The sequence below is a fragment of the Coenobita brevimanus genome, chromosome 48 (assembly GCF_032717465.1).
Source record: "Coenobita brevimanus isolate Jiangsu-jjx chromosome 48, ASM3271746v2, whole genome shotgun sequence".
NCBI lineage: Eukaryota > Metazoa > Arthropoda > Malacostraca > Decapoda > Coenobitidae > Coenobita > Coenobita brevimanus.
In genome coordinates, this window is record NC_137001.1 from 17,613,733 (window position 1) to 17,685,821 (window position 72,089).

Consider the following 72,089-nt stretch of genomic DNA (forward strand, 5'->3'; position numbering starts at 1 on the left):
GTTCTTTCTCTAACTCTGTCAATAAGTATCCTACCATACACTTTTCCTATTATACTAAGAAGACAAATGCCCCACTGTGTATATATATATACATATATATATATATCTATCTATCTATAGCCCGACGCCCTAATCCCGCAAAGGGTGGCCGCAGACAAAACGCCCCCAAGTCACTCTGTCACCCACCATTTGACTCCCCTCCCCCCAACTCACCCCCCCCTCCCTCATATACCTCTCAACTCCATCCCTCCACCTCATCCTCGGTCTACCCCTCCCTCTCCCTCCCTCCACCTCACCTACATACACCCTCTTAGTCAGTCTTTCATTCTCCATCCTCTCCACATGTCCAAACCACCTCAGTGTATTTCTCCTAATCTTTTCAACCACATCCACATCTACCCCACAACGTTCCTTCACTTCTTCATTCGTCAACCTGTCCCTCCACGTCACTCCACATGCTCCTCTCAAGTAACTCATTTCCACTGCTCTCACTCTTGACTTGTTCCCTTCTTGCAAGGTCCACGCCTCGCTTCCATACGTCAGGGTAGGGATCACAATACCATCATGCAGTGACTTCTTAACTTCCATACTCACTTCCCTATTTCTCATCACTGCTTTCAGTGTACCAACAACCTTCCTTCCCTGCTGTACCCTTTCATTTACTTCATCCCCCAAAGTTCCATCCTTACTCATCACACTACCCAAGTACTTGAATGCACTCACATTCTCCATATCGTCACCATCCAACCTCACTGCACACTCTGTGACTTCATTCCTCTCAAACACCATAACTTTACTTTTGTTTACATTAACTTTCAGCTTCCTCCTCCTACACACTGTCCCAAATTCATTCACCAAACCTTGCAACTCCCATTCATCTTCACTCAACAATACTGTATCATCAGCAAACAGCAACACCGGAAGCTTCCAAATCTCACCCTCATTCATTAGGGCCACCCCCACATCCACTGCCCTACCTTGAACCTCCTTTACAACCCCATCCATATATATATTAAACAGCCATGGAGACATTACACACCCCTGTTTCAGTCCCACATTGAGATCAAAGAACTCACTCAGCTCACCATCCACTCGCACCGTAGCCCTAGCTCCCTCATACATACTCTTCACAGCACTCAACAATTTCCCCTCCACTCCATATATTCTTAATACTTTCCACATACCTTGCCTATCTATTCTGTCATAAGCTTTCTCCAAGTCCATGAAGGCAGCATACACTTTCCTTCCCTTCTCTAGATACTTCTCCACTAAACATCTCAGAACAAATATCTGGTCTACACACCCTTTTCCCTTCCTAAATCCCCCCTGTTCTTCTCCAACTAGCTCCTCTGTCATATGCCTAACCCTATCAATGAGTATATATATATATACTCATATATATTATATAGATATATATGGTGGTTCCTCATTTTTCGTTGCTTGGATGTTTAGCCAAAACCGCGCGAAATGTGAAAGTCGTAGTGTGAGGTAAGAATCAATGGGAAAAATAGAAGAGCGTTCCAGTGGGACACATACCTACTCTATCAGAAAGCACCATAACACCAACAGAAAGAACTATAACACGAAATAAGCCCTAGCCAAAATTAAATGAAGAATGTTTACCAGTGCTAAAACATCATAACACAATAAACATGTACTGTACATGAACAGACATTAAAACTGTTATAAAGAGTTGCAACACCAAAAATCCTTGCCAGAAACGAAGTGAAGACTGGCTTGAGTCGCAAGTGAAGGTGTGTTTACTGTTGAGGGTGGATAGGCTGGTTCCCATGCTGAGCATTTATCAGGAGATTATTGCTCTTCAAATACATAATGATCTTGTCCCTTAATATCATCTCGGAATATCTTTATCACGTGGGAAGTGAGGGCCACAGCTCCCAATGTCACTAACCAAGAAAAAACTGCCACATTTCACCAGATTATTTAATTTTCGTCATGAAAGTCTGTAAACTAAACCATGATAATTCTGTGCCCTCTTTGTCACTAAAAGAAAGGGAGAAATTATAACAACATTATTTTACTCACTGCTACAAGGAAGAGAGTCTGTAATAATAGTCAAATAGAATAAAAAATTGGTGGGCTGAGTCTACCATCTTGGTCGTGGGACGGTTATTATTACAGTATTTCCTTTCTTAAATATTGATAAGCTTTATTTTACATCCACTTCATGTATTTGTCCATCAAAACCAAAATAAATACCGTTATGAGAAACATGTAAAGATTCTTCATTAAGAAATAATAGCAAAACATGGCTGAAGGTTGTACGTATGTTACGTTACGATCACAAAAACAAACACGTATGTCTACTTCCCCTATGACCTTTTTTCCTTGTTCATCTACAACTTATTTATCAATGAAATATAACAAAGCTTGAGTCGTATTGTTGCGAATGTTGTGGCTGTTTTGCAGAAGAAATAATCAGAGAATAGTACTAACCACACAATAAACCTGTGTGACATAATGCAAGTGATTTGCGAATAATTTTGTCTTAAAATTCAGTTACAGCTGTATCCATGGAGATGATTCATTATGTTTATTCAGTAGATTAGTGGTTATGTATTAAATAACCAGGAAATGTTTTGTAAGCACACAATACGGGGAACCGATCATAATCTAACCTACCCATGTTTTGACGAGGTCAAGACCTACCAAGGGACTTGGCAAGGTTAGATTGTGCAACCGATTTACAATGAATGCTGCTCTAGCTGTACCGCTTGGTAACCATTCCTTATTGCAGTCATTCACTGCAGTAGAGTACATGTATAACAGGCCTACTGTGCGGGGAACCGTCCATGTTTTGATGGGGAAATGCAGGACACGTTGAGGTTACTGTATATTATGCAGGCAACTATTGATTAATTTTTCCAAAACCTAGCTATAGCTGTGCCTCACGGTAATAATCGGGTAATACATTCATACGGCAAATTAGAATACATGTGTAGAATAACAGGAAACAACAAGAAAATGTATCTACAGAGTACTGTCCATAACCTAACCAAACAAGTCTTTGACAGGGAAATGACCAGCTAAGGTCGTGCAAGAGATCCACGATTGTCCTAAATTGAGTTATGTCTGTGTTCCATGGTAATAGTTCTTTGCCATAATCATATAGACATTTAGGTATATGAAGAAAATTACCGGGAAACGTCTTGCAAGCACGAAGAGTGGGGAACCGACCATAATCTTACCTAACCTACCCAGTTTTGACGGGGAAACGACTGACTGAAAGACTCGTTGATGTGAAGTCGTGAAGGGATTCCTAACGAATTTTGTCATTACATTCGGCACTAGCTGTGCCACATGGTAACCATTATTTAACATATGCATTCAGTAAGGTACATATATACAAAACACCAGGAAAACATCTTAAAACATACATCACACGGAAATGTCTAGGTTTTGACAGGGAAACGACTACAGATGGCATAAATCAAAATGGTAACGACGTAACATGGATGATGGAAAATACAACCAATATATTCAAATTTCACTCTGCACTCGACACACAAAAAACAGTAGTACCTCCTATTTGTAATTATAGTAACAAAATCTTGATTGGTCATGCACTGTGTCTGAAATATTTCATTGTTTTATTCACAAGAATTTTGCTATGCACTGCTCTTCATCAAGATTTCCTCCACTTAGGAGTCTTGTACTTTACTTTGCTGAGCGGAGTGCTAAGCAGTATCGATGGTAGCACTCAAGTAGTCAACTCAGTAAAGTACTCCAGCCTGAGAATTAAGTAGAAGACAAAACTAAATACTTAGGAATTTTGTCGATACGGGCCACAGATCGAGCACTGGTACGCATCGTCTGCCGAGTTTCGGCTGTCGGCTGGGAGCAGCAAAATGTAGGGAAATCAGCAAACTGTGAGACAACTTGGAAACTTCTTCCTTGCGCGAAAAATGAGGCGTCGAAAAACGAGGAACCACTATTCAGTAATCCCTCCAATATCCGACGTAACAGAGCCATAGGCAGGTCCGGATAGTGGTCCTGTCCGGATATTGGGCCCCAGCTTATGGACTTGTACTTACGTACCCTAACTCAGAGAAACACCTATACAACTCCCTCTGGACATGCATTGCACCTATTTAAGACCCAAATCACACCAATAAGGGACATAAAAGACTGAAATAAATGCAAAAGAAGCATAAAATGAGGTTCTGGGTACTTACAAGTCCCTGGCTCCTGGACTGGTACTTATGGACCCTAACCTACCCTAACTCAGAAAAACACCTTCCTACTGCACATGCATAGCTCCTAACACCCTATTCACACCAATAAAGGACATTAAAGAGTGAAATGAGGTGTTTGACGTTAGTATAGTATGGAAAAAAGTACAGTATGAAACATTCTGCCTACTTACAGCAAGTCCATGGCCATCTTGATGAATAACCATCTCCTCTCGGACTCTGACAGTAAGAAAGATTTCCCAAAGCACTTGCAGTACACTGTTCATGAAGTCTTGCACTGAACTTAGTCAATCACACTCAGAAGTCCGTTCTCTTCACAGTGCGCAATCTTGTCTAACTTATGCTCTATTGTAACTTACTAAGTGTTGCACTCTGCACTTTAACTTTTCCCACTCTTCTAACCATTTTCTGAAGCAAAAACAAATAAGTCTATTTACGTTAAATTTAGTTCAAAAATTGTCTTTTCACTCACAACTGTAAATCCTTAACACAACACACTGTTTTTTTCACTGCACAACACTGTAAATTCCCGCGTGGTCTAGTGGAGAAGTTCTTGCTGTTTAATCACTGTCAGAGACCGAGAGTATCACTGGCAGGTGACCTAGGGGTCCGTCGCTGGGTCGTGGTGATGGCGTACCCACTGCAGACAACTCTGAAGATAGACGCAAACTCACGTCGAATGGTGACTCCACCGTGGCTGATGTGCTGGGCAGTGGCTCGGAGCATGAGGGCCTGTCTTAGGGAGGCAACGGAGTGGAGCCAGGGCTGGGCACAACGGGGGTCACAGGCCTGAAAAAACTGTCAATGGTTGATTGACGCAAGGACCGACGATTCTGACAATTGATGATGCGCTGCCTGAAAGCATGCACTTCCTCCACAAGTTCCAAGGGCCCCATCTCCCTGTCGCAGTCCGGGTGTTCCAGGTAGTCGAGAACGAACTCTAGGTGTTCCCGGAGTGCGCTCAGCTTGGGGATGGCTGGAGTAGTGTCATGCTGAGAGGAGTCCGCATCATCTTCGTTGTCCTCGTCGGAATCTTCAAGCTGGGTACTGACACCTGCAACTGAAGATGCGATCTCAATATCAGACAATGTCTGATACCCAGGATCACCCTCGTCGTCATCCAACTACTCACACACATCGTCCACATCAACATCGTCGTCATGCATACGTAGACGTGCATGGAAGTCATCCACGTCAAAACCTAGAAAATCGTACTCCACATCCGTTCCGAGAAGCAGACGAGACCAACCATTTTCTAGAGTCTTGACAGGGACTTCCTTCCATGCACTGGCCCAGTTGTAGATTGCAGACTTGATGTTGTAGTGGTGAAGGTTTTCCAAAGTCTGCTGGCCTCGCGTGTCCCGTCCCTCCCTGCGCTCGTCCTTGTCCTCGAGAACAACCATCACCTCGTCCAGGAACTTCCTTCGGTATAGGCGCTTTGTTGCCACGATCACTCCTTGGTCCATTGGTTGGATGAGAGAAGTTGTATTAGGTGGCAGAAACATGCACCTAATCCGGCCATTCTCAGCCAACAAGTCCTTGTCGCATGGGTGGGCAGGTGCATTGTCGAGGAGAAGGAGGGCCTTTACCTGGCTGTGCGGGATTCCCAGTGTCTTCGTCTGGTAATGTATGACCTCCTTGACGAAGTGGCGGTGGAACCAGTCTTTGAAGATCTGGGCTGTAAACCACGCCTTCAAAGAATGGTACCAGATGAAAGGAAGGACATCCACCACCCCACGAAGACACTAAGGCTGCTTTGCACGCCCAACAATAACGGGCTTAAGCCGGTGCATGCCGTTAGCATTGGCATAACACAAAGCAGATATCCGTTGCTTGGAGCTTGCGGCCAGGTACACGCTTCTCCGTCTCCTCAGCTACAGTGTTCGTTGGCAAAGAGCGATAGAATAAACCAGTTTCGTCAGCATTGTTGACTTGACCGAGAGTGAGACCCTCCCTGTCAATCAAGCCCTTCACCTTGTGCCGAAACTCGTCAACTCCATCCTCGTTACCGTCCAAAGCTTCGCCATGAGCTTTACAGTTGGTAAGGCCATGTCGTAACTTGAACGTGAAGAGCCAACCCTTGGATACCTTGAAGTCTAGGGTGTCGTGAAGCCTGGCAAACTTCTCAGCAGCAGCCTTGAGCTCTGTACCACGTACCATCACAGCAGCAGCACGTTGCTGTTGATACCAAATCAACATGGAGCGGTCGACTTCAGCAAACTTGGGAGTAAACATCACCTTCCTCTCCACGTTGCGTTTGCTTCTCGACGAGAAGTCAGCCATGTACTGCATGAGTTTTTCTCGGGATCTCTTGATATCAAACAAAGTAGATCGGGCCAGGTTAAACTCGCGGAGGATGCGGGAAGAAGACATCCCGCATCTACTTCCTCCAATATCTCCCGTTTCTTCTCCAGAGTCAACACCACTCTCTTCCTCTTCTCAGGTGGTGGGGCCATCATCACACACACTAATAAGAGGCACGAGAGCAGCAGGAGTGCCTGCAGCAGTTACGGCACCACCACAAAAGCGAGCATGTGGGCAGCCATGACGATGAGCATTCACTCGCGACGAGAGACAGGTGGAAAGTGGGGAGGATGGAGGGGCGCTCTATTGGATGTCATGGGAATGACGCGCCACAACATAGCTGTCCCGCGCCCCGCGTGCCAAGTTCAAATTACGGGCAGGAAAATTTTTTTTTTTTTTTGTGTGTGTGTGGTTTTTGGACCATTTTGGGAATATTGGATCCCGGGACGATTATATCCGGTTAGTGGGGATGTTTGGATATTGGGCATTCGGATATTAGAGGGATTGCTGTATGTGTGTGTGTGTGTGTGTGTATGTATATATATATATATATATATATATATATATATATATATATGCAGTGAGTCCTTGAAATATGAAAACTCGAAGTACGAATTTCCGATGTTACGAAAGCAATAAATGTAGGACAAATTCCACAATACAAAAGTATCTGTCTTGGTGGTACAAAGAACAATATGAGGAAATACGAAAAATTCAAAATGGACTCACTGCACAGTGCCGCGCTTGCTTGCGGCGAGAAAACAAACTAACCCCTCTTCGGTAAACACATTTTTGCACGCTTCTCAGTCGAGTCACAGCAGTTCTCTCCTCTCAGGTTCACTGTACGTTATGCTGTTTTTCGCCGTTCTTTACCTTTTCATATTTTCGCCATGCCTCCAAAGCGCCCTGCATCATCTCCAGCATCCAGGGAACCAGCTGCCAAGAAGAAATAGCACCGTACTCTGACTCTGGAAAGGAAATTGGACCATCAACAGCTTCAGAAACATCTGCACCAGTCGAGGAAGTACCAGAGGAGCAATAGAGTCCAACCATGTGATTTAGCACCATATCAACAACGCGAATCTCCAGCTGCAGCACAGGTTTATATTTAACTGTACAATCTACTAAAACTACAGTAATAGGAGCGTTCGTGTGCCTGGAGAAATGCCAGATGTCACCAAAATTTAAATTTTTAAGAAGGGAAAAAAATCACATGTCAGGCAATAATTGAATCTCCTTTTTCATGCATCTTACTTGTTGTAAAAATACATAAATATTCTATTTCTTCTATTTTAAACAGTATTGTGTCAGGTGTGTGTAGAATATTTACAGAAGAAATATGTGCAGCATGTGATGTGGTGTGTGGAAGGAAGAGAAGACGGAGGGGGGTGCAAGGAACAGCGTGGTGGACTGAAGAGGTGAAACGGGCTGTGGCACAAAAGAAGAAAGCATACAATGAATGGATGAGAAATAGGGGCATGGAAGAAGTTGAGAGGCGGAAGAGAGAGTTATATGTAGAAAGAAAGAGAGAGGTGAAAAGATTAGTAAGAGAGAGTAAGAAGAGAGTGGATGAGGAATTTGGAAGGAATTTGAGTGTAAAGTGGAGGGACTGTAAGAAAATGTTCTGGAAAGAGGTGAAAAGAGTAAGACAGGGTGGAAGTGAAGTTAGCAGGGGAGTGAAAGATAAAAATGGTAGATTACTAGTGGAGAAGGGAGAAAAAGTGAGCAGATGGAGAGAACACTTTAAGGAATTGTTGATCGTGGAGGATGGAAGTAATGCGAGTATATGTGGCTGGGGAATGGCTGGAAGAAGGAGGGAGGTGAGAAGACAGGAAGAAATCAGTAGGATAGAAGTTGTGGAAGCAATGAAGAAAGTTAAATCAGGGAAAGCTCCAGGAATTGATGGAGTGTGTGGTGAAATGCTGAAGCATGGGGGAGAGATAGTAGTAGAATGGATGTGGAAGATGTGCAGATTGGCCTGGGAGGAAGGTAGAGTCCCGGAGGATTGGAAGTCAGGTATAATTATTCCCTTGTACAAAGGAAAAGGGGAAAAAGAAGTGTGTGGTAATCATATGGGCATTTGTCTTCTTAGTATAATTGGAAAAGTGTATGGTAGGATACTTATTGACAGAGTTAGAGAAAGAGCAGAGAAATTAGTTGGAGAAGAACAGGGAGGCTTTAGGAAGGGTAGAGGTTGTGTAGATCAGATATTCATTCTCAGATCTTTAGTGGAAAAGCTTCTAGAGAAGGGAAAGAAGTTGTATGCAGCGTTCATGGATTTGGAGAAAGCATATGACAGGGTGGATAGACTAGGATTGTGGAAAGTGTTAAGAATATATGGAATAGGTGGGAAGTTGTTGAATGCTGTGAAGAGTATGTACGATGGTGCGAAGGCTGCAGTGCGTGTGGATGGTGAACTAAGTGAATTTTTCTCTTTGAAAGTTGGTTTGAAACAGGGATGTGTCATGTCTCCATGGTTGTTCAATCTGTACATGGATGGGGTAATAAAAGAGGTACAAGGTAGGGTAGTGGATGTTGGGGTGGCCCTGGTGAGAGAGGATAGTGTTTGGAAACTCCCTGTACTGCTGTTTGCAGATGATACTGTGTTGTTGAGTGAAGACGAAGGGGAGCTGCAAGGCTTGGTGGATGAGTTTGAGAGAGTGTGTAAGAAACGGAATCTAAAGGTGAATGTAGGGAAGAGTAAAGTGATGGTCTTTGAGAGAGGTGAAGTCAGTGAATGTACAGTGAGGTTGGATGGTGAGGAATTGGAAAATGTGAGTACGTTTAAGTACTTGGGTAGTGTGATGAGTAAGGATGGAGGTTTGGAGGGTGAAGTGCTTGAAAGGGTACAGCAGGGAAGAAAGGTTGCTGGTTCTTTGAAAGCAGTGATAAGAAAACAGGGAAGTGAGCATGGAAGTGAAAAAGTTACTACATGACAGTATTGTGATACCAACTCTAACGTACGGAAGTGAAGCTTGGACGTTGTTGGAAGGACACAAGTCAAGAGTGAGAGCCGTGGAAATGAGTTATTTAAGAGGAGCCTGTGGAGTCACATGGAGAGACAGGCTGACGAATGAGGTTATAAAGGAGCGTTGTGGTGTTGATGTGGATGTGATAGGAAGCGTTATGAGGAACACACTGAGGTGGTTTGGCCATGTGGAGAGGATGGAGGGTCAAAGACTGACGAAGAGAGTGTATGTGAGTGAGGTGGAGGGGGAAAGAGGTAGGGGGAGGCCGAGGATGAGGTGGAGAGATGGGGTGGAGAGGTATATGAGAGAGGGGGGTGTGAGTTGGGAGCAGGGGAGTGAAATGGCGGGGGACAGGGCGACTTGGAGGCGATTTGTTTGTGGCCACCCCAAACGGGATTGAGGCGTCTGGCAATAGATAGATAGATAGAGTGTCAATGCAGCATGAACAAAAGTAATTATAAAAAAATATTCCACAGCAGTTGCAGCCTGGTTTATACATGCAGAGAAATATATATGTATATCTTTATCCAATAACAGAAATTAGTTATGCTGCCTACTTCTTCCTTAGCCTTTATCATTCTTTTTCTGTGTCTGCCCTCCTCTCTTCATATTTCTCCCTTCTTTCCTGTCACTTCTTATTGCTTTTCTTTCCTTTACAGGTGGCTTTACATTGAGTGACAAACCAAATGGTTTCCTGTAAGCCAAGAAACCATTTACTACGCTGGGTGGTAACCATATAACCAAACCACTCGTGCTCCCTACGTGTCAACAAGTGGGTTGGTGGAGGATTAGTGCCCCTCCCCATAAAACAAATAACTCAAAGTCAAGTGGCCACCCCTTGCGGGATTGTGGCATCTGGCGATAGATAGATAGTTATAATTTATACTAACAAATTAAACTCCCTATGAGTAAGAATAAAACTCAATTCACTTAAAAAAAACATGTCGATATTTATATGATGCCTCCGGTAAAACAAGTTTTCCGAGGAAATGGAAACAGCCGTCTGTCTTCACTGGCTAATCTGCTCATCACATGTGCCTACTTCATACGTCTGGCAGCACTAAGCTTCGGTACGCCCTCAAACTTTAGAGCCTAATAAATATTAAACTATAGATAGACCATATGTGCCATTTTTTGTACAAGATTATATACAAATGTCAATATTCATAGGCCTTTTTTACTTCTTACTATCCAAAAACCGTCTTTTTGGCAAATATTGTACTAATTTTCTTAGGGAAGAATATACAAATATATTATTTTATCGGCAATACTTTGGGTCAAATAGCATGAGTTATTTACATTTTTTAAAGCTATTTGCTTAACCAATATCGTAATTATCGATCAGAAAAATAACACAGAAATTTAACTAAGACTCCCTTAGCCTGCTGAAACGAAAACGAGACATGGTTTCTGGTGGTGTCTGGCAGATTTTCCTCTTCGTGCGAATGCTCCTATTAGTTGTATGTTTTATTTTTTTATGTCTGTACAATGGTATAGTACTGAATACGTGTATTGCATACTTCTAAATAGGAGGGGTAGAGTTTAAGTGGGGGGTCCAATGGGGTCCTGGAATACATCCCCCCCTTTATATGTATATTTCAATTGGGAAAATCGTTCCGAAATATAAAATTTCGGATTACAAAAGTTTTTATGGTTCTTATCCCTTTCGTATCTCGAGGACTCACTGTATGTGTATATATATATATATATATATATATATATATATATATAATTTCATTTTGTTTCACTTTAAAAGGCTCCAACATGCTTCTGAAAGTGTTGGCCTTGGTCACCTAATGGCGGCTCTCCACGCTGCACAATCCGTTGCAGCCTCCCCGTTCAGTCCCTTAACCCTGAGGTCACACTTAATGACCTCGTCCCATGTCTTTCTCGGTCTACCCCTCACAACCCCATCCCCAATATTAACACTTCTCACTTTCTGCACCCAATTATCATCCCCCATCCTCTCCACATGTCCAAACCATCTCAATCTACCTCTCCTCATCACAACACCAATACACAGCAGTCCCACCCTACCTCTCGACTCTTCCATCGTAAACCCAGCCCCCCCCCGGACCTTACACACAGGGACTCACTACACATCCACCTAATCATTGCCATTTCTGTACGTCTGAGCTGGCGAATATCCTCCTGCTTTACTGCCCAGGTCTCACTGCCATACAGCATTACACTCCTAACAGATGATGCATACAAAAACCCCTTAGCTCGTAGGGAGAGCCCTCTTAACGTCAGAAGGGGCAAGAGCTTCCTGAACTTCTTCCAACCACTTCTCACCCTACCCACAGAGCCAGCTCCAGCTCCACCTCCAGCACACAACATGTCTCCCAAATAAAGAAACTCCTCCACACACTCAAGAGACTCACCAGCAAGTTCAATCTTTTCACGCCTGACAATCTCCACCAGCTCTCCCCGACACGCTGTACACATAAAATCAGCATTATCTCGTAGTCTACCTCTGATACATACATACATATATAAATACAAATATATGTATATCATATATATGCCAACGGCCATACCACGTTGAGTACACCGCTTCCCGTCTGATCAGCGAAGTTAAGCAACGTTGGGTCTGGTTAGTACTTGGATGGGTGACCGCCTGGGAACACCAGATGCTGTTGGCATCCCTACGTGTCAAGTGGGGTTGGTGGAGGATTAGTGTCCCTCCCTGTAAAACAATTAACTCTAAGCCCTTGGCCACCCCGTGTGGGATACATGGCGTCTGGCAATGAATGAATGAATGATATATATACATATATGTACCCCCTCCACAATATGTCTACCCCCGATGTATATATGTCCCCCCCCCAATGCATACATGCCCCCACTAAACTTGCTAGGTCAGCACGCTTTCCCACGCCTGAAGACGGCGTTATTGCATCAGTTGATAGCAGACAGCCAAGACGGGCAGACTATTTTGCTGTGAGCTTGTAATAAACTCCTTATCTAGCTGTTTGTACACGGAGTTTCTATCACCAAAGTATTGCAAGTTACATTTGGTAGCAGGGGTGTTTCGAACCATCAGATTCTGACTGCCTCCACCGCCTTTTAGTGACATCACAAGATACACGACGTCTCGCATCTGCCAGCCTCGCCCCCTCCTCAGTGCCTCTAGTGGTGTAATACCTGGCTGTGCTTTCCGAGTGTACAATTTTTCTCACCAGTGCTCACCTCTCAAACAACCGCACCCATACGCCTTGTTCCTGGCCGCACGTGTCACCGTCGCCGACCTACGCACCTGTTGCACCTGTTCCCAGCACCTGTTCCGAACTCATCATAACTCCTGCCCCCACGGTGCCACTTATCACTGTCTGCCCACTGCCTGCCCACCACCATTCTCTGCATTTGCAACTCAACAGCTCTACACCTGCCTTGCACCAACATCTGCCCTCCCCACCCACCACCAGCCTCCGCCGCCGCCGCCACATCTGGTCTGCATTACGGAGCCTCCTAAGACCGCCACTCCCTGCCGGTGATTCATCACAGCGTCTCTTCTCCTCTCCGCTCAGCTGTCTCTCCACCGCCACCGCCGCCCCGCCTCGCCCCGCCCCAGCCCAGCTATGCCCAGCCACCCCTGCACGTCATACAACTCAACACTCCCATCTCTACTGTGTAACTATAGTATTTCTTTCCTTTCTATAGAGATTATCCTCGATTTTCTCTACAGATTGGTTATTGTAAATATTCCATCTCATTTCCATTACCCTGTTTTCATCTTCACCTTCATTATTTATACTCCATCTCATCCTTCGCATTTTATTTAAACCTTCCATGCCCACACCTTCATTCATTTTCACGCCTACTCGTGTATTCCATTCTCTCATTGTTATATTATACATTTCCACCTACGTATCCATCTTCATCCTTTCATCTTCCATTGCCGCATTAAATGCCATACTTTCCACGTCAACCGCTTAACACCAGCCCTCTCGACACGGAAACATCACCTGATCATACCCTGTCTGCCGACTCTAACACAATCACTCATTTACGAAGTGGCAAAGAGTACCACCGCCCTGTACCTGAGCCTCCCGTTTCACTTCCCGCAGAATCACTTACTACCCATCGTACACTCATAAATCCAGATACCTCCTCCTCTCCTCCTGCCTCTACTCTCCCTTCTTCTTCCTCTACTCCTTCCCCTGTCGTTCCCTCTCCTGCCTCCCTTCATACCCCGTCTTGCTCGCCCTTAACTGCCACTACCTTCTCTCTCTCCCACACCTCTCCTGCCGCCACTTCTGCACTTCCAGCCATGGCCAACCCTCCACAGTCTATCTATCTCGACGATGCCAATCATCCCAAATTTACCGGCCAGGACCCAACTTGGTCTGTCTATGATTTCCTCAGAGAAGTCGAAACAGAAATACACAATAGACAAATAACCGATGAATCGCTCAAAGTAGCTTACCTCCTCGGTCGCTTGCACCACGGTAAATCGGACATCGGATCCGCGATCCGTGCAGGACATTTCGATAGCATTCGTACCTTTGCTGATTTTCGTACGGAACTCATCAGCCTTTGTTGCCAGCATTCAAATACCGCGTCTCTCATGGGATTCATTAATCTCCTAAACCAACTAGATGAGGACTTGCGCGTCCCAGCACAATATGCCAAGCTCCGTGAAGCTGCCGCCGCCATGAAAGCAACTAGTAGCGAGATGCTCCAATTACCGGTAGGCAAGAAATGGTTAGAAGACAAGAATGGCGTTCCAATGCTTTCACTCACCAACTTTCCTGACTTAATTGGTTACCTGAGATTCCTTCACTGGCTTACTCCTAAACAGCGAGAGCTAGCCTTGGAAATCGGTTTCAATCCAGGGGATAAAATTATTCAGGTCACTAAAGCCATTCATGAAAGAACAGGTTCGAACTACACGTGTCAGGGCACCACCCAACCCTTGGCCTCCTCAGTCTGTCACATCTCCACTACCCCAGACCAATCTCGCTCTCGTCCCACCACACACGGCAGACCTGCCACACATCGTTCTCCTACCGCAGGTCGTGATCAATCTAGCGCCCGACGGAACAGACAATCTTCGATTCTTTGCTGGTACTGTGGTCATCCTGGACATAGAGCATAGAGCATCCGTACATACAGACGTCCTCACTCCCAAACCAGACAGTGTACGCCTTCCCGCTCACGTTGTCCACACTGCAAATACCACAAATCGAGCACGACTCACACCACAGAGGAATGTCGTTACCTCAACCGCCAACAGTCGGGGGAAGCGCCGCGCCCGTATCGGACCAATATCACTTAGAACCAGACACCCAACTCCCCATCCGCCATGTAGGTCCCATAACATCCTCGGGTTTAGTAATTCTTGGCAGCAGTCATGACATACCAACGTCATTCTTCTTGGACACAGGATCTATAGTAAATCTCATCTCCGAAAATTCCTTACAAATTATTCATCGACATCACAACCACATCAGTTTCCTAGAACCACCAGACATTCGCCTGTGTGGTGTCGAAGGCTCAGAGTTTAAGGTTAAGGGAAGAGTCACCCTTGAAGTCAAACTCCACAGAGATTTGCCCCCTATCCCCATTGAATTTCATGTCACTAATGACTTGCAGTATCCTGCAGATGCCTTTATTGGTTTCTCCACCATGGCACAACACTCCATTGCATTATTACCTGCTTGTGGTAGTACAGACATTTCTGGATTCCCGGTTTACACTATGGAATGTCCCCATCCTGTTCTTATGATCAACTCAGTCCTTCATTTACCTCTGTCCCTATCACTACCAAAAAGTCCAACCCAGCCCAAACCACCACTATCATCATCTGAGAATACAGAGATCATTCCCTTACTGACTGCGAGCAAGGACATAAATTCCTCAATGTCTCCCGATACATCATCTCAGCCCTCGAACATGGCTCTTACCTCCTCTCCCGACAACACTATCGCTGACTCAGACATGTCTCAGTTACCTACCTCACACAGTCTGAATGATCTTCTCCAACACGCAGAGACGAACCGTGCAGTAACGAATACGTGCACTATTTTGTTACCGCATGAGTTCACCAAAGTCTCTGTTTGTGTTGCCGGTGCGAAAGAAGGAGTGGATGTACTAACCCTACCTGAGACGTGTTGTGTGAATGGCTTGACTTATGAGTCAGCATGGTGTACAGTCTTAGAGGACAGTTTATGCTACCTGTACTTGCTCAATGTCACAAATGCTCCACTAAAACTTAAAAGTGGTGTAAAGATTGGAGACTTCCTAGTATACCCAGCGGCCGTAAAGGTGTGCCAGGATTCCTCAATTCCTACTACTCAGACTGATGATACGCCAATCGGTGTATGTACTATTAACTCTACGGGATCTGCGCCGACATATTCACCCGATATGCTCTCACATCTCACTTGCACAGATTTCCCAGAAAATACGCCTCAACTCCTCGACCTTCTGACCTCGTACAGAAACGTGGTTGCCTTACCCGGGGAACCGATGGGTAGAACAGACCTTGTCAAACATACGATTGAACTACTACCAGGAACTCAGCCGATTTACATACCAGCGTATCGATTTCCTCACAGCCAGAGAAAGCAGACAGATCAAATGGTACAGAACATGTTAGACCAGGACATTATTGAACCCTCCGTCAGTCCATGGAATAGCCCACTTTTCTTAGTACCAAAGAAGGACGGCAACTTTAGACCAGTAGTCGACTATCATAAGGTCAATTCTGTCACCGTTCCAGACCGTTTCCCGTTACCTGTCCTCACTGATTTGCTAGAATCCCTTGGTGAAAATAACGTAGTCTTTTCATCTTTAGACCTCCTCAGCAGGTACTGGCAGGTCGAAATGGAAGAATCCTCTCGCCCAGTTACAGCCTTTAGCACCCCTTCCGGACATTTTCAGTTTAAGAGACTCCCTTTTGGTCTGAGAAATGCTCCTTCCGTGTTCATGCGACTTATCCATTCAGTCTTCAGCGGTATGATGGGACACTCTCTTTTTGCTTACCTAGATGATATCATTGTTGTGAGTAAATCATTTTACCAAACTCCAGCAAGTCTTTGAACGCCTCCAGCTCGCAGGCCTGAAAATCAATCTCAGTAAATGTGACTTCCTGCGAAAGAAAATCAAATTCCTAGGCCATGTCGTAGATGCACAAGGCATTCATACTAATGAGGATAAAACTAAGGCGATCATTAACTTCCCAGAACCTACCACTACCGAAGCTGTACGAAGTTTCCTGGGCCTCAGTGGCTATTATCGTCGCTTCATCCGGGATTATGCAAAGATCGCCGCTCCTCTGACCCACTTACTCAAGCAGAATGTGCCCTTTGTTTTGACTAGTGACCTGTCGCAGGCTTTCCAAAAGCTAAAGACAGCTCTTGTTAATGCCCCTGTTCTAGCGTTCCCTGATTATACCACACCCTTCCTTCTCTGCACAGATGCCTCAGGCACTGGACTTGGTGCTGTTTTGATGCAACTCGATGAAGCATCAAGGAAGCGCGTAATAGCGTATGCTAGTCGCACCCTTACAACCGCTGAACGTAACTACAGTGTCACAGATCTCGAAGCGCTAGCGGTAATCTGGTCCTTGAAACATTTCAGAGATATAGTCTATGGTTATCCAGTGCATATCCAAACAGACCACCTTCCACTATGTGATTTGTTCAAGAACCGCAACCTAACAGGTAGGTTAGCTAGATGGTCTGTCATCATCCAGGATTTTAATCCCACTTTTCAATATGTACCAGGCAAGTTGAATGTAGTCGCAGACGCACTCTCACGTCACATAGCAGCAGCTATAACATCACTGCAGCCTGAAGTAACTGCAAACACTACACTAACGTCAGAAGTTGTTCGAAACTTTCAGCGCCAAGACCCCATGTGGTCCAAAGTCATTTATTTCCTAGAATCTGGCGATGCCTCGACCTTACCTACTCTGCCAGTATCACTAGATGAGTTCATGCTAGATGATGATCTCTTGTACAGGAAAACACTGCTAACAGGCAAAGATATGCCCAATCGCGAAGTACGCCAACTTGTTGTCCCCACTGCCCTGATACCAAAGGTTCTTCATATTGTTCATAATACTCCTCAAGCTTCCCATCCAGGTAAAGACCGATGCTTGCGCCAAGCACGTCTCAAATACTATTGGCCCACCATGCGCCGCGATATCCATGCCCACTGTGACTCTTGCCTCTCCTGCCACCGCCACAAAGGATCAACCGTCTTACCAGCACCTCTCTTACAATACCCAATCCCATCACGACCATGGGAAACTGTCTCAATCGATCTCTTAAAACTACCTCTCACAGAATCTGGCGCTGAGTACTTGTTCGTAGCGGTCGACCACTTCTCCCGCTACTGTGTCCTCGTACCCCTCTTCGACAAGACCGCGAAGAGCGTTGCACGTGCCTTTGTAGATCACGTAATTTGCCCGTTCAGTACCCCTCATACCATTCTTACTGACAACGATACAGAGTTCAACAATAGCCTTCTAGATGAGATCTGTCGCCGCTTTCATATCAGTAAGTGCAATGTCGTGCCTAACCATCCGGCTTCCAATGGCCTTGTCGAACGCCACAACCGAAAAATCTTAGAGTGCCTCAGACATCTAGGCTCCCATAGTTCGTCCTGGGATGACTGGATTCCCCAAGTGGCATCCTCCATCAATAGTTCCATCAATGCATCCATTGCTGAATCTCCCTTCTTCGTCCTCTTTGGCTTTGAGAAGGACCTCCCATACTCTCTCTCTTATCCTCAAAGCCAGAACCCATCTACAACATGGATGATTATGTTAAACTAAAATTGGCCAACTTCCAGACAATCCACCAGTATGTCCAATCCATTTTGGTTTCCTCTCAAGAGGACATGCTGCAGCGCCAACATAAATCCGCCTCTCCTATCACTATCAGTGTAGGCGATCTTGTCTTTGCTCATTCCCATACGCGTTCCTCTAAGTTGGATGACAAATTTACAGCCCCACCTCGTCCTCACTCGACAAGGCAACAAATTTCACCTCCAGGACCTGTCCACTAGGGACACCAGATGGGTCCACGTCGATGACTTAAAGCAAGCACCCCGTGGCCTCGTGTTGGAAGAGTCACTTACACAACCTCCTGCCCCCTCTTCCCCTCCTCCTGTCCCTCAGTCTACCTTGTCTCCACCTATCCCTCAGTCTCCTTCCTCTCCACCTCCACCTGCTCATTCATCAATCAATCAATATCGGTCCAAACTGCGCTCTGCCCATCAACCTCTTCATGACCTCCCCCATTAACTCTACCCTGATTTTCTAGGTACGATGTTAGCGATCTCCCTGCTGGCAGTGCTGACCCTCCTGGGGTCTGGGTCAGGTCAGGACGATGGTGGAGTACGTCCCGGGGCCTTGGTCGGCTCAGGAGGCGAGGTCTCTTTGCGCCACGATCTTGCGCCCCTGGCCGACGTAGCCATTGCCCTACCTGCCTACGCGCACCAGCTCCACGGAATAAGGAACCATCTCACGGCCCTCATGGGGACACACAACCCGAATGAGTATCTCTATAACCTTTTCCTCCCACTCTCCTGGCAATTGCAATACATAAGTAACAGATTCACTGAGCTCAATGACACATTTTCCATTCCGACACCCGCTGGTCGTTCTCGTGTGAAACGAGGTCTCTTCGACTTCGGCGGTGAGATTCTGAGTGGCTTGTTTGGCGTTGCTACAGCCCGTGACATTTCTGGCTTCAAATCTGATCTCACTCATTTAGCTTCAGCCCTAGAATCACAACGCCGAGTCATTAAAATCCACCACACTATGTTACAGAAGCTCACAACCCAACTCAATGAAGTCACGTCCACTCTAAACAATTTCACCAATATCTTACAACGCCACCTTTCAGATCTCAACATTATCTCTCAGTTCTTCTACCTCAAACTCAACATGGATAATCTCCAACTAGCCATTGACTCTCTCTTGTCTCAAGTCTCTGCCTTGGTTCGTATCCTGGTCGATGCTATCAATGGACGTGTCACTGCCGACTTAGTACCTGTCTCAGCTCTCCGTTCTGTCCTGGAATGGGCTCACTCCACCTTCGGTCTCTCCCCAGTCCTCCCCTACTCCTCCCTTGAATATTATTATCCTGTTCTCGAAGCCACTCTTCTCACCACATACGTCGTCGTCCATATTCCTCTCCGTTCTGCCATAACCTTTAACCTTTTCCACATCATTCCCTTCCCTTTCCACCTCAACAACTCCTTGTTACAGGTATCTGTTCCTTCAGAATATTTCCTCCTGTCCCATGATCATCTTTCCGTTGCCTTCCTTTCTTCCACAGACCTCCAGCAATGTTCCTCCCTTACTCCGACCTCTCGTCTCTGAGCTGCCCACCTTTTCGCTATCTTCCCTAGCAGTGCTACACCCTGTGAGTCTGCTTTAGTTCGCAACCATTCCATCTCCTCGGCCTGTTCTTTTGTCCCAGCTCCTGACCTCCCAGTCCACCATGCTCACCTCAACCATGTCCAGTACTTCTTCTTTGCTGTTCCCATCTCTGTCACACTCATGTGTCCTGGTTCTTCGGTTCGATCCGTCCCCGCTAGTGGTCTCTACAAAGCACCTGACTATTGTACCGTCAAATCAGAGTCCGTCATCACTTACACCACTCGCTATCACCAGGCTGTTCGTAAACACTCCTATGACATCTTTCAACCAATCGACATGCCTTCAACCCTACCATCTGCCAACATTACCATCACCTCCCCTAACTTGTGCATGCTCACCTTCCTCAATGACAGTGATTTCATTATGGATCAATTTTCTCTGGCCTTCAGCCGTTCATGGGTTCATCCAACAGTTGTGTTTCCCCCTGTGGTTATCGCTTTCATAGGTTTTCTACTCATCATATGTGCAGTGCATTGTTGTGTCAGAAAAATGGAACGTCGACTCCAGGAAATCAGAGTCGCTACAGGCACAGTACGCCCTACACACGACGTAGAAACTCCCCGTACTTAGTGCCCTCACATTCAGTGACTACCAATGCCATCTGACAATTAACCAACCTGTGAACAGACCTCTGCCTACTAGAAAATGATGGTATTTCTTTCATGCATTACTGAGTGACAGTGTATCCTACAGAAAATACAAAAGAAAAAAAAAAAAACAATGAAGGAAGAACAACAATAGAACTCTCATATCTACTCCTTGTTTATCATGTATCAAACTATTATTGTGTACTTCCCATTATGTCTTAATCCTTGTATATCTTATATGTATATATCCTTCTAATTCCCTCCCCTCAACATGGCCATATCTCCCCTACTGCCCCTGTATCATACTTATCCCTTGTACACGCCTCCCGGGCCTGCCTTCCTACTATAATCAAACACCATTTAACTCCCGGTGTCAGGAGACACCGTCTCAGCTACTCGGGGGAGTAGTGTACCCCATCCACAATATGTCTACCCCCGATGTATATATGTCCCCCCCCCCCAATGTATACATGCCCCCACTAAACTTGCTAGGTCAGCACGCTTTCCCACGCCTGAAGATGGCGTTATTGCATCAGTTGATAGAAGACAGCCAAGACGGGCAGACTATTTTACTGTGAGCTTGTAATAAACTCCTTATCTAGCTGTTTGTACACGGAGTTTCTATCACCAAAGTACTGCAAGTTACATATATATATATATATATATACAGTACCCTCGCGTCCAACACGCGTTAGTCCAGCACGATTCACATCCAGCACGGAGAGCAAATAATTAGTATTATTTAATATGATTTAATTACTGCAACACAAGTGTGTTAGCACAACACGCACAGAGCTCCGAGAAGTGGGCGAAATCCGCAGAGTTCAACTCTAGCATGATCACCCCCGGTCCAACACGGTCATACTGGACATTCCCATGATGATGATAGCCAATGAAAACTTCTGATCAAGTAGACTTCCCTGCACGCTATCGTGACGTGATCGTGATGCCGCCCAATTAAAAACGTTTCTGGTGTCACGTGATGTTTTGTTTAAATTTCTCCCGCCACAGCGCCACTCAGTCGCATAATTCGCATTGGAAGGTGCTTTTTTCTTGCTGCATTTTCTGCCCTTGTTACTGCATTTTACCCTGCTCACGATGCCTAAGAAGCCTTCTGAGAACCCCAAGAAGCGTTGGCACCTCCCTCAGGCCACCAAGCTAGAAAGCATTGAGAGGAAGAAGAAAGAGGGGAGGAAAGTTGACATTACCGAGGCCTACGACATGAATGAAGCCAACGTGAGGACCATAATAAAAAACCAAGACAAGATCCTGGCAGCCGAAGGCTATCACACGGCACTTCATACCAGGTTTGCCAAGGATACGATGGTAAATCAGAACGGTAACGTGGTAAAATTGCCGACGATACCACGGGCATTTGGAATTCATCTGGATGGATTCCTGCCGAGGATACGATGGGCAAAACAGTGTGACCAAAACCCAGGCGATTCGACAGAGAATGTATCGTACTACAGCACTGAACATTTAGCCTGACACTGAATACATATTAATATTTTAGAATAAATATCAATTGTTTTGAAACCCTTCTCATCGGCGTGTGTACCAGTTTATAAACAAAGTTGCTTCTCCTTATTCTCTACCGAGTCAGCGACAGCGATCATTTTCCACAGTCACGAGATGTCCAAACTACCTCAGTGTATTTGTCCTAATCTTTTCAACCCCATCCACAGCCACCCCACAACGTTCCTTCACTTCTTCATTAATCAGCCTGACCCTCCATGTCACTCCACATGCTCCTCTCAAGTGGCTCATTTCCACTGCTCTCACTCTTGACTTGTTCCCCTCTTGCAAGGTCCATGCCTCGCTTCCATACGTCAGGGTAGGGATCACAATACTATCATGCAGTGACTTCTTAACTTCCATACTCACCTCCCTGTTTTTCATCACTGCTTTCAGTGAACCAACAACCTTCCTTCCCTGTTGTACCCTTTCACACACTTCATCCCGCCAAGTTCCATCCTTACTCATCACACTACCCAAGTACTGTACTTGAATGCACTCACATTCTCCATATCCTCAACATCCAACCTCACTGTACATTCTGTGACTTCATTCCTCCCAAACACCATAACTTTACTTTTGTTTACATTAACTTTCAGCTTCCTCCTCCTACACACTGTCCCAAATTCATTCACCAAACCTTGCAACTCCCATTCATCTTCACTCAACAATACTGTATCATCAGCAAACAGCAACACAGGAATCTTCCAACTCTCACCCTCATTCATTAGAGCCACCCCCACATTCACTGCCCTACCTTGCACCTCCTTTACAACCCCATCCATGCATATATTAAACAACCATGGAGACATCACACAACCCTGTTTCAGTCCCACACTGAGATCAAAGAACTCATTCAGCTCACCATCCACTCGCACTGTAGCCCTAGCTCCTTTGTACATACTCTTCACAGCACACAACAATTTCCCCTTCACTCCATATATCCTTAATACCTTCCACATACCTTGCCTATCTATTCTGTCATAAGCTTTCTCCAAGTCCATGAAGGCAGCATACACTTTCCTTCCCTTCTCTAGATATTTCTCCACTAAACATCTTAGAACAAATATCTGATCTACACACCCTTTTCCCTTCCTAAATCCCCCTTGTTTTTCTCCAACTAGCTCCTCTGTCATATGCCTAACCCTATCAATGAGTATTCTACCATGATATATTTTACCAGTCACGCTAAGAAGGCAAATACCCCTATGGTTATCACATACTTCTCTCTCCCCTTTTCCTTTATATAAAGGAACAATTATACCCGATTTCCAGTCCTCTGGAATCCTTCCCTCTTCCCAAGCCAGTCTACACAACTTCCATATCCACTCCACAACAATCTCACCCCCAAATCTAAGCATTTCACCACACACTTCATCAATTCCTGGGGCCTTTCCGAACTTGATCTTCACTGCTTCCACTACTTCCGCCCTACTGATCTCTTCCTCCCTCCTCTCATCTCTTCTTCTCCCAGCCATTCCCCAACCACTTATACTCGCACTGCTCTCACTCTCTACATTCAATAAATCCTCAAAGTGCTCCTTCCATCTCCTCAATTTCTCTCTCTTCTCCACCAAGAATCTATTATTCCTATCTTTCACTCCCCTACTATTTCCTCTTTCACACTGCCTTACTTTCTTTACCTCCCTCCAAAACAATTTCTTACTCTCCCTCCATTTCACACTCAATTTCTCCCAAACTCTTCATCCACTTTCTTCTTACTCTCCTTCATCAGTGTCTTCACCTCCCTTCTCCTGCTCACATATACCTCTCTCTTCTCTCTCTCTCATCTTCTCCCCTACCTCTACTCGCTAACCATTCACTACATGCCTTCTTCTGTTCCACAGCTCGTTTCACCTCATCATTCCACCATGCTGTCCCTTGCACACCCTTGCATCTCCTCCTCACTCCACAAACCACCTCACAAGCATACAGAATGGAAATATGCTTCCTAGGCACACTCAAGGCCGAATGGTTTGACAAAATATATGGGTTTCGCAACTCCAGGGGACAAAATGAAACAAAAATGTATGCTAAAAAAAAAAAAAAAAAAAAAAAAAAAAAATCCATGAGTTCGCATAAGTTAGAGTTCAGTTCCACATTCTTCGTTTGATTTCATGCTTCCCATCACATTTTGGACCAACTGGGCATATGGTTATCAGTCTTTTCTCATGTCTCACCTAGTTCTTACCCACACTATCATGGATTTTGCAGTTTTACGGGACAAAATGGAACAAAAATGTTTGCTAATTAAAGGAAAGGTTAATCTTTCATCCATGCGTTCTCGTAAGTTAGCGTTCAGTTCCACATTCTTCGTTCGATTTCGTGCTTCCCAACACATTTCCAACTAACTGAGCATACGGTTATTAGTCCTTTCTCGTGCCTCACCTAGTTCTACCCCACACTCATAATGGGTTTCACAGAGTTAGGGGACGAAATGGAATGAAAATATTTGCTAACTGGAAAACAATACAGTAATCCCTCCATTATCCGATGTAATAGAGCCAAAGGCATGTCCAGAAAGTGGTCCCGTCTGGAAAGTGGGCCCTGGTTCCTGGACTGGTACTTACTGGCAGATTACTTAAAAGTCTCCAAATTAATATATAAATCTTGCTTTTCCTGTAAACTTTCTGCAGGCTAAAATGAACAGATAACTATCTGTGTTGCAAACTGTACTAAAGTACAGTAGCTTTCCTGAGAATCACGAGACTATAAGAAGACAACTGGAATTGCTGTGCCCACATAGTAAAATTTTACCCTGAACACAGCCTAACCTAACCAAACCTAACCAAATTTTAACATATATGCGATAATGGACAGAGCTAAGAGCTTGATTCAACAATTTCCCCCCCCCACCCTACTCCATACTCAATACTAAAAATACCATAACATTTGTGACATGTGCAAAAAAGAAAAGCTGCTTAAAACTGCATAAACTAAATCCATCGTTTGTATCAATTTACAGCCAGACCCAAGTATTTTATAAGGGGTGGCCATTTGTCTGTGGGTTGGTGATTATATGGGAAGAGATACTAACCGTCCCCCAACTCACTTGTTGACAAGTAGGGAACACATATAGGTTGCTTCCCATCCGGCACTGTACATGGTATCCTGGCTAACAAGAACCATTAGGCTTGTCACTCAATGTAATGCCACCTGAAAAGAACAAACAGTACTAAAATGTGAAAGGAAAGATGAGAGAAACAGAAAGAGAGGTGGGCAGACACAGAAAAACAAAGATAAAGATGAAGAAAGAAGTAGGCAACATTACATTGAGTGGATGATGCCACCACCTACCACAAAATGGAGAACCTATTAATCTAATGCTCCGTTACTTGGGTTTAAGTCTGAAGTACCATTTTTTATTTTTTCCTATAAACTGTACTTGAAACTGAGCTTTACTGCCCTTACAATAGAAGAGCTACAGTAAATGCTGTTGGTCAATGAGCATATTACTTGAAGCAGCAGAGAGATCTTACCAAATCAATTCATATTCTTTCAGTTTGTTATCTGTATTTTTCTAACTTTTCAGGGTAGTAAATTACCGGTACAGCGAATACCAAACTGGCAGTAATTTACTGAATTGATACTTTTAGTTGGAAAATATTATAATTTTGGTCAATTTTCAGTAATTCACATCAACCAATTTCGGGACAAAAAATAATTCACATCAACCGATTTCGGGACAAAAAATATTAGCTATTTCTGGTTGATTTTAGTGTGATTTGAATGAATTTGAGCTTCATATTTTTCAGAAACCACTTGTTTTGGAAATTAGGTCTACCCATGGCAAAATACACCTAGTTTTGGGTAGTTTAGGAAGCGGCCAGGTTGCTCGCGGCAGTGTTTACCAATGGTCTCTCCGACTGGCTGTGATGTTTACCAATTGTTGCTCCGACTGGACATGCCAGTGTATCCCATGTCAAAGAATTGGGAAACTTAATTATTTAAGTAAACCTAACCTAATCTAACTTAACCTCACTTGCGTTTGACAGCCTGCTTTCATGTGTAAAAATGCACATTAGGAACGTTAAATATGACCGGCTGCTGGCAGCCTTCTGCAAAGATCTGAGGTACCATAATGAAATAGAGGATTTTTAAGTTGTATAAACATTTCCAAAAACAAGTTTATGGTGGAATAAATTCAAAATAGCGTGGTCTATAATGTGGTTGTGTCAGGTTTCGGATCAAATGATGTAAACTACCATCAAATGGGGCAAAGCTGACGGCACGGGGCAATACCAACCGGTTGGGCAAAAAATATAAATTTATTAATAGCTATTCCAATCCTCAAGGTAGCACACTGAATTTTTGAGATCTTCAAGGTAAATGATTGCATAATAGTATAATGAAGTTTAATTGCTGTGCTTGATGCTATATTTTACTGTATATATATATTATTTTCTTTCCTCCAGATTTTGGACACTTTTCTGAATCCCATATGCTAAGACTTGCAGGTGTTATGCTAAACTGCCTAGCCAAACCAAACCCACTGCAATAAATTCAGCAATACAACTGGTAAGTTTACAAGACTTTCCAACACTGTCTAGCAGTTAGAATCAGGCTCACTGATGTTTTTCCAAAGTGGGACAATTCTGACAGGTAAAATAGGGTAATTCTGACTGCCAAGTTCAGTTACACAAAATATAAAATTTTTCATAAGTTGAGGTACTGACAACAAACTCAGCACACTCTACCCCAAGATGACATATTTTGTAGTCATTTAAACATATGGATAATTTTTGTTTGTTCATTATGTTTCAAGATGGTTCGCAACTACAAGCATAAGACAGTCACACATTATATGGAGGATGATGATGTGCGTGCACTTGTGGACACAAATGATTGGCTGAGCCAATGAGGCAAGTACGAAACAAGGAGTTCCAAAAACAACACTTTAGGCATGAGTTGCAGGCACATATGATGAGCCAGGAAGGCCCGGATGCAAGACAGCCCTGTTAAAAGATGAGGAATGCGCTATAGCTCAAAATGTCGCTGCTTTAGAGATTATGGGCTCGTCTTCACCACAGACGACCTTCATCAGTTTATGAAAGATCATTTAGATAAAAATGAATGTCACATTCCTGAGTTTGAATATAACTAGCCTGGCAAAGATTGGGGACTTTGTTTCTTGAAAGCCCATAAGCATCTCTTGTCTCTACGAGCTTGCCAAAATACATCTAGAAGGAGGGCAGCTATGTCAAACGATACAGTGAAGAAGTGCTTTGATCATCTGAAAGATGCAGTCAGTGAAGTGCCTCCAGCTAACATTATAAATTACGACAAGACAAATTTGACAGATTGTCTGAAGAGTACACTTAAAATATATAGAAAGGGGATAAAACATGCAGAACAAACCATCAACACAACTAAAAGTAGCACATCTATCATGTTCGCATCCACAGCTGCAGGTGAAGTCTTTCCCCAAATGTGGTATACACAGCAGAACGTCTTCAAGATACTGTATTTGGTTGGTGGGAGGCCCCTTGAGCTGTCACCACAACAGAACCAAATCTGGGTGGTTTGACAGCTATGTGTTTCAAGATTGGTTCAGAAAAGTGGCACTAGCATACTGCAACTCTCTACCTCGCAAAGAACCCAAAGTGATAATTGAGGATAATCTGGCATCACACTCTCTTTTGAAATCGTAAAACTTCGTGTGGAGAACAATATTTGCCTTATTTTCTTGCCTCCAAACTCAACACATCTCTAACCACTTGATGTGTCAGTTTACGGACCATTAAAGAAAGTGTGGCATGGAATCATTCTCAAGTGGAAGAAGCGCAGAGTGAGATATGCTACAACCACGCCAAAGTGGGTCCTTCCAAAACTTTTGTTGGTATTGATGCAGGTGATGGATCCCAAATGGTCACGTTTAAGTAAATCAGGATTCCATGCTTGTGGTATTTATCCATTTCATCCTGAACGTGTGCTAAGTAAACTGAGAAGGGATGATCCCAAAGCCTACAAGTCTCAAGAACTAGTCAGCAATGATCTACTGAAGTACTTCAAGGCCAGCAGTCAACAGCAGAAATCTAGAAGTAAGGTAGTGAAAGCACCTCCTGGTATGAGTCTGACCCTACAGGATTTTCAAGAGACATCACCATCAACTAGTACAGTGTCTGCACCAAGGCAAATTGCAAGTGATCCCAGAAAGATGTTGATGATGAACATGAAACAAAGCATGATGACACAGATGACTTGGAAATACACAATGAAGACATAGATGAGGACACAGGTGATGAAGATGCACAAGATATGACCACAAGTGACGATGACACAAACGAGAATGAAGATGACGAGTCAAGAAAGCTACTGATATGAGTTTGTCAACAAGTTATTATGTTCTTGTTAAATTCAGTGGCAGTAGGGTTCGCCATTCCATTGTAGGTCAGCTAAATTGTAAGAAGGATGACAAAAGGACAATCCAGTACTGGCAGAATTGATGTACAGTAATCCCTCCACTTTCCGATGTAATAGAACCAAAAGCATGTCTGGAAAGTGGTCCTGTCCAGAAAGTGGGCCCCAGCCTCCTGGACTTGTACTTATGGACCCTAACCTACCCTGACTCAGAAAAACACCTATACAACTCCCTACTGGACATGCATATCACCTATTTAAGACCCAAATCACACCAATAAGGGACATAAAAGGGTGAAATAAATGCAAAAGAACAGAGAATGAGGTTTTAGAGGTGAGTTTATACAATATTAAACATTCTGGGTACTTACAACAAGTCCCTGGCTCCTGGACTGGTACTTAAGGACTCTAACCCAGCCTAACATTGAAAGACACCTAAATAACTCCCTACCGGACATGCACAGCACATATTTAAACCTATTTAAGACCCTATTCACACCAATAATGGACATAAAGCATGAAATAAAATGAAAAGGAACCAAAGAATGAGGAATTAGAAGTGGCTGTACCTCAGTCAGGTTACTTACAGCACATCTGTGGCTGCCTTCTCTGGCTTTGGCAGTGGTGAAAATGCTCTTGAAGCATGTACAAAAATCCAGTGTTGTGTTGCACTTACAGTAATTCTTTGCAATATGAGTTATAATTGTTTAACACTGCACATTGTTAATTGCACCACACCAGTTTCAACCGCCAGTTTCAACAGCCAGTGCGCACTCCACAGTTAATCCTTTCACTCTAAATTCTAATTTCTTAACACTAACAACACTGTAAATTCCCGTGTGGTCTAGTGGCGAGGTATTGCAGTTTATTCACTGTTTATTCACAAAAAACGAGCATAAGCGGCTTCCATTATGATAAGCATTTGCTCTCGATCGGAGTTAGGCTATGACTGTTGATGATAGGGTAACAGAGTTCCCAGATCGCAACAGCTACATTACCAAACTCCTCAATTTTCATTACCAAATTTAACTATTCATTACCAAATTCGTAAAGCTAGCATTTATTCTTCACTAATTATATACAGTAGGCTCGCCCAGTGCGCGTCATCACAGTGCGCGAATCGTATTGTGGGCGAGTGACCAAAAATCATAACAAAAAACCTTGAATGCGCGAGTTTACCCCACAAAACACGAGGCAGAGGCAAGAAGTGGCTTAAAAACGCCATTTTCCATCAGTACGCGACCCCCCCCCCCACACAACATGCCAATAGTGACCTAGAGGCTTATGGGGAAGGTGCTCAAGAGGAGTCTACAATAAGATATCGCCAATAATAGCTTCAGTAATAATGTTTTCGGCAATAACGGTAAGTTAGAATAGATACCCAGTTTCTATAATAATGATGTTTATTTCATGAATACCAAGTTGTTATACTGCCAATACATCCATAACAAGATGAGGAATGAAACAAACAAGCAAGAAGAGATGAAGGAAATTGCCGAAAATGTGAGCAGCAGCGAGGAGGAGAGGGAGGATCCTCCCCTCATCACCTCCCCTGACTCGCCCACCGCCGTCCTCCACTGCCCCACCTGACTCACCAGCTGCCTCCCTCTCCACCTTCACAGTCCCACCTGACTCACCTGCTTCACCTGGCATACCTGCAACCCCCACCATAATGACTGTTGCTGCATTCCAGAAGAAATGTACCGTAACAATCAACAGGTCGTAAATTTCTTCGTCAAAGCCTGGAATAATACAACATTGGCAACCGTTAAACAAGCGTGGTGCGGCCGAGGTGGTGGCGGGGGCACTGTAAGTGCGTTGCCGCTCCTCAGAACTCTTGTTGTTTAAATCCATGAGGCCTGTTGTCTACTGTTGTTAAGGTGACTGCCCATATTTTTGTTCATTCATTCATTCATTGCCAGACGCCACGTATCCCAAACGGGGTGGCCAAGGGCTTAGAGTTAATTGTCTTACAGGGAGGGGCACTAATCCTCCACCAACCCCACCTCACACGTAGGGAGAACGAGCCAACAGCATCTGGTGTTCCCAGGCGGTCACCCATCCAAGTACTAACCAGACCCAACGTTGCTTAACTTCGCTGATCGCACGGGAAGCGGTGTACTCAACGAGGTATGGCCGTTGGCAGTATATCTGTAGTACAATGTCTGAAAAATTTGACCTTTTTTATGTCTCTAAGGGCCAATAAATGTCCAGGTATGAGGGGGTACCGCCCATATGTAATTATTCCCATAAGATTATGTATTCCCAGTACGCGAATTCCCAGTGCGCGAGGTCGTGGATCGCCCAATCTCTCGCGCACTGTGCGAGCCTACTGTACATAAGTGGAAATTCATGTAATCACTCTTCTTATAAGTAAGAGCATGTTGATTGTTTTCATACTATATAGGCTAGCAGATTAATCAGAGAGAGCAAACACTCCAACATCTCCATCCTGTGTATCTTCACTATCTATCTATCTATAGCCTGATGCCCTAATCCCGCAAAGGGTGGCCGCAGACAAAACGCCTCCAAGTCGCTCAATCACCCACCATTTGACTACCCTCCCCCCAACTCACCCCCCCCTCCCTCATATACCTCTCAACTCCATCCCTCCACCTCATCCTTGGTCTACCTCTCCCTCTCCCTCCCTCCACCTCACCTACACACACCCTCTTAGTCAGTCTTTCGTTCTCCAATCTCTTCACATGTCCAAACCACCTCAGTGTATTTCTCCTAATCTTCTCAACCACATCCACATCCACCCCACAGCGTTCCTTCACTTCCTCATTCGTCAACCTGTCCCTCCACGTCACTCCACATGCTTCTCTCAAGTAACTAATTTCCACTGCTCTCACTCTTGACTTGTTCCCCTCTTGCAAGGTCCATGCCTCGCTTCCATACGTCAGGGTAGGGATCACAATACTATCATGCAGAGACTTCTTAACGTCCATACTCACCTCCTTATTTCTCATCACTGCTTTCAGTGTACCAACAACCTTCCTTCCCTGCTGTACCCTTTCATGCACTTCATCCCCCAAAGTTCCATCCTTACTCATCACACTACCCAAGTACTTGAATGCACTCACATTCTCCATATCCTCACCATCCAACCTCACTGCACACTCTGTGACTTCATTCCTCTCAAACACAATAACTTTACTTTTGTTTACATTAACTTTCAGCTTCCTCCTCCTACACATTTTTTTTTTTTCATTCATTGCCAGACGCCATGTATCCCACACAGGGTGGCCAAGGGCTTAGAGTTAATTGTTTTACAGGGAGGGGCACTAATCCTCCAGCAACCCCACTTGACACGTAGGGATGCCAACAGCATCTGGTGTTCCCAGGCGGTAACCCATCCAAGTACTAACCAGACCCAATGTTGCTTAACACTGTCCCAAATTAATTCACCAAACCTTGCAACTCCCATTCATCTTCACTCAACAGTACTGTATCATCAGCAAACAGCAACACCGGAAGCTTCCAAATCTCACCCACATTCATTAAAGCCACCCCCACATCCACTGCCCTACCCTGCACCTCCTTTACTACCCCATCCATGTATATATTAATCAGCCATGGAGACATCACACAACCCTGTTTCAGTCCCACATTGAGATCAAAGAACTCAGCTCACCATCCACTCGCACCGTAGCCCTAGCTCCCTCGTACATACTCTTCACAGCACTCAACAATTTCCTCTCCACTCCATATATTCTTAATACCTTCCACATACCTTGCCTATCTATTCTGTCATAAGCTTTCTCCAAGTCCATGAAGGCAGCATACACTTTCCTTCCCTTCTCTAGATACTTCTCCACTAAACATCTTAGAACAAATATCTGATCTACACACCCTTTTCCCTTCCTAAATCCCCCTTGTTCTTCTCCAACTAGCTCCTCTGTCATATGCCTAACCCTATCAATGAGTATTCTACCATACATTTTACCAGTCACACTAAGTAGGCAAATACCCCTATGGTTACCACATACTTCTCTCTCCCCTTTTCCTTTGTATAAAGGAACAATTATACCTGATTTCCAGTCCTCTGGAACCCTTCCCTCTTCCCAAGCCAATCTACACAACTTCCATATCCACTCCACAACAATCTCACCCCCATACCTAAGCATTTCACCACACACTCCATCAATTCCTGGGGCCTTTCTCAACTTAATCTCCTTCATTGCTTCCACTACTTCCACCCTACTGATCTCTTCCTCCCTCCTCTCATCTCTTCTCCCAGCCATTCCCCAACCACTTATACGCGCACTGCTCTCACTCTCTACATTCAACAAATCCTCAAAGTGCTCCTTCCATCTTCTCAGTGTCTCTCTCTTCTCCACCAACAATCTATTATTCCTATCTTTCACTCCCCTACTATTTCCCCTTTCACACTGCCTTACTTTCTTTACCTCCTTCCAAAACAATTTCTTACTCTCCCTCCATTTCACACTCAGATTCCTCCCAAACTCTTCATCCACTTTCTTTTTACTCTCCTTCACCTCCCTTCTCCTGCTCACATATACCTCTCTCTTCTCTCTCTCATCTTCTCCCCTACCTCTACTCGCTAACCATTCACTATATGCCCTCTTTTCTTTTGTTCCACACCTCGTTTCACCTCATTATTCCACCATGCTGTCCCTTGCACACCCTTGCATCTCCTCCTCACTCCACAAACCGCCTCACACACGTGAAAAATCCGTTTGGTATTGCAATATTCTGATTCATCACCAAATGAATTTTTCATTACCAAATTGGCCCACATTTGGTAATGAAAAATACCAAATGGCAACCCTGACAGGGAAGGGGGAAGGGAGGAGGAAGGAAGGGGTGAAGGGTCCATGGTGTAACAGCTGTTCGGCGCCGTGCAGCAATTTCAAATTACGGATGGGAAAAAATTCGGATTTGGGGGGGATTTTTTATTTATTTATTTATTTTTTGGCCATTTTTCGTTCCGAAGGTCCAGGCCCACAATGTCCGGTAAGTGAGATGTCCGGAAAGTACAGGGATTACTGTATTTTGAACAAAGGTTAATGATCTAGTTGCATTTCAGCTCCCTGCAAATCCTGACATTGAGCTGACTGGGGAGGATCAGGCTGTTATAATGCTGAAAATAGCAGAGATGTACAAAACAAAGATGGCATTTCACAATGTTTTTTGGTGATAGACTAATGCAATAACTTGATATAAGCTCAAAATGAAACAATTTATAATTGCCATATTTTTTAAATATTACTTCCTAAGGAGGGATTGCCTTTGTGTTGTGAGATAAAGTGCTTATGTTTATCCTAAGTTTCAAGTTTACTGCTGTGTGTTTCTATGTATTTTTTAAAGGAAATGTTTGTTTGGTGTGAATTGCCCCACCATGAAAATTGCAAGGGGCAAATCAGACCACATTTTCCATTGCACTTTAAACACATTACGGTACAAGAACTGAATTTTGTTTTCTCTTGGAAGGAACAGTTATTGCAGGCTCGTGGCCTTTGGTTCCTTCTTCCTAGCATAAAAAAAAAAAAAAAAATTACCCTCAACACATTTCTTAACCCCTTAAACGCGGATCGTCGCGTTTGCGACGCTCGGCGAAAAGGACATAATGGCGGAGCGTCGCGTTTGCGATTCTAGTAAATTTTGAATAACCGCGGGCAAGCAGGCTCCAGCTGGTATTGTCTATCAGTACCACCACCCTTTAGCTACAATTAGCATACTTTATCTTTATACTACTGACTTCTGTTGTTGCCAAGTATCGTGTTTTCCCCCCGTCCCCCCCCACCATGGCCCGGCCAGCCTGGCTGTGATACGTGGCAGCGCTCTGAGTGGTCAGAACTGTAAATCTGCGCTCTCCTCTCACAAGCAGTTTATGCTAATAGGAAACGTTTGTTCCCCAGTTGTAACACTAGCTTTTTTACGCACGGTTTGCCCCTGTTTAGCGTCAGTTTACCGCAGGCTTTCAGAGTGACATTATGGCGAGTTCTAGCTCTTCCGAGTCAGTGCAAGAGACCGATAGGAATGAGAATAAAGTGACGGGCGTAAGGCAGAATAAAAAGCGCGCCGCGGTGATCTTTTGGGAAGTAATATGATTGAAAATAATGTAGTATACATGTTTTTAGCTGTGAAAATGGAAATGTTTGTTGAGTGACGGGAAGACCACCGCTGCGCTGCATGTCGGCCGTACGCTCCGTTGATTTTAGCCTTATTTTCAGTGCTTATTGTACAAATATGGATTCCAAACTACCTTTACGTTGTAATATAAAGTTTACTGTGACAGAATGAGGCTGTGGTAGAGAGGAAACCAGGTTGCTGGAGGTGTGAAAGTGAAGATTTGGTTACCCAACTTTGCAAGTCTCCACAAGTCCTTGGGTAGTCCACGAAGGCTCAACACCTGTCTCTGGAGAAAGCTGAATGTAAGTACTATCTGCCATACCAAGTATAATGTTCTAGGGTTAATCTCTGATTTTTGGCTAATATTTTCCTACAGGTACTCAGACCGCGATACAACCCCGCCACTCAGGGGTCGTCGACTGTTCACGGCCGCGTTTAAGGGGTTAAGCATTCACTTAGGCTATGCCTGTTAATCTGACCAATAAAGCTTCACTATTAGATTGAATTTTCTTTGCCATATTCTAAAATTATATGCAAAAAAGTGGTCGGATTTTGCCCCATTAGATGGTACCAAAAGCTGACCACAATTTTTATCACCACATAGTTTCATACGTACCGTAACTAATTATCTGAAATTGTAAAAAAATTGTGATTAATATAACTATTAATAAAAAATCAGGTGTCAGAGCTAAAATGTGCTAAATTACTGGAAAAATCCTTTACAGATCTTCAACATGCCTTGGCAGTTTTCTGTTTTGCATAAATAGCAACTTAGAGAGCAAATACATGTACTGTATTTGCACTGAAAATCAATATTTATACAAAACAGAAGTCTGTCACGGCAAGTTGTTGAGCTAGAGGTGAAAAAGTGTCGCTGACTTCAGCAGAAATTTCTCCCTCAATCCTGATTTTTTATTAATAGTTAAATAAAACACAAATATTTTTACAAAACTTAAGATAATTAGGTGTGTACGGTATGAACCTATGGGCTATGATGATAAAAATTATGACATTTTCCAGTTAAAAGTGCCAATTCAGTAAATAACCACCAATTCAGTATTTCGTCACACCTGTAAGTTACATTTACCTGTTGAAACATTTCCCTTATCATTATCACATGTTCCTTAAGCCATACCTATGATTGTTCTAGCATAATGGAAGAAACTCATTCAACACACTCAAATGTTAATATCATTTACCAATTTCCTAACTGGAGCTAAGGTTAGGTTAGGTTAAATTATTAGGTAGTTGGACTAGATTAGGTTAGGCTTAGTTAAACGCTTGCATTAGGGCAGTCCCTTCCGACATTATCTATCTATCTATCTATTTCTATAGCCCGACGCCCTAATCTCGCAAAGGGTGGCCACAGACAAAACGCCTCCATGTCGCTCTGTCACCCACCATTTGACTACCCCCCCCAACTCACCCCCCCCTCCCTCATATACCTCTCAACTCCATCCCTCAACCTCATCCTCGGTCTACCTCTCCCTCTCCCTCCCTCCACCTCATCCTCGGTCTACCTCTCCCTCTCCCTCCCTCCACCTCATCCTCGGTCTACCTCTCTCTCTCTCCCTCCCTTCACCTCACCTACATACACCCTCTTAGTCAGTCTTTCATTCTCCATTCTCTTCACATGTCCAAACCACCTCAGTGTACCGGTATTTCTCCTAATCTTCTCAACCACATCCACATCCACTCCACAGCATTCCTTCACTTCTTCATTCGTCAACCCGTCCCTCCACGTCACTCCACATGCTCCTCTCAAGTAACTCATTTCCACTGCTCTCACTCTTGACTTGTTCCCCTCTTGCAAGGTCCATGCCTCGCTTCCATACATCAGGGTAGGGATCACAATACTATCATGCAGTGACTTCTTAATTTCCATACTCACCTCCCTATTTCTCATCACTGCTTTCAGTGTACTAACGACCTTCCTTCCCTGCTGTACCCTTTCACGCACTTCATCCCCCAAAGTTCCATCCTTACTCATCACACTACCCAAGTGCTTGAATGCACTCACATTCTCCATATCCTCACCATCCAACTTCACTGCACACTCTGTGACTTCATTCCTCTCAAACACCATAACTTTACTTTTGTTTACATTAACTTTCAGATTCCTCCTCCTACACACTGTTCCAAATTCATTCACCAAACCTTGCAACTCCCATTCATCTTCACTCAAAAGTACTGTATCATCAGCAAACAACAACACCAGACGCTTCCAAATCTCACCCTCATTCATTAGAGCCACCCCCACATCCACTGCCCTACCCTGCACCTCCTTTACAATCCCATCCATGTATATATTAAACAGCCATGGAGACATCACACAACCCTGTTTCAGTCCCACATTGAAATCAAAGAACTCACTCAGCTCACCATCCACTCGCACCGTAACCCTAGCTCCCTCGTACATACTCTTCACAGCACTCAACAATTTCCCCTCCACTCCATATATTCTTAATACCTTCCACATACCTTGCCTATCTATTCTGTCATAAGCTTTCTCCAAGTCCATGAAGGCAGCATACACTTTCCTTCCCTTCTCTAGATACTTCTCCACTAAACATCTTAGAACAAATATCTGATCTACACACCCTTTTCCCTTCCTAAATCCCCCTTGTTCTTCTCCAACTAGCTCCTCTGTCATATGCCTAACCCTATCAATGAGTATTCTACCATATATTTTACCAGTCACACTAAGAAGGCAAATACCCCTATGGTTACCACATACTTCTCTCTCCCCTTTTCCTTTGTATAAAGGAACAATTATACCTGATTTCCAGTCCTCTGGAACCCTTCCCTCTTCCCAAGCCAATCTACACAACTTCCATATCCACTCCACAACAATCTCACCCCAAATCTAAGCATTTCACCACACACTCCATCAATTCCTGGGGCCTTTCCCAACTTAATATTCTTCATCGCTTCCACTACTTCCGCCCTACTGATCTCTTCCTCCCTCCTCTCATCTCTTCTTCTCCCAGCCATTCCCCAACCACTTATACTTGCACTGCTCTCACTCTCCACATTCAACAAATCCTCAAAGTGCTCCTTCCATCTCCTCAGTTTCTCTCTCTTCTCCACCAACAATCTATTATTCCTATCTTTCACTCCCCTACTATTTCCCCTTTCACACTGCCTTACTTTCTTTACCTCCTTCCAAAACAATTTCTTACTCTCCCTCCATTTCATACTCAAATTCCTCCCAAACTCCTCATCCACTTTCTTTTTACTCTCCTTCACCAGTCTCTTAACCTCCCTTCTCCTGCTCACATATACCTCTCTCTTCTCTCTCTCATCTTCTCCCCAGCTCTACTCGCTAACCATTCACCATATGCCTTCTTCTTTTGTTCCACAGCTCGTTTCACCTCATCATTTCACCATGCTGTCCCTTACACACCCTTGCATCTCCTCCTCACTCCACAAACTGCCTCACACGCTGCGCCTATCTCTTCCGTGAATATCTTACATACGTCTTCCACCCCTTCCATCTGCTCTAGCTCATACCTTCCCAGTCTTTCTTCCACTATGCTCTTATACTCTGTCATTTTCTCACTGTCTTGCAATTTCTCCACTCTTCTCACAGGAGTTGCTTCCTCCTGTCTTCCTCTTCATCTCCTCAACCACTTTCTTTGCAGCTCTACCTTGGTCATCACTAAGTGATGGTCCGAGACTCCATTCCCCCACCCTCTCCACACTCTTGCATCCAACACTTGTCTTCTCATTTGCTCATCCACACACACGTAGTCTATCATTGCCTTTCGTTCAACAAGTTCACCATCCATCCTCCTCATTACTCTCCATGTATACCGGTGGATCATCTTATGCCGAAAGTAGGTGTTGGCTATTGCCAACCCCTTACAAGCACAGATGTCCACCAAAGCACTTCCATTCCCATCTACATCAGCTGGCACACCCCACTGACCAACCACTCCATCCACTCGTACATTCCCAACTTTGCCATTCATGTCTCCAATCAACAGCACTCTCTCGCTCCTCTCAAACTTGTCCATACACGCTTCTACACTCACCCAAAACTCATCTTTCACTCTTGCCACTCGATCCTCTGTCATGGCATACACACATACAATCGCCCATGCTTGTATACCTACTTTCATCCTAACCCATACAATCCTTGCACCCACTGTTCCATACTCTCTTATATTCTCCTTCCACTTCTTGCTTATCATCAGACATACTCCCTCTCTTGCCCTCTCATTTTCATTGACTCCTGCACATATACCTAAACCATATTCCCATTCTCTCACTCTTTCACCTCTTCCATTTAGTTTCAGTCAATCCACATATATCCACTTTTGCATCCTCAAGCACCTGAACAATCTCTCTCTCTTTCACTTCATCATTCACTCCTCTCACATTCCACGTTCCCACCCTAAGAATGTCCTTCGTCCGTTCCTTAGTCGTCAACGTATGGTCCGTCCGGGTCCAAGGCGCTTTGTTCGCTTTTTTAGTTAGTTCTTTTTACGGGGTGGGGCACTAACCCACCACCAACCCTTTTAGTCGCCTCGTACGACAAGCAGGGATACTGGGGGAGTATTCTTGAAACCCCCCTACCCCTAGGGGGGAGAGCAAACCCGAATCATGAACATTCAACCACCTCCGGGTGGAAGTCCAGCTGTGAGTTACGACATTATGCTGACAAATAAAACAAGCTGTCACAGTGAAACACCTAAAAACAACAACCAGGAAACAGATTTAATAAAACGTGTAGGCCTATTTATCATCCCTGAAATAATCAGAAAAATATTACAGACTACCATGAAGAGGAAGAACTGATTTGGTAATATAAGGGTTCTTCTACTGTTTACATTTGATTCCCACATGAAGCATCACTTCTGCCTGACAACCCACACAGGTTTGGTTATTAGGTTGGTTTAGTTATAATTAATTTGGAAGAGAAATGCATGACAAGTTTTATTTTCACTTCATTATTTACACATTTAATAAAAAATACTAAAATCCATTAATGTGCTGCCCTGAACAAATTTACCTGTTTGGTTTGAAGATGTCTCTGGCCATGAAACCCTGTGGGCTTTCCCATTTTAAAAAATGTGATTCGTAAACTTTCTAACCATTTCCCTTGGTAATGGACAGTTTTTCGTCATTTCCCCTCCATCCTAAAGTTCCCGAATCCCCGCGAAAACCTCACTATCTGTTGTGGTGGCAGAAAAGATGGCGAAATCAAATGCATCCAGGGCGAAAAGGGGTATGGGCAGAAGCTTGAATAACCCTAGAAATTTACCGGTCATTCTGCACATTTCACTGGAAATACATACATACAATATCACCTTCCTCAGTGTACTGCATACACACACACATTCAGCAGACAACAGAAGCCGTGGGCCCGTGATCAGCTGAGCAGTGTGAGCATAGTATTCGTGACGCACTTCCGCCATCTTCCCGCTGCCACACTAGCTCTGCTGTATTTAAAGTGCCCTAAGTGAATATTACACTATCAGGAAGAGGTATCTTTTTATTACGTAGTTTGGAATACCTCACCGTTAGTGCTCACCTTGTAAAAGTGTAAAATACCCAGGCAAACATTTATCCGCAGAAATATGGCGAAGGAAATGCTTCATATGTGCTGCGTAGCCCTTTAGACATTATTTTGAGCTTGGCAGTGAAATATGTAGATATAAAGAACGAAAATTAAATTGAAGAGGAAAGGTTGCGTCTTGCTGCCTTGTCTGACTCTCATCTTAAAACATTTAAGACCAAATGTTGGAGTAAGTCTCATAATTATGTTTCACTGACACGTTTATCGTGTAATAAAGTCTTACAGAAGTCTAAGAAGCTCTACAGATCAATGAATAATGAACTGTAACGAACTGAAGGAGTGGAAAGATGGTAGGTGTCATCTCAGTAATCGTCATGTTATAGAAAGCCGAAGTGATGATTGTAATGCTTGGTGTTTTAGGGTCGGCTTCCCGTCCCTCTAACGCCTAGTGTGTGGGTTCTCTTTCTAGACCGGAGCTTAGACAAATAAGAGAGAGAGGCAGTCAGACAGGACACAAAAACTCAAGGCAAGAACCTTACACGTATATTGCAAAAGTCTACAAGTGGAAGGGGTAGATGTCACAAGAGTAATTATTCTGAACGATCATAAACCTTAGGTCTAGTTTGTGGATATTAGTATCGCGCAGGATACTATTTTAGACAAGATCAAGTTAAGTGAATAGCACTACAGGAATCCTAGGGCAGCGAGAACAAATACTGTCACTTGGAGGAAGTCCAGGTTTTATCTATCATGTGGAGCTCTGTTCACTAGGGCCGCGGCACTGTTATCTCTGTGGGCAGTCTAACTCGTTTGTCTGTCGCGTTTAAAAGTCTATTTACTTCAGCCATCATTCCTGTAATGCTGGGTAGAATTAGGCTCGACCTCTCGTTCCTATTTCACCCAACGTGGAGCGGGGTCCTCTTTCAAGACCGGAGCTAGTGCAATAAAGAGAGGCAGGACACAAAAACTCTCGGCAACACCTTTACACGTATATTACCAGACACAGGACAAATCAGCAGATATTACAACACAATATAGAGCAATATAAAACCTTATCTAGGATATGTGTATCTCGCAGGATACTTGCTTTTCTGATACTAGTGACAACACAACAATCCTAGTGTATCAGGAGTGCAGTAAATAAAATTGCGCGCAGAGCGCGGGGGGGTTTGCCTATCGACCATCGAGGCCGAAGCCTCTGGTCATTAAGGCAAATATATATATATGTATATATATTGACACATATTTACATATATATACAAACATATATATATATATATACATACATACATACATACACACATCCATGCATATGAACATACACACTTTCATGCACACGTACATATATATATAATAATTTTTATTTTATTATTTTTTTGTAGTTTTATTTTTATTATTTTTATTTATTTTTTATATTTTTAACCTTATATTACTTATAAACAAAATACCCAATTTAAAGACCCTAAAACTAACCACCTAACAGACAAATCGCTAACCTAAGGGGGTTGTGACTCACTAGGAAGAGATAGGGGAGGTGCGGAGAGTGACTTAGAACGGCGAGGAAAAAGTTATGGTAATATTGGAAGGCGACAGATATTAGCCGGGAAGTTTATATGGTTTCCGCTAGCCAAGATACTTTGGCAAATAACTCTGATCCTTGATTTACACTTACTTTAGCTTTAGGAGCGAGAGCGAGTAGTAGAGAAGATTTTATGGGTAGCGTGAGGAAGGAGAGAGTATTATTAATACTTCCTTTCACGATATTCTTTCGCCGTAATGGAGGTATGTCTTTATAGGCAGGCTTATTAATTATATATATATCAGAAAGGTCCTCCGGATATAGTCCATAGATCTCGCTTCACAGCGTGGGGAAAGATGGAATGCTATTAATACTACTTTTACAATATTACTTCGCGGCTAGCCAATAGATCTTGTCTCAGCGTGGGGAGAGATAGAACACTATTAACATTCCTTTCTCACAGTCTTCCTTCACAGCAACGGGGGTATGTCTTTATAGACATCAGGGGTGGCACTCGCACATATAGTCACTCAGATCTTAGTCCACATTCTCGTCCTTTAACTTCTCACTGTGATCTGATTTGCCCCGATATCCATTACATGGATTCACTGCACAATACTTATTCTAGGAGAGAGTCACACCTACCTAAATCACTTATGTTACATTATCACCCGTATTTTCTTAGGGAGAAAGACAGGAACACGACATCGGTGATCCGGCTGAGCTAGGGGCACCGTGAAGGCAGGGCGAGCCGAGAGGGCAAGGGGCGGCTCGCAAGGGCCTCCTCTCGTGTCCGGGACTCCCTGTGGCTTCCGGACTGGGCTCCGGCGTGTGGCCCTCGGGACTGGGGCCAAATAGCTCCAGGAACCTCTGTGTCAGGTCCCGGTGTCGTGGGGGCGTGGAGAGGTCTCGCCCGGGTGTTCTGGGGAGGACCGAGAGAGACGGTGGGCTGCGGTCTCCAACGTCTAGAGGCGCCGTCAGGGGAGGACTGCGGCAGCGACTTTCACTGGGGCCCGACAGGTGCGTCTGCTCTAGAGCCAGGCGTAAGGAACAGAGACCGGGGGAGGCTAGGAGGCCTGTCCGGGATGCTCTGGGACAGAGAGCCTGGACTTCAGTCTCCGGCCGTGGAGACGTCCCTCTCCTTTGCACGCCCTCGGAGCGACCGTAGATCGTCTCACGAGGCTGGGAGCGACCATAGATCGTCTCTACCTGAACACTGGGGGAGCGACCATTGATCGTCTCTACCTGAACACTGTGGGAGCGACCATTGATCGTCTCTACCGGAGCACTGTGGGAGCGACCATTGATCGTCTCTACCTGGACACTGGGAGCGACCATTGATCGTCTCTACCGGAACACTAAGGGAGCGACCATTGATCATCTCTACCTGGACACTGGGAGCGACCATTGATCGTCTCCACCTGAGCACTATGGGAGCGACCATTGATCATCTCTACCTGGACACTGTGGGAGCGACCATTGATCGTCTCGACCTGGACACTGTGGGAGCGACCATTGATCGTCTCTACCGGAACACTAAGGGAACTACCATTGATCGTCTCTACCTGAACACTGTGGGAGCGACCATTGATCGTCTCTACCGGAGCACTATGGGAGCGACCATTGATCGTCTCTACCTGAACACTGTGGGAGCGACCATTGATCGTCTCTACCTGAACACTGTGGGAGCGACCATTGATCGTCTCTACCGGAACACTAAGGGAGCAACCATTGATCGCCTCTACCTGGACACTATGGGAGCGACCATTGATCGTCTCTACCGAAACACTTTGGGAGCGACCATGATCATCTCTACCAGAGGGGTGCCGTCTGGAGTTTGAGTTCTAACTCCACCCCTAGCTAGCTCAGTGATTCCGCCACGCGAAGGTAGTGTCCTTCGCCTACGGTGGCGGCGGCGTGGTGGCTGCATGTCACAGGGGCGCACGGTCCGGGCTGACATGCGTCGCTGTTGCCCGGAGTGGTGGTGGCTGGTGGTGGCTACCCTGTGGGGTCCGTGTGGGGGTGTCGGCATGTTTGTGGGCAAACTCTGTTGTTCCTGGTTCGCCCTGTCGTCGGGGATACTATGGTATTCTTCGGGAGCACTTTTAAAGCCACGCATTTCAATTCCTAATGTGAACTGGCTACCCCTATCTGAAAGTACTTCATTTGGAATGCCTATTCTAGAGTAAACATCAATCAGGGCATACACTCCAGTTGTGGTCTCATTATTTGGTAAAGCTACTGTCTCTGGATATCGTGTGGCAAAATCAACTAACGTATTATTCCTATGGCACTGGAGCCTTCGATTGATCGCAGCGTGAAGCTGTGTCACTATGATGGTATTGCGCTCACTCAGACAGACACTTTATTCACTGCCCGGCCGTGTTCACTGTCTCACAGTCACTTTATCTATTCCACCTTTCTTTTACACTAATACTGACAGCTTTTATTTCTGACTTCGCGTATTCTAGTAATTCACTGTTCTGCCTAAAATAAGCGCCTCCACCGCTGGACCCCCCACTCAGCTGCGGAGCCGCAGCCCTACCCCCACCCCAGGAGGACACCACGGCGGGCCAGGTCAGTGCGAGATTTGCCCAGAGAGAGAAGGGCTCCGGGGCGCCTCTACCTTGAGTCCCTCTTCCCCTCAACCTACCCAATGGCGACAACACAGGAATGAGAGATGACCTCATGGACGGAGCAGCCCTCACCAGGTTCGGGGTGGGACTGCTTCAGATTCAGTCCCAAGCAACACCACGGTAACGGCCACCATACGTACCGGGGAGGGAGCGGCCACCGTATGCCCCTCAGTTGCTTCCCCCCTGTGGCACTGCGGTCACGGCCACCGTACATACCGGGGAGGGAGCGGCCACCGTACGCCCCTCAGCTACAGCCACATCTGGACACGGCCTTGGTGCGGCAAAGGCAGGAGGAGTGGAACCGCGACAACGGCCACCGTACATGCTGGGGAGGGAATGGCCACCATACATCCCTCATCTGCCTCTTCCACCTTTGGGAGCAGCACCGCGGTCACGGCCACCATACATACCGGGGAAGGAACGGCCACTGTACATCCTTCTGCTGCTACCCTTAGAGACTGTGGAACGGCCACAATGGCCATTGTACATGTGGGGGAAGGAGCGGCCACCGTACGCCCTTTGTCTGCAGTCTCTAGGGTTCTCCTGGAGAAGAAGGTCCCTTGCGCAGCTGCCTCAGTACCTCTTGGCTGCGTGGGATGCCCTTCACTCTCTCCCTCCAGGTGTGGTTCCCCAGAGGTGCTGCCGTTCCAGGAGTGGTGGTGAGGTCCTGTTCCTGCCCTGCAGCCAGCCCCTGGATGATGCTGACCCATGACGGATGTCCGACAGGAGAGGTGCTGCAGTCTGTTCCTGATGGCGCCACGCTCTGTAGGCGACCGCAGCACCCGGTCTCCCAGGGCCAGCCAGCGGACCCCAAGGCTGGATTGCTTGGGCCCCACTCCCCATCGGCCCTCCGCCCAGAGTACTAGGTGCCAGGCCCGCCTCTTGAAGCTGTTTGGCCCCAGTCCCGAGGGCCACCTATCAGGTCAAGGCCCCCAGATGGAAGGGCCTCCCTGCACCCCAGCTACGAAACAGGCCTAGGCAGTGACGCCCCTGAGAGCTGTGTATTGTCTCCTGCAGGAGAGCTCTCCCGAGGGGCCTCCTCCCATGCCCGGGCGCCACCTCTGTTAACCCCAGGAACCAGGGGCCTAGTGACAACATCCCTCACCTCTCAAGTCGTGTCAGAGACTAAGTGAATGAGACAGTAGTGAAAGTGACAGTAAAACCATAACAATATAATATAAAGTGATGATCAGTGCATATAAACACAAGGGCAGAAACCAAGGGTCAGTGAACACGAATAACAAGGCATCTGTGATATACTAAAGTACTGTGTCCATACCAGTGGCACCCAGAGATAAACTGAGGCCAGCCAGTAAAGACAGAACCAGTAAAATAGTGTCGCTGTAGCTAAGTGACATTCCCGTGTGTCGTGGCTCGCGCCCTGTAATGTGTATAATAATATCAATCAATCTGACCCTTCACTCCATCCACATATAGTATATCCTGTTGAGTATATTAAATGACAATTGTGCCTTAGCTCCAGCACCTACACCGTGCTCTAATGACTGATAATATCTATGTGTGTTGATACAATTGTATTTTGCCCTCGACACCATTACTGTGCTTGTGTACACTTTATACCTGTAATAGCAACTCTGTCACTCTGTCCATTCTGTATCCAGTGTCTCTTTGTTCTTGTATTGTAAGGAGTTCAAACTAAGACAATAGATGTGCTAAGTTATACTGCCGAGTTTTTATGCCCTGTTCCTTTTTGGGTGCTTTACTTCCCGTCTGGAAAGAGGACCCTGCTCAGTCGCAGGCGTTTTTAGGACGAGAGGTTGGACTAAAAACACCCAGCATAACACTGCCCATGCTTCACTGTATCACTTTCACTGTGCTTTCTGAAATACAGCATAGTGTTCCCGGGAATGCCCAATTACCTCCACCAGGGATTTAGCATAGTGCCCCTGGAAACTCACCGACACCCCCACAAGGACCCCACGGAGGAGCAGCAGCAGTACACCGAGACTCGGCGCAACAAGGGCACAAGCCAGATCAGGCTGTATGCCCCTATGATTCGAAGCCACCCCGCCGTTGCCATAGCAGGAATCCTGCACTACCCTCCGGGCAAGGTTCCACCAAACCATCTCGGGGTGGAGCTGTCTGTCCAGCTCTGATCACCACCCATCAGGAGTTGGCCTGTAGCCACTCCCGCCTTCTACAGGAGTGTGTCAGTAGCCTCTCCGAAGATGTCTTCCCTCTTGGGACGGCAGGTAGCCGCCTGCCCCTCGTAAAGGAATCAGCCAAAAGCCGACCTGAGGGTAATCAGGAGACGGCCGGTAGCCGCTCCACACCCCCTCCTGAAGGAGTCGGCCTGTAGCTGCTCCCACCTTCGTCAGATGGCTGGTAGCAGCTCCGAAGGCATTGCCCCCGAGTCGGCCTGTAGCCGCTCCACACCCCTCCTACAGGAGTCGGCCTGTAGTCACTCCCATCTTCGTCAGATGGCTGGTAGTTGCTCTGAAGGCGTTGCCCCTGAGTCGGCCTGTAGCTGCTCCACACCCCTCCTGCAGGAGTTGGCCTGTAGCCGCTCCCACCTACATCAGATGGCCGGTAGCCGCTCCGAAGGCATTGCCTCTGAGTCGGCCTGTAGCTGCTCCTCATACCAGCTGAAGGAGACAGCCTGTATATGCTCCCGCCTTCGTCAGGTGGCCGGTAGCCACTCCGAAGGTGTTGCCCTCGAGCTGGCCTGTAGGCGCTGCCCACCCCTCCTACAGAAGTCGGCCTGTAGCCACACCCTCCTTTGTCAGATGGCCAGTAGCTGCTCCGAAGGTGTCCCGAGGTGCGCTGGTACTTATTCCCCCTCTCAGGCCACGGCCAGTAGCCAGGCCTCGTCGCCTTATGGTCGTGCCCTTGGGAAGCCACAGCCAGTAGCCGGGCCCCACGGCCGCTAGCAGTTGAGAGCAGCCCTGCCGCCCCAGCATGAAATGAGTATCCTGACTCCCGATGCAGTGGACGTAGGAGAATGCTGGAAGCCCTATTGCCTCCCCTGCCCTCTGCTCCCTACGCCTGGCCCTGGAGAAAGCCCACCTGATGGACCCTGGTGCAGACCGGTGCCACAGCCCCTCCCTGACGGCACCGCCTGGCTCTGGGTGCTGCAGCCCTCGGGAACTCCAGGGCCTCCCAAGAACACCCAGGCAGGACCTCCCTATGCCCTGACGGTGGAAGACCTCCACCTCCAGCTGAGACCTGACCGAAAGGTTCAGGGAATTGTTCGGCCCCAGTCCTGAGGGCCATACCCCTGTCCCTAGCCCGGAGAACTCGGGCCCCTTCGCCACCTGCAGCCCCGGACGAGAGAAGATGCCCCTGCATGTCATCCCGTGCCCTCTGAGCACGACCTCCCCTGACAGTGCCCCCCTCCAACAGAACTGTCGCCGGCGTGTCTCCCCGCCGCACCCGCCGTCCAGTAACTTATGAGACAGTGATTGTGCCTTGAGTACAGTGTAACAGTGACGAGGTAATAGTGTACTTTCCTAGCGCCAGGCCAAGTGTTTACGTGACGTTGGAATAATGGTCTAATGTACGACAGGGCGGAGTACTGAATAACTCATGTAGAATCCAAGTGATAGTGAATAAGACTCATGTGTGACTCCCTTCATGTTATAATCAGTGAAACGCCCAAGTCATGGAATTCATATTAGTAATTTACCCAAATGTCCCTTGCTTATAGAAAATGGTAAATCAAACACGCCATCAATACCCTCCACTTCATATTACTATAAATATAATTAGACCCCAGTGCCTTACGCCCTTCCCTAGTGAGCTTTATCTTTAACTCCTCCATGCGCGCAGCAACCCTGGACCTTATTGAGATAATTAACCAGTAACCCTTTGCTCTTAGAAAATATAAGTTGAACGCACTATCAATAACCTCTGCCTCATACTACCATAAATACAATTAGACCCCAGTGCCTTACACCCTCCCCTAGTGAGCCCCATCGCTCACTCCTCCACGTGCACCGAGACCCTGGACTATACTAATTCTGTACATTACGCTTCGAGTGTTATTCCAAGTGCATACTTCTGTAGTATCCTGCGAGATACTGAGAATCTAGTTATGAGAGTTTGTAACTGACCAAATATTGTGCTGTATCATCTGCTGTTGTCCCTTGTCTGACTAAGTAATACACATGTAAAGGTTATTGCCTGAAGTTTTTGTGTCCTGCCTCTCTCTTATTTGTCCTAAGCCCCGGTCTTGAAAGAGGACCCCACTACACGTTAGGTGTTCTAGGAACGAGAAGTCGAGCCTTAAACACTTAGCATTACACTTTCACTGTCACTCACTATTGGGGCTGGGTGAGGTGGCGGTCAGGTACAAGGGCAGCGGGAACAACTCAGCCGGGCTACTGATGGGGCTTAGTTCCGCTGGGGGCCTCCGTATTCAGGAGCCACAGGATCACTCGTAGGGGCGTCCTCTCTTGTCTGGAACTGAAATGAGAGACTTTCAGGTGTCGTCTGCTACCTAGCTGGTGAGCCCTATTTCGGTCCTAGACCTGGAAAAGTAACATAACTATTGTGACTCTTCTATATGTCTGGATAAACTTACAAGAGCTAGCAACACTATAAACCATTAAAGTCACTAAAATACTCGTTGATAAAAAATACCACGCCCCTGAATGAATACTTTTGACTGGCTATTATGCATATGCATACACTGGGCTTCCATCCGGCAATCCCTTACACACAGTCATTTCGTTGTGTTACTGATGTCAGTGCAATTGCCTTTCATATCTACATTCGTATCTTCCTTTTTAATAAGAACAGTGCTTAATTGTAGCTTGTCATTGCCTTAGTTTTATGAAATTTAATATTTGCCAAATACCGCCATTTGACATATGTTTCCATACACCATAGGTGACCGTCCCCATGGCGGGATAAAACATAGCTCACTTTTCGCTAGCTTTCGGTGAGGGCGGATGTGTATACGGTTCATTTTAAAATACACGCCTCTGCCGCCAGACCCCCCACCCCACTACGGAGCCACAGCCCTACCCCCACCACAGGAGGACACCATGGTGGGCCGGATGACAGTTGCCCGGCCCAAAAGCGAAACAGGCCCAGGTACACCCCGGTCATATGTCCCTCTTCCCCTCAACCTGTCCAACTGCGATGTTGCAGGAATGCGACACTACTCCACGGACGGCTCTCACCAGGATCAAGGTAGGACTGCTCCAGATACAGTCCCAAGCAACACTGCGGTAACGGCTTCTGTATGTACCAGGGAGGGAGCGGCCACCGTATGCCCCTCAGCTACAGCCACATCTGGAGACCGCCTCGGTGTGCTAGCTATTGAGCACACACAGACAGGCAAATGCAGGAGGAGTGGAACCGCAACAACAGTCACCGTATGTGTCGGGGAGGGAACGGCAACCGTACGTCCCTCCTCCACCTCCTCCTCCTCCTATGGGAGTAGCTCCACGGTAACGGCCACTATACGTACTGGGGAAGGAGCAGCCACCATAAGCCCCTCACTTACTTCCCGTTGGGCAGGCAGAACCGTGACAACGGCCACTGTACGTGTCAGGGAGGGAACAGCCACCATAAGTCCCTCATCTGCCTCTTCCTCCTTTGGGAGAAGCTCCACAGTAACGGCCACTGTATGTACCGGGGAAGGAAAGGCCACCATACGTTCTTCTGCTGCTGCCCTTAGAGACTGTAGAACCGCAACAACTGCCGCCATACGTGTTAGGGAAGGGACGGCCACCATATGCCCTTCATCTGCAGTCTCGAGGGTTCTCCCAGAGGGGAAGGCCCCTTGAGCGGCCGGCTCACTACCTCTCAGCTGCGTGGGACACCCTTTTCTCTCTCCCTCCAGGTGTGGTTCCCCGGAGGTGTTGCCATTCCAGGAGTGGTGGTGAGGTCCTGTTCCTGCCCTGCAGCCGGTTCCTGGACGATGCCGGCCCTTGACGGATGCCCAGCAGAAGAGGTACCACGGCCCGCTCCTGACGGCGCCCCACTCGTAGGCGACCACAGCACCAGGCCTCCCAGGTCCAGCCTGCAGACCCCAAGGCAGGACCGTTTAGGCCCCACTCCCTGTCAGTGCTCCCCCTGGAGTAAGAGGCAGCAGGCCCGGCTCCTGAAGCTGTTTGGCCCCAGTCCCGAAGGCCACCTGTCAGGTCGAGGCCCCCAGATGGAAGGGCTTCCCTGTACCCCAGCTACGAAACACGCCCAGGCAGTGACGCCCCCGAGAGCTGTTCATTGCCTCCTACAGGAGAGCTCTCCTGAGGGGTCCCCTCCCACTCCCGGTCGCCACCTCTGCTAACCCCAGGAATAAGCAGTCCAGTGACGACCTCTTCTACCTCTTGAGTCATGTCAGAGACTTAGTAGATGTGACAGTAGTGAATGTGACCAGTAAAGCAGAAGAAACAATATACCAGAAAGTGACAGTAATTGAATATGAACATAAAGACAGAAACTATACACTGGAGAATAATGGTCAGTGAATATGAATAGCAAGACAAAAGTGATATACCCAGATTCCTATCCTAATTGATCCAAGGTACTGTGTCTATATCCAAGCCCCATGAAACCAGGGAAATGTATCAGTGGCGGCCCGAGACTAACTTAGACCAATCAATAAAGACAGAACCAGTAAACAGTGTCGCTGCAGCTAAGTGACATTCCCTCATGCTGCGATTTGGGTACAGACATTGTGCCTATGTGATATGTATGGTAGTACTGATTAACCTGGCGCTTCACTTCATCCATATGTAGTGTATCCTGACGAGTGTACTAAATGGAAATTGTGCCTTAACTCTAACACCTACATTGTGCTCTAGTGACCTGTCATATCTATGTGTATTAAAGGAAGTTGTATATTGCCCCCGACATCATTACTGTGCTTGTGGACACATTATACCAATAGTAACAACTCTGTCACCTTGTCCCTTCCATATTCAGTGTATCTTTGTTCATGTATTGTAAAGTTTGAATTAAGACAATAGATGTGTTGAGGTATACTGCCGAGTTTTTATGCCCTGTTCCTTTGTGGGTGTTCTGCTTCCTGTCTAGAAAGACCACCCCACTCAGTTGCGGGTGTTTTTAGGACGAGAGGTCGGACTAAAAATACACAGCATAACACTGGTGGCAAGCGGTGATTCTGGATCCGATTAGAACACGGAGGTACAAAAAGGGAAATCTTGCGCAATGGCAGCCAAACCTCACATGCAATTGCCAAAGTTCAACCCTGAACAATACGACATCGATGTATACTTGGATTTGGTTAAACTCTTATTAGACATAGGTTTAGCAAACGACAGGGAGAAAATTGCCGTCACACTACCACACCTGGGCATAATAGTGGTAAGGATTGCTCCGAAAATCGTCCCGAGATTAAAATGGGACCAATTCACATAAATTGTGAAACAGGCAGTTATGCCATCCCTGGGCACAGTTGTAGTCTTATCGCAACTAGACGCCCTCACATACGACGGAAGCCTCGATGACCCGTTCATCCAGGCTAGGCGGCTCGTCACCACTGCATATGCGGACACAGACGCAAAACCCGGGAACAACTTATATTCCACACACTCCTCAGGATCCTTCCTGGTTTCATTAAAGAACATTTTATAATACATGAACCGACGGGAGACCTGAATAAAGAAATCAATTTAATGAGGTTCCTTCTAGCCGTCCACTCCACCCCTCAATGCATCGGCGAAATCAATCAATTCCCCACGAATCTCATCGCCATCAACCTGTGGGAATTTTCTCCTTACTGCCACGAATGCCCAATCCACGAAATCCGTGAGCAGCTAAAAGCTGCCAGGCACAGCAAAACGACACAAGGGCACCTACAAGCCTCTCCACCATATGCCGATTGCCCCGAGCCTCAGGGAAGGAAAATACGACGAAGAAGGCACAGAAGGCGCCCCCCCCACTGCCCCCCCATCCCACGGTAATGACAGGGGCCACCTCACATCTCCCCCAGTCTACGACAGGGGGAAACATCATGTTTCCTGTTCCTCTCCTCTCAGTATCTCTTCTGTTTTACCTTCCCCTATTCCTAACTTTCCCACTTCACACACCACTTTCTCCAGTACTATCGCCTCCCCCCTTCCTATTCCCCCTCAACACAAAGCCTGCCTTCCCCTTCACAGGCCTCCTACAACCCTTACCTCATCTTCCCCTAACCTACTTCCTAAAACCACCTCCTCCTGTCTACTGCCTTCCACCTGCCACCCCGCACCACCCGCCACCATCACTTCACCACCACTCGCCATCCCCGCCAACACGGTCAACTCATTTGCCTTCCCTATCCCACCCTCCTCTTCCTCACCCTCACCCACCTCTCTTTCCTCGCTCACCTCCCCCACCCCACCCTCAACCTCACAATCCCCACGGACCCCCTCCCCATCTTCACCCTCACCTGACCCCCAGCCAGCCTCCTCCGATTCCGGTACATCACCAAACTCTCCACCTGACACACCTCACTGCCGCCTCACCTTCACCCCCATCTCAACCCCACAACTCTCCGCCACCAACCCACACCCCCAATAACTCATCACCACAAGAGATGAGACTTCAACATGTCGTCTGGCATCCTCCACATGGACCTCGACAGAGAGTACGAGGGACCCACCAGCTCCTCCGCAACCTCTGCCACACCACACGCACTTCCACACTCCACCTCACACTCAACCCACACCAAGAACCCAACCACATAACACACCCTCCTCCAACACATTACACCTACCCACCAGACATCCACTGCCAGTACCTACCACCTCCAGTCACTGGACCGTGACTTCTTTACCACAGACAGTGGTAAAATACGCACCTCTGCCACTGGACCCCCCACCTCGCTACAGAGCTGCAGCCCTACCCCCACCCCAGGATGACACCACGGTGGGCTGGATGACAGTTGCCCAGCCTGAGAGCGAAACGGGCCCAGGTACACCCCGGCCATATGTCTCTCTTCCCCTCAACCTACGCAACTGCGATGCCACAGGAATGCGACACTACTTCATGGACAGAGCAGCCCTCACCAGGATCGGGGTGAGACTGCTCCAGATACATTCCCAAGCAACACCGCGATAACAGCCACCGTACGTACCGGGGAGGGAGCGGCCACCGTACGCCCCTCAGTTGTTTCCCCCTGTAGCTCCGTGGTAACAGCCACCACATGTACCGGGGAGGGAGTGGCCACCGTACGCCCCTCAGCTACAGCCACATCTGGAGACAGCATCGGTGTGCTAGCTATTGAGTACACACAGACAGGCAAAGGCAGGAGGAGTGGAACCACGACAACAGCCACTGTATGTGTCGGGGAGGGAACGGCCACTGTATGTCCCTCATCCACCTCCTCCTCCTCCTACGGGAGTAGCTCCGTGGTAACGGCCACCGTATGTACCGGGGAGGGAGCGGCCTCCGTACGCCCCTCAACTACTTCCTGTTGGGCAGGCAGGACCACGGCAACGGCCACCGTACATGTCGGGGAGAAAACGGCCACCGTAAATCCCTCATCTGCTTCTTCCTCCTTCGGGAGCAGCTCCGCGGTAATGGCCACCATACGTACCGGGGAAGGAACGGCCACCGTACGTCCTTCTGCTGCTGCCCTTACAGACTGGAACTGCAACAACGGCCACTATACGTGTTGGGGAAGGGATGGCCACCGTACGCCCTTCATCTGCAGTCTCGAGGGTTCTCCCGGAGGGGAAGGCCCCTTGCGTGGCCGGCTCACTACCTCTCAGCTGTGTGGGATGCTCTTTTCTCTCTCCCTCCAGGTGTGGTTCCCCGGAGGTGTTGCCGTTCCAGGAGTAGTGGCGAGGTCCTGTTCCTGCCCTGCAGCAGGTCCCTGGACGACGACGGCCCCTGACGGACACCCTGAGGAAGAGGTGCCATGGCCTGCTCCTGACGGCGCCCCACTCTGTAGGCAACCACAGCACCAGGCCTCCAAGGGCCAGCCTGCAGACCCCAAGGTGGGACCGTTCAGGCCTCACTCCCTGTCAGCCCTCCACCCAGAGTAAGAGGCGGCAGGCCTGACTCCTGAAGCTGTTTGGCCCCAGTCCCAAGGGCCACCTATCAAGTCGAGGCCCCCAGACGGAAGGGCCTCCCTGCACCCCAGCTACAAAACATGCTTGGGCAGTGATGCCCCCGAGAGCTGTTCATTGCCTCCTACATGAGAGCTCTCCCAAGGGGCCCCCTCCCACTCCTGGGCGCCACCTCTGCTAACCCCAGGAATAAGCAGTCTAGTGACGACCTTTTCCACCTCTCGAGTCACGTCAGAGACTTAGTAGATGTGACAGTAGTGAATGTGACCAGTAAAGCAGAAGAAACAATATACTGGAAAGTGACAGTCAGTGAATATGAACATAAAGACAGAAACTATACACTGGAGAATAATGGTCAGTGAATATGAATAGCAAGACAAAAGTGATATACCCAGATTCCTATCCTAGTTGACCCAAAGTACTGTGTCTATATCCAAGCCCTATGGAACCAGGGAAATGTATCAGTGGCGGCCCTAGACTAAAACCAATCAATGAAGACAGAACCAGCAAACAGTGTCGCCGCGGCTAAGTGACATTCCCGCGTGCCACGACTCGGGTACAGACATTGCGCCTATGTGATATGTACAGTATGGTAGTACTGATTAACCTGGCGCTTCACTTCATCCATATGTAGTGTATCCTGACGAGTGTACTAAACGGAAATTGTGCCTTAACTCTAACACCTACATTGTGCTCTAGTGACATGTCATATCTATGTGTATTAAAGGAAGTTGTATATTGCCCGCAACATCAATACTGTGCTTGTGGACACATTATACCAATAGTAACAACTCTGTCACTTTGTCCCTTCCATATTCAGTGTATCGTTGTTCATGTATTGTAAGGAGTTTGGATTAAGATAATAGATGTGTTAAGGTATACTGCCGAGATTTTATGCCCTGTTCCTTTGTGGGTGTTCTACTTCCGGTCTAGAAAGAGGACCCTGCTCAGTCGCAGGCGTTTTTAGGACGAGAGGTCGGACTAAAAACTCCTAGCATAACACATTTACTAGACTATTATGGCAATTAATCAAGGTTTTGAAGGCCAATATTTGCATGATTCGTATGATGTACCTTGATTTATACAATGAGGATACAAAAAAGACAATTACAAGTTAGCTTAGTGCTGCTACATGAGCATGATTACTTCCTTCACTCTGAGGACGTAAATACTGTAATTTTATTCTGACGACTTTGTGAAATGCCTGATGTACAGCATAGTGCCCCTGGAAACTCAACGACACCCCCACGCGGACCCCATGGAGTAGCTGCAGCCCAACCACGGGATGCCGTGCGACAACGGCATAAGTCAGCCCGAGCTGTGCGCCCCTATAGCATCCAGCCGTCGCACCGTCGCCCTAGCAGGAGGATGACACTACCTTCGGGGAGTGGGACTGCCAGATCAGATCGGGGTGGAGCTGCCTATCCAGATCCAAACAGTGCCCCTCAGGATTGTGCCTGTAGCCGCTCCCGCCTTCGTCAGATGGCCGATTGCCACTCCGAAGGTGCTGCACCTGAGTCGGCCTATTGCCGCTCCTCTCTCTGGCAGAAGGAGACGGCCTGTGGCCGCTCCTGCCTTCGTCAGACAGCCGATTGCCGCTCCGATGGTGCTGCCCCCGAGTCGGCCTATAGCTGCTCCTCCCTCCGGCAGAAGGAGACGGCCTGTGGCCGCTCCCGCCTTCGTCAGACGGCCAGTTGCCGCTCCGAAGGTGCTTGCCGCTCCGAAGGTGTCCAGCGGCGTGCTGATTCCCCCACTCAGGCCACGGCCAGTAGCCAGGCCTTGGCGACTCATACTTACACCCTTGGGCAGCCACGGCCGATTGCCGGGCCCCACGGCCAGGAAGAGGTGTTGGCAGTGTCATCACCCCAGTGTGAGACGAGAGCCCAGACCTCCAGCATCGGAGAACCCCAGCGAGGCCTTACAGCTTCCCCTGGCCTCTGCTCCCTACGCCTGGCCCTGGAGAAGACCCACCTGACGGACCCTAGCTCAGGTCGGTGCTGCAGCCCCTCCCTGACGGCGCCCCTCGACTCTAGGGACCGCAGCCCTCAGTCACTCCAGACCCTCCCCAGGACGCCCGGGCGTGATCTGTCCATCCCCCCAAGATGGCATAAGACCTCCACCTTCAGCCGAGACCTGAGTCAGAGATTCCTGGACCTGTTTGGCCCCAGTCCTGACGGCCATACTCCTGAACCTAGCCTGGAGACTATGGGCCCCTTTGCCACCTGCAGCCCTGGACGAGAGAGGACGCCCCTGCGAGTCGTCATGTGCCCTCTCAGCATGCCCTCCCTTGGCGGTGCCCCTATTCCGGCAGAGTTGCCGCTGGCGTCTCTCCCCGCCATCCCCACTATATGAGTGAATCATGTTAAGTGTGGTGTTGCCCCAGAATTAGTTAAGTGACTTATGCTAAGTGTGACGTTGCTCCAGAATTAGTGTAACAGTGATAGTGACTTAATGTATGTTGAATATTGGGGTGAGTGAAATCATGGGTGGATCCGCCCCTCTCCCGGTGACGACTCGAGGTGCCTGGAACCACCGTCTGACTCTCTTCTTCTTCATTTCTGCAACATTCGCGGCCTTTCCTCTAACTTTCGCTCTGTTGAGCACCACCTCTCCTCCTCTAAACCTCACCTTCTTTTTCTAACGGAGACTAAGCTGTCTGAGGCAACTGACAGCAAACCCTTTTCTGTATCCTCCTCCTTTCTCTATACTCATTTCAAAGCCAAAGGTGGCTGTTGTGTATATATACGCAACGACTTATCTTGCTCTCGTGTTCCTGAACTCGATTCTTCTGAATTCTCTACACTCTGGCTTCGGCTTTCATGTCATTCTCTGACTATATATATCTGTGCTGTTTACTTATCCCCTAATTCTACTGTCTATCAAAAATTCTTCAACTATCTTACTTCTACGATGGAACACATTCTATCCATTTCTCCCTTCTCTGAAATCTCCATTCTAGGAGATTTCAGTGTTCACCACCACCTTTGGCTCTCCTCTCCTTTCACGGATGCACCTGGTGAACAAGCCTACATCTTTTCTATCCTTAATGACCTAGAGCAGCTTGTACAGCACCCTACCCGTATCCCTGACCGCCTTGGAGAAAGCTCCAACATACTTGACCTCTTCCTCACAACTAATCCTTCTGCTTACTCTGTTAATCTTTTCTCTCCGTTGGGCTCCTCCGATCACAACCTTATAACCTTAACCTGTCCTATCACTCCGGTACGGACTGTGGACCCTCCAGGGAAACGTCGACTGTGGCATTTTGGAGCCGCGTACTGGGAGGCCCTCAGGCAGTACTTCTTTGATTTTCCTTGGAATGATTATTGCTTCCATGGCCGGGAGCCATCTGAGTGTGCCTTGCGCATTACGGAGGTTATTCTCTCAGGCATGGAAGCATACATTCCTTTCTCATATCCTTTGACTAAGAAAGCCTTGGTTTAATCACGCTTGTTCTAATGCTGTCCGCAACAAGGAGAGGGCCTGCAAAAGGTACCGGAGCCAACCCACCCCTGAATCACATCATCTTTACGTTTCTGCCCGGAATCATGCTAAGTCTGTTCTTCACTCTACTAAAAATAATTCCATCCATACTAAATGCTCTCAACTCTCCAACTCGAATTCTTCCCACTCCTTCTGGCACCTTGCCAAAAATCTTTCTAACAACTTTACCTCATCATCCTTCCCTCCTCTTTTCTACTCTGATGGTTCTGTAGCTATTTCTTCTACTGATAAAGCAGATCTCTTCGCACAGACTTTCTCCTCCAATTCCACCTTGGATGATTCCGGTGCTGTTCCTCCATCACTTCCCCCCTCTGACTTCCTCATGGCTGACATTAGAATTTCTTCAGTTGATGTATTTTCTGCCATCACTGGCCTCAGTAATAACAAGGCATATGGGCCTGATGGGGTCCCTCCTGTTGTTCTCAAGAACTGTGCTTCTGTGCTTACACCCTGCCTAGGCAAACTCTTTCGCCTTTGTCTTTCAACTTGTACCTTTCCTTCTTGCTGGAAGTTTGCTCTCATTCAGCCAGTTCCAAAGAAGGGTGACCACTCCCAACCCTCCAACTATCGTCCAATTGCTTTAACGTCCTGTATTTCAAAAGTTTTCGAGTCAATTCTCAATAGAAAATTTTAAGGCATCTTTCCTATCACAACCTTATTTCCGATCGTCAGTACGGGTTCCGTCAGGGACGCTCCACTGGCGATCTTCTCACCTACCTTTCAGACTCCTGGTCATCCTCCTTTCGGGACTTTGGCGAAAGCTTTGCCATTGCACTTGACATCTCAAAGGCTTTCGATCGAGTCTGGCATAAATCTTTAATTTCCAAACTGCCCTCCTACGGTTTCTATCCTTCTGTCTGTGCCTTCATCTCTGGCTTCCTTTCTGGTCGTTCTATAGCCGCTGTTGTAGACGGCCATCGTTCTTCTCCTAGATCTATCAACAGTGGTGTTCCTCAGGGCTCTGTCCTATCACCAACTCTTTTCCTTTTATTCATCAATGATCTTCTAAGCTGTACATCTAACCCTATCCACTCGCATGCTGATGACTCCACCCTTCACCTTTCCATTCGGTTCCCGCAACGCCCATCTCAACAGTTACTTCAGCAAACAAGGGATGAGGCTATGGCACACCTAATGTCTGACTTGGCTCGTATCTCTGACTGGGGTAAAAATAATATGGTTGTTTTTAATGCATCTAAGACTCTGTTCTTACACCTATCAACCCAACAAAATCTTCCACAGGTATACCCACTAATGTTTAATAATATTCAGCTTAATCCTGCATCATCCTTGAACATGCTTGGGGTTTCATTTACTCGGGACTTATCTTGGAAAGATCATATTACATCTCTTGTAAAATCTGCTTCCAAGAGATTGGGTGTGTTAAGCCGACTCTGCTCTTTCTTTATCCCTGCACAATTGTTGACTCTATACAGGGGTTTTATCCGCCCCTGTGTGGAGTACAAGTCTCATGTGTGGGGAGGCTCCCCACATACAGCTCTTCTCAATAGGATGGAGTCAAAGGCTTTCGTGTCATTAACTCTCCTCCTCTTACTGACTCCCTTCAACCTCTGTCTCTTCGCTGCACTGTTGCATCTTTATCTCTTTTCTATCGCTACTTTAATGGTCACTGCTCCTCTGAACTGTCTGCTTGCATTCCTCCACCTCTACGACGGGCGTGTAGCACCCGTCTGGGAGCAAACTCTCATCCCTTTTCTGTCCAACTCTCTAATGCAAGAGTTAACCGTTACTCCCAGTCTTTCATTTATGCAACAGGTCAGCTATGGAACTATCTCCCTCTGTCTGTATTTCCTGCTGCCTATGATCTCCAGTCTTTCAAACGCAGTGTGTCCAGGCATCTCAAAATGATCGGATCTTGAATTTAGCTCTCTATTGTATTTTGTTTTTCTCTTGGAGGGAACTGTTACTGCGGGCTCATGCCCTTTGGTTCCTTCTTCCTCGCATTAAAAAAAAAAAAAAAAAAAAGGACGAGTGCAGAAACTAAATTCTGGTGAATCAGACTCACGAGTGATGCCCTTGCAGGAAACCAGTAAAACTACTACCCCGAGAAATCCTCTATAGTAAATTACACCAATGTCCTTTGTTACAGGAAACAGTAGAGAAAAGTGTTAATAATATTCTCCCGCTTGTATTACCGTAAACACAGTGAATTCCCAGTGTCTTCCACCCTCTCTTCAAGAATCTCCTCCCAGCAACTAGTGTGAACGTAGACGAGGAATAGAATCAATTGTCTAAACCCCTTTGCTATAAAAAAGTACTAAGTTTGAATTAATAATACTTACTCCCTCTCAATATTACTATAACTCTGTTCTGACCAGCCGCGAGTCACTCCCCTCGCCCCCCCCCACCGTGTGAGACCCACTCCCCGCACTCCCACGCGCACCTGTATTTCCTGTACACCTGAGCACTAGAATTACTGCTTTGGCGTCAGTATCTGTTAAGCCAGTATCCTGCGAGATAGTAATTTCCTAGTTAAGGTTTTATTTCTCAACCACATACTGTATTGTAATATCTACTGTTTTGTCATGTGTCTGACTGTGGTAATATACGTGTAAAGGTTATTGTGTGGAGTTTTGTGTCCTACCTCTCTTTATTGCACTAAGCCCCGGTCTCGAAAGAGGACCCCGCTACACGTTAGGTGTTCTAGGACCGAGAAGTCGGACCTTTTTCACCTAGGATTACACTGGTGGCCAGCGGTGGTTCTTGACCCGGGGGTAGAAGAGAGGTAGTGAAGGAATATTTGGCAAAATGGCAACTAAACCACATGTACAGTTACCCAAGTTTGACCCAGACCAGTACGATATACACACATATCTGGCAATAATCAAACCCTTACTGGATATTGGCTTTGATAATGACCAACAGCAAATTGCAGTCACACTCCCACTATTGGCAAAGCGGCGGCGAACATAGCACCGAAAATCGTCCCGGAGCTCACCTGGCAGAACTTTACAAAGTTCGTTGTTCATGCCATCACCCCATCATTAGGGAGAGTGGTGGCACTATCCTAATTGGATAGTTGTTCATTTGACGGGGATTTAGATAATACCCTGATACAGGCAAGACGCCTGGTTACTGCTGCCTACCCGGAGGCAGATGAGGAAACCCGGGATCAACACATGTTTAACACTCTGCTCAAAGTGCTTCCGAGTGTTGTCAAACAACACCTCACTATCCATGACCCAACTGGAGACATGGATAGAGATGTCCAGCTCATACGGCGCCTCCTGACCGCCTGCCCTACTCCTCAGCAAATTAATGTTTTAAAGAAATTTCCCACTCAACCCCCGGCTCCTCCAACCATGCCACGTCCGCCCTTGCCTCACACCAGCCCTACCCCGGCGCCCAGTCCATCTAGGGCACACCCCTCCCGCCGGCGTCCCGCCTCACGGGAAAATCCGAATCTGATCCTAGTGAATCCGTGGGAATTCACAGCCTGCAGCTTCCGCTGTCCCTTACATGACATACGGGACCAGCTTAAAGCTGCCCGCCGCAGAAGCACAGCCCCAGGTTCACGTAAGGTGTCCTCTTTAGAAGGTGAGGCCCCAGAAGACGAACTGGCACCCATGGACGATTCCCATCCGGGAGAACAGGGCAGGAACAGGAGAATGAAAGCCCCAGACAGCTAGATTTTTAGGCCTGCCCCCGCACCAACGCACGGTGGCAGGGGCCATTACCCCTAAGTATCGCCCCCCAGTGTACCACAAGATGAAATTAAGCTGCGTGAAGGCCAGACTGCCAGTCGATATGGGAGCAGCCAGGTCCTGCCTTTACAGCCACTATTTCTCCTGCCACAAATCGACCTTTGGCCCACTCCGCCCCACTGTCACTCACCGTGGGGGATGGCCCCCTGCCCATCCGTGGGGAGACTCAGGCCCTATGGGTCGACACCCACCAGCCAGTGTCCACCCAACATCAATTCATTATTTTCGACTCTTCCTGTCGGAGCTATGACAGGTACTTAGGACTAGACTTACTCCAAAAACTTGGAGCTACAATTGACTGCTGCTACCGACAGCTCCAGTTCTGTCCCCCACCCCACCCCACCCAGGCCGTTTGCACCTGTACGCCCCGGCCCTGGCCGGAAGATTCGCCCCCTCCCCCCCTCCCGTGCTCCCCTCCGCCCCCCTCTCCTCCTCCTTCAGTGCCCCCCCTCGCCACCCCTCCTCCTTCCTTCCCCACCACTGTCTCCGCCGCTGTTACCATTCCCTCCCACCACGAGGCCTGGGTGCCCCTTAACCGGCCCTCCAGTCCCTCTGTTTTGTTCTCCCCCCTCCTCCTGCCAGGAGCCCTTTCTGCCTGCCTTTTATCTCCCACTTTTCTCCCTCCACACCACACTGCTGTCCGCATAGCCAACCTCGCCCCTTCCCCCCTTACCCTCCCCACAGGGCTCGTTATCGGAGAGATGGAGGAAGCCGAGCCCTGTGCCCCATCCTCCTCCCACTTCCCTGCCCCCCTACCCCCCATTCCCGACCATCTCTCCGCCCAGCAGTCAGACACCCTACATCGCCTCCTCCTGGATTTCCAGGACCTATTTGCAACAGGACCAGCAGACATAGGGCACACCACGTACCTATCACATGAAATTTACACGACAGGCCCACCCATTAGACAGCCTTCCCGACGGAAGAACCCCCGACAAAGGGAGGAAGAGGACCGCCAGTAACATGAAATGATAGAGGCCGGCGTCATTTCTCCCCTTCATCAGCCCTTGGTCCTCCCTCGTCGTTCTAGTAAAGAAGAAAGACGGCATGATGCGATTTTGCATCGATTACCGCTGCCTGAACGAAGTCACCATCAAAGATGCCACCCCCCTCCCACGAATTGACGATTCCTTAGTTTCCCTCTACGGGGCATCTTGGTTTTCCACCCTCGACCTCCAGTCCGGGTACTGGCAGGTCCCTGTACATCCAGAACACCGAGGCAAGACGGCCTTTTCCATGAGCAACAACAAACATTACGAATTCAATGTCCTGCCGTTCGGCCTCTGCAACTCCCCTGCCACTTTCTCCAGGCTAATGGAATCTGTCCTGAGCGGCCTCACTTGGGAGATATGTCTGGCCTATTTGGACAACGTCATCGTTTTTAGGCAGACCTGGGCCGACCACTTGCAGCGCCTCCACCGAGTCTTCACTAGGATTCGCCAGGCAGGCCTCAAGCTCCATCTCTCTAAGTGTGTCCTGGCCACCAGGAGTGTCTCGTTCCTGTGGCATGTTATCTCCCAGGCAGGAATCTCCCCAGACCCTGACAAGCTCCGCGCCATAGCGGACATACCGCCACCACAGGAAGTCCAGAGTGTCTGTGCCTTCCTAGGCCTCACATCCTACTATCGTCGCTTCGTGAATGGGTTCGCACAAATTGCAAAGCCTCTTCACGACCTGACCAGGAAGGGGGAGCCGTTCATCTGGACTGAAGAAAGGCGAGCTGCCTTCCAACAGCTAAAAGACAAACTCGTCTCTGCCCCCATCATGGCTTTTCCCGATTATGCCCTCCCTTTTTGCCTCTACACCGATGTTTCCCTCACCACCATAGATGCTGCACTAGCCCAGGTACAAGCCAGTCGGGAGCACATCGCCTGGGCCAGTCGCACCTTGAATCCAGCCGAGAAGAATTATGCCACGACCAAGCGAGAATGCCTCGGCATAATTTGGGCCCTCCAACATTTTAGGGCTTACCTTTCCGGGACCCAGGTCACGATTATCAACGACCACCAGTCACTCCAGTGGTTATGTCAGTCTGACTCACATAATGCCCAACTCGTCAGGTGGCACAAAACCCTGGAGGAATTTCTGTATGAAATCTCCTACAGGCCCGGAAAGCTCCACACCAATGCAGATGCCCTCTCCCGTCTCCCCATCCACGCAGTACAGCCAGATCCGGACATCCTACAACTATGGCACCGCAAGGAATGGCCCCCCAGGATTCCCGCCCACCTGTTCACCAAACTATGCCGACAGGGCGACCACTCCTAATCCCATCCGGACATATCCTCCTGACCCCCAGTACGGCGCGTGACACCCTGCGCCACCTTCATGCCCATAACTGCATCCACCTGGGCACCAAGAAATTATTACAAGTGTTCAACGACACCAACCGGGCGCCAAACCCCTCCACCCTCACCAAGGAAATCATTCAAACTTGCCGCGCCTGTGCACTGGGAAAAGATGTCACCCAGACCGCCGGACCCTCGGTCCACATCACCGCCCACAAGGTCTGGCAACTCCTGGTGATAGATGTAGTAGGCCCCCCTCCCTCCCAAATCTGGATATAAATATGTGATCACCTTTGTGGACACATTCGAAATTTGTAGTAGCCTGTCTAGCGAAAGAGCATCATGCCGTCGTCGTCGCCGATGCCCTTCTCCGACACGTGTTCCCTTATTTTGGCATTCCTCAAGCCATCCATTCTGATAATGCACCTGAATTCTTCGGGAAAACCTGGGAGGAACTCGCCAGAACCTTTGGGTATAAAATCTCCCACTCCTCTCCTTACCAGCCACAGGGGAAAGCAGTATGTGAATGTAGCCATCGTACTCTCATGAATCAATTACGCACATGCATCGAGGCTATGAAAAATGATGACTGGCTGGCTCATGTGAAGATCATTCAGTGGGGCATGAATTCCTGCCCCCGAGAACATGGGGTTTCCCCACATGAAAGGATGTTCGGCGAAGCCCCCCTTCTATTACCATTGTGCCAACACCTGCAACCACCCGCCTTCGCTCCCACTACAGACCCATTGCACCTTCTGAAGGGCCAACTGGACCACCTACAAAAAACTCTAGACCTCGGCCCTGACACAGCCTTCAACCCCTTCAGCCCAGGCAACACCGTCGTCATCGCCCAACTTCCCACCCCCCACAAACTCGACCCCCTGCTTCATGGGGCCCCACACAATCACCCACGTCCCCAACCCTCACCAGGTTGTTGTAGATTATCACGGTACCCCACGCACCCTCCGAAACCGCCACGTGCGCCCTTTCCACCTGCCCGCCTCTGCCACCCTGACCCCACACCCCCAACTTCCCATTGCTCCCGCGCCGCCCTCCACTTCCACATACAAGTGCTACATTTCCTCCTCGCCCTCCCCCTCCACCCCCCCTACTGCCTCAGCCTCCCCGGCCACCACTACCCTCCGCACCTCACCTGACATCTCACCCACCACACCAACCTCCCCTTGCTCTCCCTCACCCCTTCCCTCCGCCGCCCCACCCTCACCCCTTCCCTCTGCCGCCCCACCCTTACCGCCCAACCCTACGTGTCCCGCTCATGCCGCCACACCCTCACCACAACCCACTACCACTGCCCTCCGCCCATCGCCCTTGCGTACGCCCACTCCAATAGCCTCACCCCCCACTGTGCCCCCCACTCGCACAACAGCCAATACTACCCAACCCTGCCCACCCCGCATGCCCACTTCCCCACCCACTGCCACCCTCAGAACCACCACCACCCGCTCAGGCCGCCTCTCACATCCACCCGCCCGATACTCCCATTCTCCTGCACCACCCGCCTCCCCACGACTTCACACTGTCATGATACACCAAGCCCAAATCCCCTCCACCTACACTCCCCAGAGACTCGACACCACATTACCACGGCACAAAACCCGACTCCGACCCTCAGGCTGGTAACAACCTCTTCCCCTTCCCGCGAAGCATCTTCGTGAAGAGACTCTTCCCAGTTTGGTACATTTAAATCCCGGCCAAACAGCCTCTTCCCAGAAGGAGACTACGGAAGGGTTGGTATGCTGTGGGGGTGCTCTCTGGGAGAGAAATCGTGAGATTGGTATGCCGGAGGAGCGCATGTTTGCCGTTATCTGTTTTATGTTTACTCTCTCGTGTGATATATTGCAAAAATAATATGCTAAATCTGATAAACAACGTCTCCGAATCAGTCCAATGGTAGGAAATAGTTTTAATACTTGATACTTTAATACTTGAGAACGGGTCCAATGGTGGTTAGGATTACGGCAACTAGAATTTAGCGGTTTTGTTTGGTGGTTCAGTTAGGTTAGAAATAGGTTAGTTTAGATCAGGTCAGGTTATCTAACAGACTTGTACACCATTCCACTTTTCATTACTGTCTTCAGAAAGGTAAGCACCTGGTATAATTTAAGGCAGTGATTAGGATTACGGCAGTTAGAATTTATCGGTGACTTCCGTAATCCTAACCATGGTTAGGATTACGGCAGCTAGAATTAAGTTGTTTGGTTTGGTGGTTCAGTTAAGTTAGAAATAGGTTAGGTTAGGTCAGGTCAGGTCAGTTTTAGTCAGGTTAGGTTAATACTGCTACAGTTCAGCTTCACCCGCTAGAATTTAGCGGTCATGTTTGTTTTTTCTGCTGTTAGAAATGTTAGGTTAGGTTATTTAGGTTAAGTTATGGCTACCGTAAAAAGGAAGTGATTAAGATTACGGCAGCTAGAATTTAGCGGCGATAGTAGTAATCTAACCACAGCCTTAAATATACCACGTGCTTGCCTTTCTGAAGACAGTAGCGAAAAGTGGAATGGTTTACAAGTCTGTTACATAAAGTGCTCTCGGAAATAAGCTGTGAAGTAGCCTGGATCACCACTGTATGAGACACAGGTAACTTGGGAATGATAGAAGTCAACAACTGGGCTGTGCGCATGTACCAGTCACTGAGCTCTATAGTGGTGGCAGTAGTTTGATCGTAAATGGGTAGCACCAGTCTCCTAAAAATCTATAAATAAAGATAGTATCACACAAAAAAAATGATAACAAACATTTTAAAAAATTGCAAATGCATTTCGTGAATGTAAAGGTACTACCTAGTTACATGAATATGATATCAGTATAAAAAAAGATACGAAGATATTTGGGAAGAGGCGGGTGACGCTCCTGCTTCATATTCCAGTACTTTCAACCCCGAGAGACCTCTTCGCGCGCCGTACAAGGAACCTCTTCGCTTTAAAACTACGGCTGGTGCGACGAAGAGCTTGCTTGTGTGAAGAGGTAGTTTAATACTACCAGCCTCAGTGTCCAGCATACAGCACCCTACCACACCAGCAGCAACACCTAGCAAGATGAAAGTGTGACGGGCCATATGGGCACCTACCCTCGGCAGGAACTGCTGGCTCCATGGACCACACCACATGCTGACCCCCCTCCGTTCCGCCTTCACCACCTCCATGCTCTTCCTCACCTGCGATGCGTAGCAGGAAGAAAACCACTACACTGCTGCCTGGCAGGTCCTACTACAACACCTCCAGCCTGTGTACGACACACATGACACTCACGTATACCACCTCCAGCCACGGGGACGTGACTTTTTCCAGGGGGAGAGTGGTGAAATGCGTGATGTACAGCATAGTGCCCCCGGAAACTCACCAACACCCCCACCCGGAACCCACGGAGTAGCCACAGCTGAACCACGGGATGCTGTGCAACAACGGCATAAGTAAGCCAGGGCCATGCGCCCCTATAGCACCCAGCTGTCGCACTGTCGCCCTAGCAGGAAGATGACACTACCTTCGGGGAGTGGGACCGCCAGATCAGATTGGGGTGGAGCTGCCTATCCAGCTCCAAACAGCTCCCCTCAGGAGTGTGACTGCAGTTGCTCCCGCCTTCGTCAGACAGCCGATTGCCGCTCCGAAGGTGCTGCCCCAGAGTCGGTCTATAGCTGCTCCTCCCTCCGGCAGGAGACGGCCTGTGGCCGCTCCCACGTTCGTCAGATGGCAGGTTGCCGCTCCAAAGGTGCTTGTCACTCCGAAGGTGTCCAGCAGCGTGCTGATTCCCCCATTCAGTCCACGGCCAGTAGCCAGGCCTTGGTGCCTCATACTTGTGCCCTTAGGCAGCCACAGCCGATTGCCAGGCCCAACGGCCAGAAAGAGGTGTCGGCAGTGTCATCGCCCCAGCGTGAGACGAGAGCCAAGACCTCCAGCATCGGAGAACCCCAGTGAGGCCTTACAGCTTCCCCTGGCCTCCGCTCCCTACCCCTGGCCCTGGAGAAGGCCCAACTGACGGACCCTAGTTCAGGTCGGTGCCGCAGCCCCTCCCTGACGGCCCCCCTCGACTCTGGGGACCGCAGCCCTCAGTCACTCCAGACCCTCCCCAGGACGCCCGGGCATGATCTCTCCACGCTCCCAAGACAGCGTAAGACCTCCACCTCCAGCCGAGACCTGAGCCAGAGATTCCTGGACCTGTTTGGCCCCAGTCCTGAGGGCCATACTCCTGAACCTAGCCCAGAGACTACAGGCCCCTTCGCCACCTGCAGCCCTCGACGAGAGAGGACACCCCTGCGAGTCGTCCCGTGCCCTCTCGGCATGCCCTACCTTGGCGGTGCCCCTATTCCAGCAGAGTTGCCGCCGGCGTGTCTCCCCGCCACCCCCACTATATGAGTGAATCATGTTAAGTGTGGTGTTGCCCCAGAATTAGTTAAGTGACTTATGCTAAGTGTGATGTTGCCCCAGAATTAGTGTAACAGTGATACAGTGACTTAATGTATGTTGAATATCGGGGCGAGTGAAATCACGGGCGGATGAGTAAGGACGAGTGCAGAAACTAAGCTCTGGTGAATCAGACTCACGAATGACGCCCTTGCAGAAAATCAGTAAGACTACTACCCCGAGAAATTCTCTATAGTAAATTACACCAATGTCCTTTGTTACAGTAAACAGTAGAGAAAAGTGTTAATAATATTCTCCTGCTTGTATTACCGTAAACACAGTGAATTCCCAGTGTCCTCCCCCCACCCCACCACCGGGCCGCCACCACACCACCACCCCAGGAGGACACAACGGTGGGATTAGTGACCTCAGTCAAGAGGGTCATCAGAGCATCACGGTCCTAGGTCCCTATTCCCCGCAAGTGCCCCAACCCCAGGTGATCAGGGGAAGTGAACTACTGTGCGGGCGGAGCAGTGATCGACAGAATAGGGGTGGGACTGAACCAAATTCAGTCCCAGGTAACACCATATTGACGGCTTTGTTACACCCTCTAGGGCAGGAGGCCCAAGGGCAAGAGGCCCAAGGCTATGGCCTAATAAAAAGTAAAAAGGGGAAAGCGACCCCAGGCTACGGCCTAATAGAAAGTGTGAAGGGGAAAGCTACCCCAGGCTACGGCCTAATAGAAAGTGTGAAGGGGAAAGCGACCCCAGGCTACGGCCTAATAGAAAGTGTGAAGGGGAAAGCGACCCCAGGCTCCAGCCTTAACACACTAGGGAGAGAGAGTTGCCCCAGTGCATCACTCTCTTGCTGTTCTCCCCTTCAGGAGCAACATCCCGTGGACGGTCCCAAGCCGCAGCATGAGGGCGACCCCGTTTGTCCGGCAGATGTTCCTGTTGGGGAGGATTGGCTCCCAGCTACGGCCAGAGTACGGATCAGGGTAAAGAGCCCCTGCTACCGTACGTGTAGCACTTCCCTATTACGGAAGCAACACCCCGTGGATGGTCCCAAGCCGCAGCGTGAGGGCGACCCCGTTCGTCCGGCAGTTGTTTTTCGTACAGGTAGACACTCGGCTCCGGCCGGGGCACGTACCAGGGTAGAGAATCCCCTGAAGGTAGACTCAATCCGTATTGGAGAGAGTGTGGCCTCTGTGCCCCTCACTCCAGCTTGTCTCCTTCTACAGGAGCAACACCACGCCGGCGGTCCCAAGCCATGGCGAAAGGGCGACCCCGTTCACCCTATAGGTGTCCCCCGTACGCCGGGCAAGTTCACGGCTACAGCCAGAGTGTGTGACAGGGGAAAGCGACCCCAGGCTCCGTCCTCCAGACACACCCGAGAGAACACGGGCAACGTGAGTCCTCCTCCAGCCTCTTTCCCTTCAGGGAGCCCTTCGTCACCACCCGGGAATATAGCCCCGGAGGAGACACTAGAGTGGTGGCAAGGCCCGATATCGGGCTTACTGCCCACACCCGGGAGTTCCTTGTTCCTGTCCGAGCCTTGTAGGAAACGCTGCTGCAGTCCAGTCCTGACGGCGCCTCTCCCCCTTGGTGCCCGCAGTCCCAGGACGCCCAGGCTAGACTCTCCAACTCCTGACGAAGGTGATTTGGGCTCCCTCACTCCCCGGAGTTGGAAGAAGCAGGCCCGAATACTCCGATTGTTTGGCCCCAGTCCCGAGGGCCACCTATCAGGTCGAGGCCCCCAGACCAAAGGGCCTCCCTGCACCCCACCAGCACGGCCCTAGTACGAGGGCCGCCTCCCAGGTCGAGGCCCCCCAGACGGGAGAGCCTCCCTGTACCCCACCTACGAGTGCAACTTAAAGTGACTATTACCCAGGAAACAGGGAAAACAGTGACAGTGACTCCGCAAGAAACCGTAGTCAATAGTGGCCCATCAGAACTCAATGCTAACAGGGCAGAAAGTGAACTTTGTGAATTATCCTAGTCCCCATATAAAAGAATCAGAGAGTTTTCTATGACCATCGAGGTAAGGGCGCAGGCGAGTTAAAAGCTAAGTGTACGTGTCTCCGTGACAAGGTGACAGAGTCGAGTGTCGCTGTCTGCACCCTACCTCTTTTATAGTAATATTCCCAAACCAGACTCCCAACCTTGTTTATTCCTAAGGTGAACAATCCCATTTATATACTGCCTCCAAGTGACATGTAAACCCTATTATGGGAAACTCACAATCTCCCTGTGTGATTATTGTAGTGTGTATGATTACTCTGTGGAGCCAAGTGTTAACTCTGTATCTCTGTGTCCCTGTATCTTGACTATCGTTCTATGTGTATTGTTACGAGTAGGATCTAGGTAATAGATGTGTTAAGGTATACTGCCTGGTTTTTATGTCCTGTTCCTTTGTTAGTGCTTTACTTCCGGTCTAGAAAGAGGACCCCGCTTCAGTAGCTAGTGTTTTTACGACGAGAAGTCGCCTTAAAAACACAGCATTACAAATAGAATCAATTGTCTAAACCCCTTTCCTATAAAAAAAATACTAAGTTTGAATTAATAATACTTACTCCCTCTCAATATTACTATAACGCTGTTCTGACCCACCGCGAGTCACTCCCCTCGCCCCTCCCCCCCACCGTGTTAAGCCCACTCCCCGCGCTCCCACGCGCACCTGTATTCCCTGTACACCTGTGCACTAGAATTATTGCGTTGGCGTCAGTATCTGTTAAGCCAGTATCCTGCAAGATACTAATATCCTAGTTAAGGTTTTATTTCTCTACCACATAATGTATTGTAATATCTGCTGTTTTGTCCTGTGTCTGACTGTGGTAATATACGTGTAAAGGTTATTGTGTGGAGTTTTGTGTCCTACCTCTCTTTATTGTACTAAGCCCCAGTCTCGAAAGAGGACCCCGCTACACGTTAGGTGTTCTAGGACCGAGAAGTCGGACCTTTTTCACCTAGCATTACACTTTGTTCATCTCAGGAGAGACTGAATTGGATGATACAGCTTCATTAATCCCTTTCAGTATGAATATTCTAAATGGCAAAATCGTTCCGCAGCAAGAATAAAACTGTATATCATCGGACTGAAAAAGTTAGGCTTCTGACATCACTTTCTCTTTCAGACGCTCAGAGGCTTACCTGATCATCATTTGGTACATGTATTATTATTTGTTTTACCATCCCTTCCAAAAATTGAAGGAACATATATACATGATTCTAAAATGGCACTGGAGACTTGGTACGACTTCTGTAATCTGATCAGATTTACCCAAGCTAAAAGCGAGACATTGTCAAGTGTGTATATATATATATATATATTGTTACATAGCCTATGATTTCATCATCCTTTGTGTAATTTTAACGCACAGTATGCTGCATGTTTGATCACGAGCGTGTTCTGCCTCAGTCCCCCCCTTCTACCGTTATAGTAGAGTAAGTCGTCATTTCTGGAGTTCAGAGCAGGATTTTCAACTCTTTGTCCCCATGGCTTCATTTGCGCGTCCTTCTTACAAGTTGTATCAAGCTCTGCCGGCCCCTATATAATGAGCTCAGTCTCTGCATCATGGCCACTTAGATCTGCTCCTCATTTTGTTCACATCTCTGTCCTCCCCTGTACAGATATTATTATTGTGAGTGCTCAAGAAATCTCCAAACATCTAGCAGCTGTGTGTAATTTGAGTATAACTGTTGTATTTTTTCTTGTACTGTGTAGCATAAGGTTAATTCTTAGGCCTAGTGAGGTTTTTGACTAACGTTGGGTTTTATGTCAGTAATTTTTGATAATAGTTTGTATCTGTAATAATTTATCTTGCATTAACTGAGCATTACCTGGTGTATTTTCATTTTATCAGGGCTGACTTAGATAAATTTACTCTCGCTAATTTCGTGTTAACAGAGGCTATTGCAGTTAACCATATATTTAACCTGTTTATTTGCCATTACATTATCCTTATGAGTCCTGAATGTTTTGTTGTTAGTTTGAGCATTAAACTTTAACTTATAATTTTACCTAACTCTTTTGTTTTGAACCTGGAACTTTACGGGACAGTAGTGATTTTTAGCATTCTCACTTAAAGTGTACATTA

At 47.5% G+C, this 72,089-nt stretch overlaps 2 non-coding genes across 2 annotated transcripts; one reads left to right on the forward strand and one right to left on the reverse strand.

The window, feature by feature from the left end:
- Positions 1 to 12,013: 12,013 nt before the first annotated feature.
- LOC145399360 (5S ribosomal RNA) lies at positions 12,014 to 12,132 on the forward strand. Its single transcript, XR_013897276.1, has one exon. It is a non-coding gene; the product is annotated as a 5S ribosomal RNA (ribosomal RNA).
- An 18,247-nt stretch (positions 12,133 to 30,379) lies between these two features.
- Positions 30,380 to 30,498, reverse strand: LOC145399385 (5S ribosomal RNA). The gene has a single exon (XR_013897291.1). It is a non-coding gene; the product is annotated as a 5S ribosomal RNA (ribosomal RNA).
- Between the last annotated feature and the right edge of the window lie 41,591 nt (positions 30,499 to 72,089).